The sequence below is a fragment of the Pristiophorus japonicus genome, unplaced genomic scaffold, assembly GCF_044704955.1.
Source record: "Pristiophorus japonicus isolate sPriJap1 unplaced genomic scaffold, sPriJap1.hap1 HAP1_SCAFFOLD_37, whole genome shotgun sequence".
Lineage (NCBI taxonomy): Eukaryota > Metazoa > Chordata > Chondrichthyes > Pristiophoridae > Pristiophorus > Pristiophorus japonicus.
In genome coordinates this window covers 6,178,247-6,250,335 of record NW_027253543.1, presented here as the reverse complement: position 1 = coordinate 6,250,335, position 72,089 = coordinate 6,178,247, and the positions used below count along the sequence as shown (strand labels likewise).

Genomic DNA, 72,089 nt, shown 5'->3' with positions numbered 1-72,089 from the left:
TGAACATTTCGCTAAAAATGTTGTGCTCCGTGTTACAATGGATCGTGCATTGGAATTCTCGCTGATTCTGTTCTGTAGAAACATTCAAACTTATCGATTCGAGTCCCATCAAAGACCAAATGTAAAATTATAGAATGGTTACCGCACAGCAGGAGGCCATTCGTCCCATCGAGAGTGTGCTATCTCTCAGCTAGTCCCATTTCGCCGTCCTTTCCCCATAGCCCTGCAGGACAGGGTTGGCTGTTTCCGAGGCTAGAAAGTAATTGTTTGCAGCAAATCGCAACTGTCTTCGATAGCCAGATGGTTTAATATTTTGAGCCTCAAATCCACTCAGGTTTACCTGTTCGCCGCTGCACTGTTTAAAGCTCCGTTCAGTGCTTGAATACTAAGAGCTGTAGCTGACGGGCTGCATTTCCCTCTCTCAGAGTCTGAGAGATCCGCTCTGGCGGGATGCACGTTTAAACTGTTGCCCAAATGTCTTTTACGATTTTACAACATTTCAAGAGAGCAAAAGGATTTCCCCTCAAGCTGCAATGATCTTTTCTGTTATTGTCTTAGCATGCATCTTTCTATCTCTCCCCGTCTCTGTCTCTTGTATTTATCTGGTTTTCGCTGATTGACTTATCAGGTTAAAATGGACGGCCTGGGTTGATCTAACCTGCAACAAGGACAGCAATGGGCAAAGAAAGACGTGGACTATAGGACAGGAATGGTGTAAATTCGGGGCAAATATCTTCACTGATATGTTCCTTCGCGCTCGCAGTGAAATAAAGCAGCACCGATTACAGTTATCTTAAGGTAGAGTGTACCTTATGTGGATGCTGACACATACGACAATATATGCTGCAAAATATTATTTGATAGTACATGTCACATATTCAAAATTAGTTTTGTAAAGACAATCCAATATTGTTGACTTGGAATATCAGCAATGCTCGCACGGCAGTTGGATGCCAGTTGGAAAGCTGTCTGAAAGAACATGCAGAACATTGAATTTCTGCTGAGCAGACCATGAGCCTCTTTCTTGAAAATGGTTCTCCAAACCCGCTAAGAGGGGTTTAAGTATCATGAGAGTTGGATGGGACTGTGCCCACGTGTATAGCAGGACGTGTAAGGGCTTTTTCCCTTCCTTAAAGAACAATAATGACTCAGTTGCAGAATTTACTCGCACCACTCTCAATTCGGCCCAAGGATGAGCCGATCCGATCACGTGGAGTGAATACAATTCCTCCAGTTAATAATTGCAGTTGGCATATCAAGAAAAATTTAAGAAATCACTGTGACTTAGTCAGTGAGCGCGCAGCATAATGGATAACGTGTCTGTTTATGCTATGTACCATGATGTTACAGGAAAATACAGTTTTGATTAGATTTGGATTCAAAGCTTAATTTATGTAATATTCAGTCAAATGCTTTGGAAGGTTTATCAGCAACAAACGCTTAACAAAGTAAATTAACACAATCGATTTGCAGTCCATCGCCTTAACCTCTCGTCAACCATCTCGCGCAACTCAGCTATTCCATTTCAGGCTTTTTGCATTCGTACAGAAATATGCTGCAACAAGTCCCCGTCACGACGTGTCCTGCCCGTGCACCCAGATTGACAATGTTAAAAATGTACAATCAGCTTCTGCAAGCAAACGGGCTTCAGTTACAACAGGATGCCTGTGAACTGTCTCCTCAAAAGATGAGGTGCGGGCCCCTTTTAAATAGACCAGGCAGCCTGACCAAGCCGGTTTCAAAACCGACCAATATAGAACTCTCTACAGTTAGACCACATTAGGAGTACTGTATGCAATTCTTGTCGCTTTCTTATACAATAAATTAGCGAGGCACTGCATAGGGTACAGAGAAGATGGTCTACTCTCAGGAAAGAATCGACAAGCTCAATTTATTGTGTTGCGAAACGAGAAGTCTGAGGGGTGAACTAATAGAGCTCTTTAATAGCTTGAAAGATTTTGATAGAGTAGATACAGAGTGTTTCCACTTGTGGGGAAAGTATGACACAAAGACTAGTGCGAAAGCGGGTTGTGTAGATGGCATAGAGTGACTGCAACGAGATTTAGATAGGTTAAGCTAATGGGCTATTGTTTGGCAGATGGAATACAATGTCAGAAAATGTGAGGTCATCCACCTTGGAAAAAAAAACAGCAAAAGGGAATATTATTTGAATGGGGAGACATTACAACATGCTGCGGTGCAGAGGGATCTGGGGGTCCTTGTGCATGAACTCTTTCAGGAGCAAACAAAAAACATTAAACCGTGCTCCCCGATCTGGGGGAAACACCAAACATTTACAAGGCCCTTTTATTTTTTGTGGGTTTTTTGGGGTTTTTTTGGGCACAAAATCGTATTGGTTCTCCAAGTGCCCCCTATAAAAGAGGAGGGGGATATTAACAGCACCGGCAATTGAAACAAATTAACTTAAAAACATAAAATCAAATTAAAGTTTGGTTGCCTGGCGTGATGATGCACTCCAGTCCCTCCGGTGCCCACCTCTCGCGGAAGGCCACGAGCGTACCGGTGGACACCGCGTCCTCCATCTCCAAGGACACCCTGGACCGGATGTACACGCGGAAGAGAGGCAGGCAGTCCGGCTGAACAACCCCCTCGACCGCCCGCTGCCTGGACCGGCTGATGGACCCCTTGGCTGTGCCCAGGAGCAGTCCTACGAGAAGGACCTCGCTCCTACCCGCTCCCCTCCACACAGGGTGCCCAAAGATCATAACTGTGGGACTGAAGTGCAGCCAGAATTTCAGGAGCAGCCCCTTTAAATAACAAAACAGGGGCTGCAACCTCGTGCACTCAATAAAAACATGGAACACGGAATCTTCCAGGCCGCAGAAATTGCAGGCGGCCTGGAAGCCCGTGAACGGGCTTAAAAATTTGTTGCACGGCACTGCTCCGTGCACCACCCTCCAGGCCAATTCCCCGATAAACAATGGGAGGACCACCGTGTAGATTGCCCTCCATCGGGGAACCCCGCCTCCTCCGGACGGCAAGATAGTACGCCATGGCGTGTCCGGACGGCAGGCGAGGATGGCAAACTTGAGAGTGTGCAGGAGCAGACCGTACAGGAAACCCCTCCGCGCAGAACTGAAAGGCATGGAGGTGATTTCCTCGAGGCGGCTCAAGTTGTGAGGCGCCGGTCCCGAGTTAATTTGCAGGTGCAGCAGATAATCAGGAAGGTGAATGGAATGTTGGCCTTCATTGCGAGAGGGATGGAGTACAAAAGCAGGGAGGTCCTGCTGTAACTGAACAGGGTATTAGTGAGGTCGCACCTGGAGTACTGCGTGCAGTTGTGGTCACCTTACTTAAGGAAGGATATACTAGCGTTGGAGGGTACAGAGACGATTCACTAGACTGATTCCGGAGAGGAGGGGGTTACCTTATGATGATAGATTGAGTAAACTGGGTCTTTACTCGTTGGAGTTCAGTAGGATGAGTGGTGATCTTATAGAAACATTTAAAATAATGAAAGGGATAGACAAGATAGAGGCAGAGTTTGTTTCCACTGATCAGGGAGACTAGAACTAGGGAGCACAGCTTCAAAATACGGGGGAGCCAATTTAAAGCCGAGTTGAGAAGAAATTTCTTCTCCCAGAGGGTTGTGAATCTGTGGAATTCTCTGCCTAGGGAAGCAGCTGAGCCTTGCTGATTGAATGTATTCAAATCACAGAGAGATAGATTTTTAACTAATAAGGGAATTAAGGGTTATTGGGAGCGGGCGGGTAAGTGGAGCTGAGTCCACGGCATGATCAGCCATGATCTTGTTGAGTGGCGGAGCAGGCTCGAGGGGCTAGATGACCTACTCCTGTTCCTAATTTTTATGTTCTATGTTCTTATTACTAAAGACCATCAATAAAAGAAAAATCAGCAACAAATCAATTTGGCAATTAAGAAGAACCTTCTTTAGCCAGAGAGTGGTAAGGATGTAGAACTCGATACCACCAGAGTGATTGAATCAAATATTATAGATGCATGTAAGTAGCGGTAAGATAAATATATGAGAGAGAACTGAATGGAGGGCTATGCTGAAAGTGCTGGATGTGAAAAGAGGGGAGGATGCTCCAGTGGACCACAAACGTCAATATTGACAGGTTGGGATGAATAGCCTGTTTTTGCATTGAATATCCTATGTAACCATATGAAATCGACACCCATGGGTCCAATTCAAAAGTCAACTTCTCACAACTTTCAGACCTGGAGTACATAACACTGATTAATATTCCAGGGCTAGGGTGTTTCAAAATGATGTCTAAATTGATGCTCCTTAAAACCAAGCTGTGGGGCATCTGCCGTAATTGCTCTTTTATGTGGCTCCGTGTCAGCGTTATTTCATTTGTCTGAAGCTTTTGTGGAGCGCCGTGTGACGTCTTACTCTGTTAAAGGCGCTACATAAATGCAAGCTGTTGTTGTTGTAGTATTAACATCATTGTCTCCATGTTTCACGTTGCAAAGAAAACGTGCTGCTTGAGAAGGCATGCGGCATACTTACCTTTATTAGCAGGAATATTGTACAAGAGCAGTGAAGTTATGCTTGAACTATATAAAACATTACTTGGGTAACAGCTAGAGTAGACGTCATTACAGGAAAGACGTAATTGCACTAGAGAGGGTGCAAAAGAGATTTACGAGGATGTGCCTGGACTGGGGAATTTTAGCTATGAGTAATGATTTGGTAGGCTAGGTTTGTTTTCATTGGAACATAGGAAGCTGAGGGGAAACATAATTGATGTGTTCAAAATTATGAGGGGTAAAGAGAGAGTGGACAGGAAGGACCTATTTTTCTGAGCAGAATGATCAACAAACAGGGGACATAGATTTAAAGTCATTGGTAGCAAGTTTACAGGAGATTTGACGTGACATATCTTCACCCAGAGCAAGTTGGGAGTCTGGGACTCAGTGCCTGAAATGGTGTTTGAGACAGAAACCCTCACCACATTTAAAACGCGCTTGATAGGCACTTGAAGTGTAATAACGTACAGTGCTACGGACCAAAAGCTGGAACATGGGATTCTGCTGGATAGCTCTTTGTTGGCCGGCGTTGACCGGATGTGCCAAAATCTCCTTCTTCCGTGCTATAAATAACTATGATTGTATGATTCAGTTCTAACCGAGGATCTAACTACAGATAAGCCGGACGTGGAGACTTTATGGGTAGAATTAAGAGATAGGAAAGGATTTAAGGCAACAGTGGGAGTTTTGCATAGGCCCGCTAATCGCAGCTGTGAAGTACTAGAATATATAAATGTGGAGATTAGAAAAGCGTGTCGTCAAGACAATGTGGTTTTAATAGGGGATTTAAATTTTCCTATATATTGGGATAATCGGACTAGAACCTGTCAGAAAGATTTTTCTCCTTCGAAAGAAAACGTTTAGAGGCGATTTATGACATAAGTTCGAAATTATGAAGTGTCTTGATGGTTAAAAAGGAAAAAGCTTTAAAATGTCTCATTTAATGTGTTAAAGACTCGATAGGCGCAGATGGGGGTCAAGGCCATTGTCTTTGGTTTATGATACCGACGCCTTACCACTTGGCCACTGCACCCCCTGAAAACCTAGTGCTTTGTCCACTAGCAAGGACATGGTGGGCTAAATGGTTTCCTTCTTTGCTATAAATTTCTATGTTTGTATGGTTCTGTCACTGAGGTGATGTTACTACCAAAGTGCTGTTATAGAAGGAGTTCCAAGATTTTCACCACACCACAATAATGGAAAGGCGATATATTTCCTGTTTCATTATCTGCAGAGTTGATACTCGAGTTGAAAAAATCAATCTTGAAAGATCATGCCCACTTATGACCTGATGATGAAGGGCAGGTCATTGATGAAGCAGCTGAAGATGAACTCCTGCGGCGATATCCTGGGCTGAGATGATTGGCGTCGAACAACCACAACCAACATCTCTTATGCTAGGTATCTCTCCAGCAGTGGAGATTAACCCAGCCATGACTTTAACGTTAGAAGCCTCCTTGATGAAACATTCGGCCAAATGCTGCTTTGATGTCAAGGACAATCACTTCCGCCTCATCTTACAATTAATCACTTTTGGCCATATTTGGACCAAGGCTGTAATGATGTCTGGAGGCTGGCGGTCCTGTCGGAACTCAAACTGAGCAACGGCGAGCAGTTGGGTCATGCTATGTTCGTGAAAGATGCTACGGGAATGCAAGCTCGTGCCTTTACTGTTTGAAAACAGCGCACACTTGCATGATGTGTATTTGTCGGATCAAATGGTCATCGAGCTAAAATCTTCCTCCTACCTTACTCTTCGCACAGACCCTATCAGGGCTTCAAAGCTTTCACGTTTTAAAATATCAGTGTGAAGAAAATTGTTTCATTCTATATTTCTTAAAGATTAAGAAGACACAACAGGCAGCCATATATCCCAGTTTGCCGATGATGCAAATATTGCTGATATAGTAATTAGTGCAGACGTTAGCGTATACTTATAAATATATACTGACAGATTAAATGAATGGACGATTCAGTGGCAGATAGATTCGAAACAGGTAATTGTGTGTTCACCCATTTTAGATCACAAAGTTTAGATCTGAGTACTAATTAAATGGAGCTCAGCTCGGAGGGATGGAGTTCCAAATTAATTTGCAGTCCAAGTGCGCATACCGCTAAAATGCAGTAGCAAGTTAGAAATATATTCGAAAAACCTAATTGCATGTTAGGCTTTATAACTCGCAGTTAGAATATAAAGCAACTGAAATGTTTCTTCAACTGCACAGAGATGTAGTTAGACTATATCTGGAGTACTCTAAGTTATACAATATAAGAGATTCATAGAAGTTTACAGCACGGAAGGAGGCAATTTCTGCCTATCCTGTCTGCGCCACGGTTATCCAGCCTTAACACACTTTCCACCTTAAGCTCCATAACCCTGCACGTTATTTTTTAAATGTGCTAAATGTTTCTGCCTCTAACACTCTTGAGGCAGTGCGTTTTACACAACCACAACTATCTAGTCGTGGAAATTTCCGGATCACATCTCCTGTAAACCTTCTCCAATTACTATAAATGTATGCCCGCTGGTTGTTGAGCCCTCTGTTAAGGGAAATAAGCCATTTCTATCGGTTATATCTAGTCCCCTTAAGGGCACGGTCCCTTAGAAATGATAGGTTGGATTGGAATGTGTACATTTCATACTCAGCAGAATTTTACCAGACTGCCACGGGTTAAATTATGAGGAGAGATTACATAAACTAGACCTGTACTCCCTGCAATATAGAAGGTTATGTGGTGCTTTTATTGAGATTTTTAAGGTTTTGAAACGAATTGATAAGATAGATAGAGTTAAAGCTTTTTTTTTTACTGTTCGTGGGGGAGTTTACGACAAGAGGATACAATGTTAAAATCAGAGGCAGGCTATTCGGCAGAGAAGTTAGGAAAATCTTCTTCACGCAAAGGGTCATGGATTTATCTTCTACAAAAACAGGACATACTAGCTCGATTAAAAATGTTAATTTTAGATTAATAGTTTTTGCTAGACACTGGTAAAAATGATGTGGAGCCAATGCAGATGGATGGAGTTACGATAGAGCTCAGCCAAAAATTAACAGAATGGCGAATAGGCACGAGGGGCGAAATAGTCTAATCCTGTTCCTATGTTCATTTAATTGGCAGAACACCTATTATAAATAAAGAAACGTTGTCTTGAAGGGAGAATTACAAATATATAATTTGCAGAGATTATGGACCGCTTCCACGCTTTAATAACAAACAAGCATTAAGTCTAATTGTCAAAGCAGTTGATTGAACATTTACTTGGAGTGGATTGGAACCCACGCAGACATACGTCAGTTGGATTTTAAATCCAACGCCTCAACAACTCGGCCATCCTTGTCATGGGCACGCTGCAGTGCAGTGCTTGAAAATTCGGCAAATCGCTTGGAGACTCAAAATTTAGTTTTCAGCCCAGAGCAAACTACACGTCTGCATACTCTGCAAACATGGGAGGATATATATCTTGTAAAAACTGTGGATGGTGAAAAGCTGAACTACAAAACACAGCACTTCGGCAAATAACGCATTGAACTGGTCGTCTGTAACTAGACAACAAACCCCCTTGCTTAAACCCACAGAACATGTAATCTTCCCGTCAACACTGAACATCTTTGAATGAATAATGTTAAAATGAACGTCAACCACCCAGTATGAGCAATTTGAGACTGAACGAGCGCTGAAGGGATAACTCATAAGGTATGGAGTAAACTGATATGGGGAGCGATGGAGAGATTGACAGAGAGAAAGTCATATTTGGACGGATAAACAGATCTCCAATGAGAAAAGCATACAGAAATTGACTGCAACTGAGATACACATAAAGCGACACTGACACAGGGAAAGAATGTTAGAGTCAGAGAGAAATAGAATGAATGATAGAGAGAGAAAAATAGAACCAGCACACTCAATGTGAGAAAATCCCTGCCGGCACGGCCGGGAATTAAATCCGTGAGGTTTACTTTAGAAAATACAAGCTCACTGAGAGAGAGGATTGTAGCATCACAGAAGAATGGGATGAGACACTTTCCCCAGAGCTCGGCAAACTGTTCGCCATCAACTATTTACCCAATTCCCTTCTGGAGGTGGTCATTCCGCAGCTTAAGAGCAGGTAAAGAGGGAGTGGGTGATAAACAGACAGAATAGGAGGACTAGGCAGGTAGTGCACCAGCCCCCGAGTCCATCTCGCTCGCAAGCAGATATTATCTTCTGAGCATCGGTGTGGACATAGTGCTTCTATCGAGTGCAGCCAGATCCAAATCAATAGCACCGAAGGTGGTTCAGCTGCACAGGGGAGGAGAGAGAAGAATGGAAGAGCTATAATGGTAGGGGTTTCAATAATCAGGGGAGCAGACAGGCGTTTCTGCCACCGCAGATGTGACACCAGAATAGTATTTTGCCTTCCTGGAGGCAAGGATGTCACCGAGCGGCTGCAGGGCTTTCTGATGCAGACCTCACCCCTCTTTCTCCTTATGTCATTATCCATATTGTTACCAATGACATAGGGAGAATGAGGGGTGAGGTCTGCAGGCAGAGTTTGGGGAGCTACGAGAGACGTTAAAAAGTAGGACCAGTAAGGTAGTTTTGTCGGGAATACTCCAGTTGCTACGAACTAGTGAGTCGAGAAATAGGAGGATAGAGCACGTGAATGCTTGGCTGGAGAGATGGTGAACGAGGAAGCGTTTAATTTCCTGAAACATTTGGACTGCTTTTGGCGGAGTTGGGACCTGTACAAGTCGGACGGGTTGCACCTCAACAGAGCCAAAATTAATAATCTCGCATTGCGGTGGGCCGGGGGGAGGCGGTGGTTGCTCGTGCTGTTGGGGAGGGTTTAAACTAGTTTGGCAGGGGGATGGGAACCTTCGAATAGATTCAATATGGAGGGGAGTAGAGTTTGAATTAAAAAGCCAAAAGGTAGAAAGTAAATTTGTAGGTCAGAGGAAACAAGCAGGAAAAAAGGTTAAAAAAATAATTTAAAAAGAATTTTGTCCAATGCACGTAGCATTCGTAACAAAACAGATGAGTTGACGGCACAAATAGATACAAATGAGTATGATCTGATAGTCATTACATAGACGTAGTTGCAACGTAACCAGGACTGGAAACTAAATATTCAGGGGTATTTGACATTTCGGAAGGACAGACAAAAAGGAAAAGGAGGTGGGGTAACACTGTTAATAAAAGATGGGATCAGTGCGTTGGTGAGAAACGATATTGGCTCAGAGGATCAAGAGATTGAATCAGTTTGGGTGGAGATAAGAAACAATAACTGGGACAAATCATTGTTGGGCGTAGTCCATCGACCCCCAAAGAGCAGCTGCACGGTAGGACGGAGTATAAATCAAGAAATAATGGAGGCTTGTAAAAAAGGCACGGCAATAATCATAGGGGCTTGTAACCTTCATAGCTTCTCGATAAAATTAATTGGTCAGGATAGACTTGAGGAGACGTTCATGGAGTTTATCCGGGATACGAAGGACACGAAACAGACAGAGAGAGAGAGAAACAGAGAGAAAGAGTGAGAGAGAGAGAGAGAGATAGTGATGGAGGGGATATAGAGTGAACGAAAATGAGAGAATGAGGGCGAGTGAGAGGGAAACAAATAGAGAGAGGGATGAGGGATAGTGCAATGGAGAGTGAGGATGACAGAGAGGCGGAAAGGTATAGAGCGAGAGAGAGAGAGAGAGAGAGAGAGATAAAGAAAGAGGGAGGGAGAGAAAGAGAAAGAGTGATGGTGCATGAGAGAAAAACAATCGGACAGAAAGCGAGAGAGAGCGAGAGCGAGCGAGGGAGGCGGGAGGGTGTGGGCCGAGGGAGAGGGAGTGAGGGAGAGAGAGAGAAATACACAGAAAGAAGCTGCCGCGAATTTGCTATATTTTCCCAAATCCAGGGTAGGAAAACGAGGTTCCAACACAATTACGATTTTTCACGTTTCGAATCCTGAAAGGCGCGACAAAATGTAAGTCATTTGGTTTATCATATTTACAAACTGCGAGGGATAACAATTAAACAGGTTGATAAGGATGTTTGTTTCTCTCTTTGTCCCTTTCCCTCTCTGTCTCTGTCTTTGGCCCTCTCTCTCGCTCTCTCTGACTCTCCTTGTCCCTCTCCCTTTCTGTCTCTGTCTCTATCTTTGGCCCTCTCTCTTGATAGAAACATAGAAACATAGAAAATAGGTGCAGGAGTAGGCCATTCGGCCCTTCTAGTCTGCACCGCCATTCAATGAGTTCATGGCTGAACATGCAACTTCAGTACCCCATTCCTGCTTTCTCACCATACCCCTTGATTCCCCTAGTAGTAAGTACTTCATCTAACTCCTTTTTGAATATATTTAGTGAATTGGCCTCAACAACTTTCTGTGGTAGAGAATTCCACAGGTTCACCACTCTCTGGGTGAAGAAATTCCTCCTCATCTCGGTCCGAAATGGCTTCCCCCTTATCCTTAGACTGTGTCCCCTGGTTCTGGACTTCCCCAACATTGGGAACATTCTTCCTGCATCTAACCTGTCTAACCCCGTCAGAATTTTAAACGTTTCTATGAGGTCCCCTCTCATTCTTCTGAACTCCAGTGAATACAAGCCCAGTTGATCCAGTCTTTGTTGATAGGTCAGTCCCGCCATCCCGGGAATCAGTCTGGTGAACCTTCGCTGCACTCCCTCAATAGCAAGAATGTCCTTCCTCAGGTTAGGAGACCAAAACTGTACACAATACTCCAGGTGTGGCCTCATCAAGGCCCTGTACAATTGTAGCAACACCTCCCTGCCCTTGTACTCAAATCCCCTCGCTATGAAGGCCAACATGCCATTTGCTTTCTTAACCGCCTGCTGTACCTGCATGCCAACCTTCAATGACTGATGTACCATGACACCCAGGTCTCTTTGCACCTGCCCTTTTCCTAATCTGTCACCATTCAGATAATAGTCTCTCTCTCTGTTTTTACCACCAAAGTGGATAACCTCACATTTATCCACATTATACTTCATCTGCCATGCATTTGCCCACTCACCTAACCTATCCAAGTCGCTCTGCAGCCTCATAGAATCCTCCTTGCAGCTCACACTGCCACCCAACTTAGTGTCATCCGCAAATTTGGAGATACTACATTTAATCCCCTCGTCTAAATCATTAATGTACAGTGTAAACAGCTGGGGCCCCGGCACAGAACCTTGCGGTACCCCACTAGTCACTGCCTGCCATTCTGAAAAACCCCATTTACTCCTACTCTTTGCTTCCTGTCTGACAACCAGTTCTCAATCCATGTCAGCACACTACCCCCAATCCCATGTGCTTTAACTTTGCACATTAATGTCTTGTGTGGGACCTTGTCGAAAGCCTTCTGAAAGTCCAAATATACCACATCAACTGGTACTCCCTTGTCCACTCTACTGGAAACATCCTCAAAAAATTCCAGAAGATTTGTCAAGCATGATTTCCCTTTCACAAGTCCATGCTGACTTGGACCTATCATATTACCTCTTTCCAAATGCACTGCGATGACATCCTTAATAATTGATTCCATCATTTTACCCACTGCCGCTTGATCTCTCTGATCTCCTTGTCCCACTCCCTTTCTGTCTCTGTCTCTATCTTTGGCCCTCTCTCTCGTTCTCTCTGTCTCTCCTTGCTCCCTTTCTGTCTCTGCCTCTGTCTTTTTCCCTCTCTCTCTCTCTCTGTCTCTACTTGTTCCTCTTACTTTCGGTCTCTGTCTCTGTCTTTGGCCCTCTCCCTAGCGCACTCTATCTCTCCTTGTCCCTCTCCCTTTCTGTCTCTGTCTCTGTCTTTGGCCCTCTCACTCGCTCACTCTGTCTCTCTTTAACCCTCTCCCTTTCTGTCTCTGTCTCTGTCTTTAGCCTCTCTCTTGCTCACTCTGTCTCTCCTTGTTCCTCTCCCTTTCTGTCTCTGTCTCTGTCTTTGCCCCTCTCTCTCTCGCTCTCTCTTTCTCTCTTTGTTCCAATCTCTTTCTGTCTCTGCCTCTCTCTTTGTTCATCTCATCCCCTCGGACTATCACTCCCCTTGCGTCCTTCTCTCTCTCTATCTCTCTCTCTCCCTAATACCGACAGAATAGCAAACCACATGGTCAATGAAAGAAACAGATTAGAGTCACTGTCCTATTTCAAAATTAAAAATGAAGGAATTGCTGCTCCCGCGATAAGTGCTCCGGTAGAATTGATAAATGCTGGAAGTTTCGGGGGTGCGGGGGAGTGGGGGGAGGCGGTGGGTTTGGAGGCAGTTGCTCCTTGCACCTGAGACGTCGAGAGTCAAGGACGTAAGGTTAGCAACAGGCTTTGGTGAAAATAATTGCATTATGGGTTGGAGCCGAAAGCAGCTTCGGATCTATGAAGTATTCAGATATTTTACATCTGCTGTACAGGAAATGAATAGGCCATTCGCCACAATTGGTCTTTTCACGCGTTTATGCTCCACAGGATCGTTCTCCAATTATAGTTCATCTAAGTCTAGCAGCATATCCTTCGATTGCTATGTCGCTCATGTTCGTATCCAGTTCTTCCTTAAATGCCTATCTGCTATTCACCTCAACTACTCCCTGTGTTAGCTAGTTCCACATTCTAACCTCTCTTTCTCCTGATCTCCCTATTGGGTTCATGAGCGACTTCCTTATATTGGTGACTTCCAGTTTTACTCAGTGTGACACAAGAGCTTTCCATTCCCCACCACCGGCAGGACACCTAGAAATCCGTCAGAAGCAGCATTCACCACCAGAGCCGAAATCTTGCTCTGTTTAACCGCCTGTTTTCAGCGTGCTGCAGCATATTCGATCCTACGATGCAAATCAGGACAGACCGTATCTGGAAACAGTTAAACGATCAGTGTTTAGACTTTGAGTATTTCAAGGACTGTAGCACATCCAATGCTGAATATGCAAAACAGGACGGACAGAATCTAGAAATTGCAAAAGGTTAATGTGTGTCCTTGAGTCAAAACTGCAACCAGAACTTGGGCTAGATATAAACGAGGTCGGTATATAGGAGTGCGCTGTTGTATTATAAACATTCGGTGTGTAAATATGAGTGAAATATTTAGATATAAATTGTGTAAGTTTATTTGTACATTTGTCACATTTTTCAAAATTTTTAACTCAGATAGAAATTCACTGTTGATTATAAAGGTAAATTTTTACTTTTTGCTCTCTCAGTTTTCGTGTTTGACAGTTTGATTTTGACTGCAATTTTCGGCGATAACCGCTCTGTATCTTGATACATTCAGTTTATATTGCATTCATCAATACACACAGTCAACAGGACTGAAAACATGGGACTCTACTAGCCACAACCACCCCGATAAACTGTCCTTAACTCTTAAATTCTCCATTCTATCCTCAATCCCCATTTTACACTAGTTTTCTAAACTGTTCTTCAGGCCATAACCCGCCATCGTCGACAACTATCCCGCGTGTTATACCTTGTCAATGTTTTTTTTCTAAACTCCATTACATCACAAACACTGTATTTCCCCAGCTACCGTGTATTTTTTTAACCTGCTCAAAGAATTATATGAGGTTTGAAATGCATGACCGTCCTATGAAATTTGCATTGGCAAATTCTATCCTATAATGCTTTATCTCGGCAAGCGGAAAAATCGTTCTTAAATGGAGATTCGGAAAGTTTCCATACTGCAGTTGTTAATGTATCTGTCCTGTAATTAACCAGCTTAGCTCTATCTGCCTGTAAAAACATTGTTACTACATTTTCCACACTCGAGTTACCCAGCATAGAGCCACATACTCTTGATTCCTGTGATAGAGTTTCAGGGGCCGTGGGAATTTCTTCCCTCATCTCCTTCAGAATCCTGGGATATAAGCTTTCAGATGCTGGCACTTTGTCTTCATTTAGCCTAATTCAATTACCTAAACATTTCCTTTATCCGTCATAATATTGCTAAGTCTGTAGCACATGTATATTACATTTGCTCCACGACAAATTTATTTCATGTTAATGGGAGATGCTTATTTTACAGCCTGAGAAAAGCAGAAAAGTTTAAGCAGGAAAGGCAATGAATGTCTTACTCTCGATGGGACAGTTTCTACAATAGCTATTGGAGCCGAAAAAGGAACCTGTCAAACTAGATTTAACGATGAACATTCGACCAGTATCAGTTATCAACTGAACGTCTTGCTAATAATGTAGGTAATATGATTACAATTGTTACTGTTTTTAAGAGGCATAATGGAGTCAGAAACCACGTTTTTAAGTCAAAGTAAGACCAATCTGAAGAGATGCCAAATGTAATAAAAGCAGATGTCAAATAACGTGCAAGGAATATACAAGTTAGCAACAAATATTTATTTGAGGAGATTAAGAGAATAAGAGAGGCAAGAGAAAATGTTGTCCCTTCAATTGTTTGCAGCAAACCGCACTCTCTGCAATAGGCGGAAGTTTTAATGTTTTGGGCCTGAAATCCACTCAGGTTTATCTGCTCGCCGCTACACTGTTTAAAGCTACGTTCAGTGATTAATTAACTAAGAGCTGTAGCTGCCGGGCTGCATTTCCTTCTCTCAGAGCATGAGAGATCCGCCAGGGCGCAAGGTACAGTTAAACTGTCGCCCAATTATCTTTTACGCTTTTACAACATTGCAAGAGAGCAAAAGAATTTCCCCTCAAGCTGCAATGATCTTTTCTGTTATTGTCTTCGCATGCTTCTTTCTATCTCTCCCGATCTCTGCCTCTTATATTTCTCTGCATTTCGCTGATTGACTTCTCAGTTTTACATGGACGGCCTGGGCTGATTTAACCTGCAACAAGGACAGAAATGGGTTGAGAAAGACATGGACTATAGGACAGGAATGGAGTAAATTCCGGGCAAATATCTTCACAGATATGTTCCTTCGCGCTCTCACTGAAATAAAGCAGCACCGAATATAGTTGGCTTAAGGTAGAATGTGACTTAAGTGGATGCCGACACAGACGACAATATGTTCATGCTTCAAAATCGTATTTGATAAGACAGGTCACGTATTCAAAACAAGCTTTGTAAAGACATTCCAATATTGTTGAATTGGAATAGTCAGCAATGCTCGCACGGCAGTTGGATGCCAGTTGGAAAGCTGTTTGAAATAACATGCAGAACGTTGACTTTCTGCTGAGCAGACCATCAGCCTCCTTCTTGAAAATGGTTCTCCAGTCCTGCTAAGAGGGGATTAAGCATCATGATATTTGAATGGGACTGTGCCCACTTGTATAGCAGGACGTGTAAGGGGCTTTTTCCCTTCCTTAAAGAACAGTAATGACTCAGTTGCAGAATTTACTCGCACCACTGGCAATTCGGCCCAAGGATGAGCCGAGACGATCACGTGGACTTAATGCAGTTGGCATATCAAGGAAAATGTAAGAAATCACCGTGACTTAGTCAGTGAGCACGCAGCATAGTGGATAACGTGTTTTTTAAGATTTGTACTTGAATGTTAGCAGGGATATACTGTTTTGATGTGATTTGGATTCAAAGCCTAATTGATTTAATATTTAGTCGAATGCTTGGAAGGTTTATCAGCAACAAACGCTTAACAAAGTAAATTAACAGAAACGAGTTGCAGTCCATCGCCTTAACCTCTCGTCTGCCATCTAGCACAACTCAGCTATTCAATTTCAGGCTTTTTGCCTCAGTATAGAAATACACTGCAACAAGTACCCGTGACGACGTGTCCTGCCCATGCACCCAGATCGACAATGTTGAAAATGTGCAATCAGCTTCTGTAAGCAAACGGCCTTCAGTTACTACAGGATGCCTGTGAACTGTCTCCTCAAAAGATGAGGTGCTGGCCCTTTTAAATAGATCGGGCAGCCTGGCCAAGCCGGTTTCAAAACCGACCAATATCGAACACACTACAGTTAGACCACATTAGGAGTACTGTGTGCAATTCTCGTCGCTATATTATAAAAGACACTAGCGAGGCACTGGATACGGTGCAGAGAAGATGGTATACTATCAGGATAGAATCGACAAGCTCAATTTGTTTTGTCGTGAAACGAGCAGTCTGAGGGGTGAACTAATAGAGCTCTTTAATAGCTTGAAAGGTTTTGATAAGTAGATACAGAGTGTTTCCACTTTGGGGGAAAGTATGACACAAGGATTAGTGGGAAAGTGGATTGTGTAGAGGACACAGAGGGGCTGCAACGAGATTTAGATAGGTTAAGCGAATGGGCTGAGGTTTGGCAGATGGAATACAATGTCGGAAAATGTGACGTCATCCACCTTGGAAACAAAAACAGTAAAAGGGAATATTATTTGAATGGGGAGAAATTACAACATCCTGCGGTGCAGAGGGACCTGGGGCTCCTTGTGCATGAATCCCAAAAAAGTAGATTTTTAATCAATAGGGAATTAAGGATTATGGGGAGCGGGTGGGTAAGTGGAGCTGAGTCCACGGCCATATCAGCTATGATCTTGTTGAGTGGCGGAGCAGGCTCGAGGTGCTAGATGGCCTACTCCTATTCCTAATATTTATGTTCTATGTTCTTTTTACTAGAGACCATCAATATAAGGAAAATCCGCAACAAATCAAATTGGGAATTAAGAAGAATCTTCTTTAGCCAGAGAGTGGTAAGGATGCATAACTCGCTACCACCAGAGTGGTTGAATCAAATATTATCGATGCATGCAAGTAACGGTTAGATAAATATATGAGGGATAACTGAATGGTGGGCTATGCTGATAGTGCTGGATGTGGAAAGAGTGGAGGATGCTCTCGTGTGACCACAAACGTTGATATTGACAGGTTGGGCAGAATTGCCTGTTTTTGCATTGAATATCCTATGTAATCGTATGAAATGGACAACCAGGGGTCCAATTCAAAAGCCAACAACTCACAACTTTCAGATCTAGAGGAAATAACACTGATTAATATTCCTGGCCTTGGGTGTATCAAAACGATTTCTAAACTGATGCTCCTTAAAACCAAGCTTTGGGGCATCTGCCGTAATTTCGCTTTTATTTGGCCCCGTGTCAGCATTATTTGATTTCTCTGAAGCTTTTGTGGAGCGCCGTGTGACGTCCTACTCTATTAAAGACGCTACATAAATGCAAGTTGTTGTTGTAGTCTATACTTCATTGTCTCCCTGTTTCAGGTTTCAAAGAAAACGTGCTAGGTGAGAAGGCATGCGGCACACTTATCTTCTAACCAGAGGTATATTGTACAAGAGCAGTGAAGTTATGCTTGAGCTATATAAAACATTATTTGTGCTACAGCTAGAATACCGCATAGACGTCAATACAGGAAAGATGTAATTGCGCGAGAGAAGGTGCAAAAGAGGTTTACAAGGATGTGCCTGGAATGGGGAATTTTAGATATGAGTAATGATTCGATAGGCTGGGTTTGTTTTCATTGGAATATAGGAAGCTGAGGGGAAACATAATTGATGTGTTCAACATTATGAGGGGTATGGAGAGTGTGGACAGGAAGGACCTATTTTTTGAGCAGAATGGTCAACGAACAGGTGACATAGATTTAAAGTCATTCGTAGCAAATTTAGAGGGGATTTGATGGGAAATTTCTTCACCCAGATCAAGTTGGGAGTCTGAAATACACTGCCTGAAAGGATGGTTGAGGCATAAACCTCACCGCATTTAAAACGCGCTTGGATATGCATTTAAGTGCAATAACCTACAGGGCTATGGACCAAAAGCTGGAACATGGGATTCCGCTTGATAGCTCTTTGTTGGCCGGCTTTGACTGGATAGGCCGAAATATCCTTCTTCCGTGCTGTAAATAACTACGATTCTATGATTCAGTTCTAAGCGAGGATCTAACTACAGATAAACCGGACGTGGAGACTTTCTGGGTAGAATTAAGAGATAGGAAAGGATGTAAGACAATAGTGGGAGTTGTGCATAGGCCTGCTCGTCGCAGCTGTGACGTAGTCGAATATATAAATGATGAGATTAGACAAGCGTGTAGTCAAGACATTGTGGTTTTAATAGGGGATTTAAATTTTCATATATGTTGGGATAATCGGACTAGCACCTGTCAGCAAAATTATTCTCCTTAGAAAAGAAAACGATTGCAGACCGACACATTACCTCTTGGCCACCGCACCCTGAGAGAGGTTAAAAAGCAAGACCAGAAAGGTAGTAATGTCCGGAATACTCCAGGTGCTACTAACTCATGAGTCGAGAAATAGGAGGATAGATCACGTGAATGCATGGCTGGGGAGATGGTGCAGGAGGGAGGGCTTTAGATTCTAGAGACATTTGGACTGCTTTTGGCGGAGTTGGGATCTGTTCAAGCCGGACGGGTTGCACCTCAACAGAGCCAAAACTAATAACCTCGCATTGCAGCGAGCCGGGGGGAGGCGGTGGTTGCTCATGCTGTTGGGGAGGGTTTAAACTAGTTTTGCAGGGGGATGGGAACCTTCGAATAGATTCAATAGAGAGGGGAGTAGAGTTTGAATTAAAAATCAAAAAGGTAGAAAGTGAGTTTATAGGACAGAGGAAACAAGCAGGAAAAAAGAGGAAAAAAACAAATTTAAAAAGCATTTTGTCTAAATTCACGTAGCATTTGGAATAAAACAGATGAGTGACGGTACAAATCGATACAAATGAGTAAGATCTGATAGATATTACAGAGACCTAGTTGCAAGGTGACCAGTACTGGAAATAAATATTCAGGGGTATTTGACATTTCGGAAGGACAGACAAAAGGAAAAGGAGTTGGGGTAACACTGTTATTAAAAGATGGGATCAGTGCGTTACTGAGAAATTATATAGGCGCAGAGGATCAGGAGACTGAATCAGTTTGGGTGGAGATAAGAAACAATAACGGGAAAAAGTCGCTGTTGTGCATAGTCCAGAGGCCCCCTAACAGTAGCTGCACAGTTGACGGATTATAAATCAAGAAATAATGGAGAATTGTAAGAAAGGCACGGCAATAATCATCGGGGCTTTTAACCTTCATATTTAATCGATAAAATTAATTGGTCAGGGTAGACTTGAGGAGGCATTCATAGAGTGTATCCGGTATAGTTTATTTCTACAGTACATGCTCCGCCAACCAGGAAGCAGGCTATCTTAGCTCGAGTGCTGTGTAATGAGACAGGATTAATAAATGATCTCGGAGTAAAAGATCGTATAGTATTGAGTGACCACAATATGGTTGAATTTCAAATTCAGTTGGAGGGAGAGAAATTTGGTTCTCCAACCAGTGTCCTCAGCTTAAATAGAGGGGACGACAAAGGTGTGATGGCAGAGGTGGATAAAGTAGACTGTGAAAGTAGCCTAAGGTGTGGGACGGTTGTTGAGCAGTGCAGACATTTATGGAGATATTTTATAACTCGCAACAAAAGTTTACCCAATGAGAAGGAAAGGCTGTCAGAGAAGGGATAACCATCCGTGTAGAACTAACGAAATAACGGAGGGTATCAAATTGAATCAAAGGTATTTAACGTGGCCAAGACTAGTGGGAGACGAGAGCAGCGGATTGGGGATGTTTTTAAGCCAGCAGAGAACGATTAAAAACATGATTAAAGAGGGAAGATAGATAATGAAAGCAAACCAGCAGGAAATATAAAAACAGTTAGTAAGAGTTTCTACAAATTCATAAAAATGAAAGGAATGGCTAATGTGAATGATGGTCCTCTGGAGGATGACACTGGGGAATTAATATTGGAGAACAGGCAAATGGCAGAGACGTTGAACAAATGTTTTGTATTGGTCTTTACAGTAGATGACATTAAAAACAACCAAATAGTGAATAATCAAGCGGATATAGGCAGGGATGAACTTAATACTATCACTATCACGAACGAAGTAATGCTAGTAAAATAATTGCATTAAAGGCAGACAAGTCCGCTGGACCTGATGGCATTCATCCGAGGGTCTTAAGAGAAGTGGCTGCAGAGGTAATGGATGCATTTGTTATAATTTCTCAAAATTCCCTGGATTCGGAGGCGGTTAGATCGAATTGGGAAACGGTAAATATAACGTCTCTTAAAAACGAGACAAGCAAAAAACAGGAAACTATAGATCAGTTACCCTTACATCTGCCGTTGCGAAAATGCGGGAGTACATTATTAAGGAAGCAGTAGCGGGACATTTGGAAAAGCATGAATCAATCAAGCAGAATCAGCATGGATTCATGAAAAGGAAATCATGTTTAACAAATTTTCAGGAGTTTTTGAGGATGTGAGGAGTGGATAAGCGGACAACAGTCGATATGGCGTATTTGGATTTCCAGAAGGCATTCGATAATGTGCCACATAATAGGTTACTGCACAAGATAACAGCTCACGGTGTTGGGAGTAAAATATTCGCATCGATAGAGGCTTTGCTAAATAACAGAAAACAGAGCATCGGGATAAATGCGTAATTTTCCATTTGGCAAACTGTGACTAGTGGGGTCACGCAGGTATCAGTGCTCGGAACTCAAGTATTTACACTCTATATTAACGATTTGCATGACAGGACCCAGTGTAAAGGAGCTAAGTTTGCTAATGATACAAAGATGGGTAGGAAAGCAAATTCTGAGCAGCACACAAAAAGGAAACTGCAAAGGGATATAGACAGGCTAAGTGAGTGGGCAACAGTTTATCAGTTCCAATATAATGTGTGACAATGTGACGTTACCAACTGTGGCAGAAAGAATAGAAAAGCTAATTAAACTTAAATGGAGAAAAGTTGCAAAGTGCGGCAGTACAGGGACACCTGGGTGTCGTTGTTCTTGAAACATAAAAATTAGTATGCAGGTACAGCAATTGATGAGGAAGGCAAATGGAATGTGCATTTATTGCAAATGAGATGGTTTATAAAACCAAATTAGACCTGCTACAATTGTTCCGGGTATTAGTGAGGCCACACCTGGAGTACTGCGTACAGTTTTAGTCTCCGTATTTAAGGAAGGATATATTTGGAGACTGTTCAGAGAAGGATCACTGAGTTGATTTCGGAGATGAGGGGGATTGACTTATGAAGATAGGTTAAGTAGGTTGGGGCTATCCAGACTGGAGATCAGAATAATGAGAGATAATCTTATCGAAACTTATAAGATAATGAGGACGCTTGACAAGGTGGACGTAGAGAGCATATTTGCTCTCATAGGGGAAACGAACACTAGGGGATATAGCCTTAGAAAAAGGCACCGCCCATTTATAAGCTCATAAGAACATATAAAATATGAGCAGCAATAGACCATACGGCCTCTCGAGTCTGCATGTCCGTTTAATACGATAATTGCTGATCGGATCATGGACTCAGGTCCACGTCCCTGCCCGCTCCCCATAACCCCGAAATACCAACATTTAATGTGAAATATGTCTGTTTTCTCATATGTCGAGCGGCTGTGAGAAGCGGAACTTTGAGTAAAACATGGTGATGCTCGGCCGGGATTGGGAACATGGACCTCTCTCAATTCAAATGTGACCATCCCCAAGCAGAATCATACCCCTAGCCCAACGAGCCGCCAATAGCGGAGAGCGTAGCTCTCAGATTCTTACGGTAGTGAGAAAAGATATTCGACCCATCGTGCTTGCGCTGACTCTCAGAGACCTATCCAATTAGTCCCCCTCTCCACAGTCCGACAAATGTTATCCCTTTGACGAAAATATTGTTAATTTGAGACATGACATGAGCAAAATGCAGCATTCTTGTCAGTAAAAGGGGAATTTGGCGTTGTGGTTAACAAAACCATCAGGGGGTTGTCAAAGCTGTAACAAAATAACGACGGGAATGGGATTCGAACACATCCGTGCAGAGCACAATGGATCAGCAGTCCATCGCTTTCACCTCTCGATCACCTCGTCTCCGATTCACCACAGCGTCAGCCATTCAATCTCGTGCTTTTTGTATGCAAGCAGAAAGAACGAGCAAGAAAGTCCATTTCACTGCTTGCTCTGCCCGTACAACCAGATCGACAATGATGAAAACGTGCCCTTCGATTCTCAAAGCAAGCAGCCTTGATTTATTTCAGATGAGTGACTGGAAGAGATGGTTGGTTTTTCCGCAGAATCACAATAAAGCATATAAAATTTCACGCAGCGAACTAATTGACCACGGCAGGACTCAAATCTGCAATCCTCTGATAACGTCGCCATTGCAATCGAAGTTAGACGCTCTATCCATTAGGCCACGCAGCCTCGATCATCAGTGCAAAAAATGCTGTTGTGTCTATTGGGAGCAAATTCGGGGCAACTGCGATATCAAGGAGTGGATTAGGAAAAGATGAGCATATTTCGAGTAACTGAACAGATGCACTGCGATCTGGGTGCGCACCGGCGCAGGCAAACCCCATGTAACTTGGAACACAACAGTTTAACAATTCATCCATCGTAATTCATATCACACACCTTTTAAACTATACAGGATGATGCAGGATTATGGGAAAATTCGTTTTAAAGGGAGATTATGAACAGGAAATGACTACCATCCCTTTTAAACCGACACAGAATGCTCCGCGACTACAAGCACATCCATTTTACACAGATGCAGAATGATCCTTGACTGACAGCAGTTCCCTTTTAAAAGAATAAAGTGAGATTTCTATCATCCCTGATTGCAATTGCGCTCTGCGTGAGTGAGCGTGGTGGTCAGGAACACGCGGGGCTGAAACGATCATTGAAACCAGAGGTGATAGATCGGCAGGAAGGACTGAGGGTCAGAAAACCAACCCAGACAAAAAGCCAATTTACAAATATATATATATATATATATATATATATATATATTTAACATTTTAAAAATAAATACATTTAAATTTTATTTCTAAAAGATTGAATTTGATTTGTTTGAAATAAATGAATAATTGATTCATTATCTAGATTTTTTTCGATTGAACGAAGGCTGTGTGAATGGAAGAATTCCATTGCAAATGAGCGGGTGCAGTCAGTAAATATCCAATCACAGTTGCACCAGAATCTTGCTGTAATTAACACTGAACATTTATTAAGCAGAGTCTTAAAATACACTCTGTGAAATGAGAAATGCTGAAATTTCTTCACACGCAAAGCACAAAATCTGATTCAATTTTGGCAGGCTCTCTGTTGCTATGAATTTTCCTCAGTTTGAAACAGAATGTGCCAAGTTGTCCATGGTAATTGCAATAATTATTACTCATTCACAGAGTGTTATGAAATTAATTTAATAAGCTTTATTTTAATTGATTAAATCCCAGAACGGGCATCGAACCTGTGCTGACGAGGATAAAGCGCTGCATCCTAACCACTAGGTGGCGGTCACAGGGGTGAGTAAAAGTTGATGCCGAGAACTCGTGAACCAACCAGGCGGCCTCTGTGAGAATGTTTAAAGGAGAATGTTCAAAGTAAACTGGTCGCAACAGCACTGAACAGCAATAAAAAAAACAGCCAAAGCCTGTGTTTTTCCCCGGAAGACATTGCGGAAATTAAACGGCGGAAGTTAACCGTTTGAAGATTGAATGTCTCTTGGGACTGGCTCATTTTATTAATTGTAAAACATATGTTAATCTTAAAGACTTGCATATTTTATTGCAGTCCTGTGGTGTTGCGACTTTACCAGAACAACAACAATTTAGCTCCCAGATTAATGCGTGGTATCCGCATTGGTTTCAAAACCCACAAACTGGCGCTTTGGGATTAAAATATCGCACCGTATCTGGATTGCATTGTTGAAGCTTCACGTCAATCAAATTTAATCACAACCCTGTCATCAGAAATCTTTCCAGAGATGCTGCCTGACTGGTTGAGTATATCCAACATTTTCCGATTTCATTTTACATTCACAGGATTCGCAGTACTTTGCTTTTGAAACAAAAAAGTAACATAAGTTGACTTCATTGGGGATCCAAAAGTCAGTACCTTTCTGCAAACGGCAAACGTGAGTCATGCGTGCTGTATATCCTCCCTGCGGCCAGGTAAAGAACATTACTGAGTGGCTGCAGAACCTTCTGAGAGGTGAAGGGCGCAGCCGTGATCTATGTGCTAACCAATGACAGAAGGAAACAAGGGGATGAGTTCCTTCAGTCAGAGTTTCAAGTGCAATTGAGAAAATTAATGAGCAGGACCACAAAGGTATTCAGTGAATTATTCCAAGTGCCCCGCGCTATTGAATTTAGAAATGGCAACTTGTGTCTGGATAAACGGTGCACGAGGTCGGACTACATAATCGTGGGGCTTTGGGACCAGATCTGGCGCAGGAGGGACCTGTTACCGGGTTGGGTTGTCGGGTTGTACATCAATAGAGCTCGCGCTAAGGTTAACTATTGGGGCGGGTGAGCATTTGAACTAATTTGGCAGTGGATTTTTGTACCAGGATGAAACATCTGTCGATGTTGTAATTATGCCTTTATACATAAAAGCCAGATGATTATTATATATCAACTATAGCACTGAATGTGGCCTTAGACAGCACATTTCAGCCCAGCCTTGGGAAACGATATACCACGTCCCGCCCAAACCTTCCCTTACACCGAGCACAAGCAGAGGAAACACAGGCACAGCAGAATTTGCTGAGGACCGTAGGGAGTAAAATGTTGTTTGATCAGTGATAGCACAAAATATATTCTGGTGTCTCTGTGTCAATTTGCAATTTGTTCTGTGGGATATAAATAAAGTTTGTATATCTGTTTTAGTGTTTATGTATTTGAATGCAACAAAGTCATTTATAATAGTATTGTGGAGCATCTGTATTTGTTATACATGTATTTTCTGTGTATACCTTTGTATCTATGTTACTTGTATACACCTCGCAAATAAACGTAAATACAATTATAGCACAGCGATACTTAGAGATAAATTTAGAAAAAAAACAGACATAAAAATAAATACATTTATAATAACACAGATATGAACGCAAACAATTTGATTATCAAGGTTCCACACAATTTAATTTACAACTCACATATAGATGCACAAATATATTTATATATTTCACCCAAAGACATCCAAATTCATTGCAAATAACAAAACATTACACACAAAAATAAAACACGTCTATGGTGAAAATCTATGGAGTCTCAATAACTGAAGGCTTCTTGCAGAGAGCCAGTACAGACACGGTGGGATGAACAGCTTCCTTCTTTGTTGACTGATTCGATGATTCCTTGTCTTCTTGCTTGTAAGATAGGTGGAACAGGCAGCTGTATGATGGGTGCTCTGGAGCATAGGCCATGCTGCTCTAGTGGTGCAATCGGTTAACGCGCGGTAAATATATGACAGTGCAGGCACGGGAAAAGCCGAGGTAGTGAGTTCGAGCCTCACCTCGAGCAGCCGTTGATTTTGCATGTGATATTTGTACTTTTCAGAGTCAGAGGCCGTTTGCTATTTATCCATCTGTTTTGTCAATTCCGCCATGTACAGCGCTGCTGTTTGTCTCTCTCACTGCGATTATCTCAGTCGCAATCTGTGGGGTATTTCTAAATGAAAACCCGTGCCTGTTCCTCACATGTAATAATTGAGGGGATCAAACAATTCCTCATCTGACACTACAGAACTAATGAGCCAACATTTGTAACAAGATATAATTTATTGTAAATTTAACAGTCCATCTTGAATTATATAGATTCAATTCTGTCCAAAACCAAACTATGATCTCAACGTAATAAATCGCTTTTTAATGTATTGTCGCAAGCGCTACCATTGTAGCTCAAGGAGTTTCATAATTAATAAACATAGACATCAAGCAATGAAACAGCAGAGATGGTTCTGAGACTGCTGAATGCCCTCGCCCAGAGCAACATTCAAAACAAGGTTTAAAAACTGGCAACGTGCAGGAGGAAGGGAGGAGAGGAAAGAGAGCCACAGAAAAGCCACGGGAGTTTTGGAATCTAAGGGAGTTTTTCTCTGACCACAGCACAGTTGCGCACGGCACGGATATTGTTGCTGTTAAATATGAATAAAATGCAACGTTTGTTTGCAGCTGTTTCTGTTTCTGTCACTTTTAACTGACCAATTCTTAATTCCATTTGCCTGCGATGATTCCATAAATTTTCGTATCCTTGCCAAACAAAAATCGATCAATGTGAAATTTCAAAATGTCAATTGACCACAGCCTCAATAGATTTTTAGGCGCGGATTTATAAGACAGGTGGAACAGGCAACTGCATAATGGGAGCATTAGCACCATACAGCATCTGCACGCACTGAAAGCAGTGGAATCGGATCGGGCGCAGTACCTATATGGTAATACAAGCCCCGGAAAAGCCGAGGTTATGAGTTCGAGCTTTACCGAGAAGAGATGATGGTTTTGCTTGTGACATTTTTACAGGAATCGAAAGTACAATTGATGTATCCCCCAACATAATCGATGTTTCACTGTTTTATTCTAGCACTTAGTTTCCTTTTGCACACAATATTGCAAACGAGGATGAGAGTTGAAATTACATATGGGATGGAGTGGAGGCGTTTTTACATTTAATCAATAACTCTGATGTAAAGAATAATGTAGCGGAAACACACTCGATTTCAAAGGGAAGATATATTAAGTGATTGGTTATGTCCACATAATTCCTGCACCATATTCAACAGAAACAAGGATTTTCCTGAACATTTCGCTAAAAATGTTGCGCTCAGTGTTGTAATGCTCGTGCATTGGACCTCTCGCTGATTCTGTTGCAGAGAAACTTTCAAACTTGTCGATTAGAGTCCCATCAAAGTCCAATTGTAAATTCATAGAATGGGTACCGCACAGCAGGAGGCCATTCGTCCCATCGAGAGCGTGCCAGCTCTCAGCTAGTCCCACTCCCCTGTCCTTTCTTCATAGCCCTGCAGGACAGGGTTGGCTGGTTCCGAAGCTGGAAAGAAATTGTTGCAGCAAACCGCAACAGTCTGCGATAGCCAGAAAGTTTAATGTTTTTGCCCTGAAATCCACTCAGGTTTACCTGCTCGCCACTACACTGTATAAAGCTCCATTCATTGCTCGAATAAATTAGAGCTCCAGTTGCGGACTGCATTTCCCTATCTCAGAACCTGAGAGATCGCCAGGGAGCGAAGCACGTTTAAACCGTCGCCCAATTATGTTTTACGCTTTTACAACATTTCAAGAGATCAAAAGAATTTCCCCTCAAGATGCAATGACCTTTTCTGACATTGCCTTCGCATGCATCTTTCTGTCTCTCCCTGTCTCTGCCTCTTGTATTTCTCTGATTTTTGCTGATTAAGTTCTCAAGCGTCAATGGACGGCCTGGGCTGATCGAACCTGCAATAAGGGCAGAAATGGCTAAAGAAAGATGTGCACACTAGGAAAGGAATGGTGTAAATTTGGGGCAAATATGTTCAAAGATATGTTCCTTCGCGCTCGCAGTTAAATAAAGCAGCACCGATTACAGTTGTCTTAAGGTCGAGTGTACATTAGGAGAATGCCGAGACAGACGACAATAAAGATCTATTCATGCTGCAAATTCTTATTTGATAATACAGGTCACATATTTAAGATTAGTTTTGTAAACACATTCCAATATTGTTGACTTGGAATAGTCATCAATGCTCGCACGGAAGTTGGATGCCTGTGTCCAGTTGGAAAGCTGTCAGAAATAACATGCAGAACATTGACTTCCTGCTGAGCAGACCATGAGCCTCCTTCTTGAAAATGGTTCTCCATTCCCGCTAAGAGGGGATTAAGTATCATGGGATTTGGATGGAACTGTGCCCACTTGCATAGCAGGACGTGTAGGGGGCATTTCCCATTCCTTAAAGAACAGTAATGACACAGTTGCAGAATTTGCTCGCACCACTCTCAATTCGCCCCAAGGATGAGCCGAGACGATCACGTGGAGTTAATACAAATCCTCCAGTCAGTAAATACAGTTGGCATATCAAGAAAATATAAGAAATCACCGTGACTTAGTCACTGAGCGAGCAGCTAAATGGATAAGGTATGTTATCAGGAAATGAGAGTTTTGATGAGATTTGGATTCAAAGCCTAATTTATGTAATATTCAGTCAAGTGCTTTGAAGGTTTATCAGTAACAAACGCTTAACAAAGTCGATGAGCATAATCGATTAGCAGTCCATTGCCTTAACCTCTCCTCTGCCATGGAGCACAACTCGGCAATTGCATTTCAAGCTTTTTGCATCCGTACAGAACTACGCTGCAAAATGTCCCTTCACGACGTGTCCTTCCCGTGCACCCAGATCGACAATGTTGAAAATGTACTATCAGCTTCTGTAAGCAAACGGCTTTTGTTGCTTCAGGATGGCTGTGAAATGTCCTAAAAAAATGAGTGCAGGCCCCTTTTAAATAGACCAGGCAGCTGGACACGCCGGTTTCAAAATCGACGAAATGCAGAACTCTCTACAGTTAGACCACATTAGGCGTACTGTATGCAATGCTGATCGCCATATTAAAAAGAAGATAGCGAGGCACTGGATAGGGTGCGGCGAAGATCGTATACTATCAGGAAAGAATCGACAGCTCAATTTATTTTGTAGTGAAACGAGAAGTCTGATGGGTGACCTAATAGAGCGCTTTAATATCCTGAAAGATTTTGACAGAGTAGATACAGAGTGTTTTCACTTTTGGGAAGAATATTACTAGAGACCATCATTATAAGAAAAATCAGCAACAAATCAAATTGGGAATTAAGAAGAATCTTCTTTAGCCAGAGAGTGGTAAGAATGTAGAACTTACTACCACCAGACAGGTGGAATCAAATATTATAGATGCATGTAAGGAGCGGTTCGATAAATAAATGAGGGAGAACTGAATGATGCGCTATGCTAATCATGCTAGATGCGGAAAGAGGGGAGGATGCTCCAGTGGACCACAACGTCGATATTGACAGGTTGGGCCGAAAAGCCTGTTTTTGCACTGAATATCCTATATGATATCATGAATTCGGCACCTATGAGTCCATTTCAAAAGCCTACATCTCGCAACTTTCAGACCGAGAGGAAATAACATTGATTAATATTTCGGGCTTACAGTCTTTCAAAAAGATGTCAAGATTTATGCTGCTTAAAACCTACCTCTTTGACCAAGTTTTTGGGCAACTGCCATAATTTCTCTTTTATGTGGCTCGTTGTCAGCGTTATTTAATTTGGTTTAAGCTGTTGTGGAGCACCCTGTGATGTCTAACTATGTTAAAGGCGCCACATAAATGCAAGTTGGTGTTGTTGTAATATTTCATCATTCTCTCCCTGTTTCAGGATGCAAAGAAAACGAGCTTGTGGAGAAGGCATGCACATACTTAACTTTATTTGCCGAGGTATAATGTACAATAGCAATGAATTATGCTTGAGCTGTATAAAACATTATTTGGGTCACAGCTGGAGTAGTGCGTACACATCAGTACAGGAAAGATGTAATTGCACGAGAGAGGGTGCAAAAGAGATTTACGGGTATGTTGCCTGGACTGGAGAATTTTAGCTATGTGTAATGATTCGATAGGCTGGGTTTGTTTTCATTGGAACATTGGGAGCTGAGGGGAATCATTATTGATGTGTTCAAAATTCTGAGGGGCAGAGAGAGAGTGGATGGGAAGGACCTATTTTTCTGAGCAGAATGGTCAACAAATTGGGGACATAGGTTTAAAGTCATTGGTAGAAAGTTGAGAGGGGAATTGACGGGTAATGGCTTCATCTTCTGGAATCTTCTGGAATTTTTTGAGGATGTTTCCAGTAAAGAGGACAAAGGAGAACCAGTTGATGTGGTATATTTGGACTTTCAGAAGGCTTTCGACAAGGTCCCACACAAGAGATTAATGTGCAAATTTAAAGCACATGGGATTGGGGGTAGTGTGCTGACGTGGATTGAGAACTGGTTGTCAGACAGGAAGCAAAGAGTCGCAGTCAACGGGTACTTTTCAGAATGGCAGGCAGTGACTAGTGGAGTGCCGCAAGGTTCTGTGCTGGGGCCCCAGCTGTTTACTTTGTACATTAATGATTTAGACGAGGGGATTAAATGCAGTATCTCCAAATTTGCGGATGATACTAAGTTGGGTGGCAGTGTGAGCTGCGAGGAGGATGCTATTATGCTGCAGAGTGACTTGGATAGGTTAGGTGAGTGGGCAAATGCATGGCAGATGAAGTATAATGTGGATAAATGTGAGGTTATCCACTTTGGTGGTAAAAACAGAGAGACAGACTATTATCTGAATGGTTACAGATTAGGAAAAGGGAAGGTGCAACGAGACCTGGGTGTCATGGTACATCAGTCATTGAAGGTTATCATGCAGGTAGAGCAGGCGGTTAAGAAAGCAAATGGCATGTTGGCCTTCATAGCGAGGGGATTTGAATACACGGGCAGGGAGGTGTTGCTACAGTTGTACAGGGCCTTGGTGAGGCCACACCTGGAGTATTGTGTACAGTTTTGGTCTCCTAACTTGAGGAAGGACATTCTTGCTATTGAGGGAGTGCAGCGAAGGTTCACCAGACTGATTCCCGGGATGGCGGGACTGACCTATCAAGAAAGATTGGATCAACTGGGCTTGTATTCACTGGAGTTCAGAAGAATGAGAGGGGACCTCATAGAAACGTTTAACATTCTGACGGGTTTAGACAGGTTAGATGCAGAAAGAATGTTCCCAATGTTGGGGAACTCCAGAACCAGGGGTCACAGTCTGAGGATAAGGGGTAAGCCATTTAGGACCGAGATGAGGAGAAACTTCTTCACCCAGAGAGTGGTGAACCTGTGGAATTCTCTACCACAGAAAGTAGTTGAGGCCAATTCACTAAATATATTCAAAAATGAGTTAGATGAAGTCCTTACTACTCGGGGGATCAAGAGTTATGGCGAGAAATCAGGAAGGGGGTACTGAAGTTTCATGTTCAGCCATGAACTCATTGAATGGCGATGCAGGCTAGAAGGGCTGAATGGCCTGCTCCTGCACCTATTTTCTATGTTTCTATGTTTCTATGCAGAGCATGCTAGGAGCCTGGAACTCATTTGCTGAAAGGATGGGAGAGGCAGAAAACCTCACCACATTTACAACGCGCTTGGATATGCACTTGAAATGCAATAACCTACAGGGCTACGGACCAAATGCTGGAGCATGGGATTCCTCTGGGTAGCTCTTTGTTGGCCGGCGTTGACCGAATGGGCCGAAGTATCCTTCTTCCCTGCTTTAAATAACCATGATTCTATGATTCAGTTCTAAGCGAGGATCTAACTACAAGTAAGCCGGACGTGGAGACTTTATGAGTAGAATTAAGAGATAGGAAAGGATTTAAGACAATAGTGGGAGTTGTGTATAGACCCCCTAGTCGCAGCTGTGAAGCAATAGAATATATAAATATAGAGATTAGACAAGCGTGTATTCAAGACAGTGTGGTTTAAATATGGGATTAAAATTTTCATATATATTGGGATAATCGGACTAGCACCTGTCAGAAAGATTGTGAATTTCTTGAGTGTGTCCGGGCTAGTTCTACAACAATATGTTCCAGAACGAACAAGGGGCATGCCAATTTACATTTATTAATGAGTAACGAGCCCGATTTATTCAACAGCCTAAGGGTAAGTGAAAATGTATTTAATAGCGATCAAAACATGATTGACTTCAACGTAACGTTTGACAGGGAGATACGTGAAACAGCTACTACCATTCTAGATTTCTGCAAGACCGACTTGAAGGGGCTGAGAGAGAGACTCTCCAGAATGAACTGGGAAAACTCTTTTAATGGGTAAAACGACAGAAGTTGTTAAAAATAATTAAAAGTAATACAGAATCAGTTTATCCACCTGAGGGGCCAAAGAAAACAGGCATGGACGACTAAAGAGGTAACGGATCACATTAAACTAAGAGTAAAAGCGTACACAAATGCGAAAAATAGCACAGATCCTGGTGAATCGGAAAGCTACAAAGAAGAGCAAAGGGACACAAAGCAGATATTAAGTGGCACAAAGAGAGAGAATGAAAATAACCGACTGGTGAAATGAACAGACACAAAGCAGATGTAAGTTACCGCAGAGAATTGTGAAGTGATACATTTTGTTAGGATGAGGAGAGGCAATATGAATTAATGATACAATTTTTACGGGGTTAAATTTATACATGAACATTTAAATCTTCATTTAAGCATCTGCCTCTGGAGATCAATGATTCTGAAACCGGCCATAATGCTCCCTGTATTGTATTAACCAGCTCTAAAACGTACAATTTTAAAGAGGGGGCAGGATCTGGAAGACATCTGGACGTTTCCTTTGTTAATAGACGAATAGAGTATAAAAACAAGAAAGTTATGCCAAACAATTATAAAACACTTATGAGGTCTTAGCTGGAATGTTGCGTGGGGAATACGCTTCAGGGAAGAAGTCAAGCCCTTGGGGAGGGTGCAGAATAGATTTACTAGAATACTGCCATAGTTGAGGACCTCATTTATACGAGGAGAATGGAGAAGCTTGGATTTTTCTCCTTAGAATAGTAAATGTTAAGAGGCGATTTATGGCGTAAGTTCAAAACTATGAAGTGTTTTGACAGTCAAAAAGGAAAAAGCTTCAAAATATGACATTTAAAGTGATAAAATATCGATAGGCACAGATGGGGTTCGAACCCATGACCTTCGGTTTACGAAACCGACGCCTTACCACTTGGCCATCGCGCCCTGGTTGATTGTGTGACTGGCGTCGCATTGCTACCGAATCCCACATCATTTCAATTCGGTTGTACAAACACAGACGCATTTTAAAAGTCATAAAGTGGGATAATGGAACTGGCAAATGACCAGTGTCATTTATTTGAAACTATCATAAAACATTTCATAAAACCATAAATACCAATGGAGAGTACTTTGTCCATCATACTCTTGAACGAGCTATCCAATTAGTCCCAGATATTTCCACAACGCCCTGCAAATTGTGCCTCTTCAAGCATTTATCCAATTCCATTTTGAGGGTTACTATTGAATCTACAGTGCTACGGGGAAATGACAGGGGGGTGAGACTGGCTGAGAGTCAGCACGGGCTCAACGGGCCGAACTGCCTTCTTCCATGCTGAAACAATTCTATGAATCGATGACTCTATGATTCACCACCTTTTCAGCAGTGCATTGCAGATCAAAGCTTAAAAAAAAACATTACTCCCTCACTTTCATCTGTTTCCTCTGTTGTCCTCTGGATTTTGCCAGGACTGGATAGTTTTGGTTATGGAGAAAGATTGGGGTTGTTTTCTTCGGGACAGATGAGGATAAAGGGTGACATAATTGACGTGTATAACATTATGCGGGGCCGAGATAGTGTGCATAAGAAACACCTATACCCCTGAGCAGAGAGGTGGATAACTAGGGGGCATAGATTTAAAGTAATTGATAAAAGGATTACACGAGAGTCGAGAAGAAATGTTTTCGCCAAGAATGAATTTTGGTCTGGAACTCACTGACTTTAAAGTTGGTGGAGACACAACCCCTCATCACATTTAAGTAGTACTTGTATATGGATTGAATCGCCCTAATCTGCAACGCTACAGATCAGGAGCTGTGAAGTGCGAATAGGCTTGATAGCTCTTTTGATTGGCCGAAATAGGATGGGCCGAATGCTCTCCTTCCCTGACGCAAACTTCTCCGATTCTATGATTCTATGAGGTGGGGAATGCTCTTTTGTTTCCTGCACATATCTGTCTCCCACCATCGATGGGATCTTGCTGTGTGGTAATTGGCTGCCGTATTGCCCTACAGCACATCCAGTGACTACAGTTCAAGAAGTACTTCATTTTTTGTAAAGCACGTTTTAAGGAAATATTAATTCAGTGCATGTGGCCGTAGCTAGCAAGGCTGACATGTATTGCCCAACCCTCATTGCGTTTGAGAAGGTCGTGATGAACAAACTTCGTGGACCACTGCAATACTTGGATATGCACTTGATGGCTACGGTCCAATAACTAGAAATTAGATTTGGCAGCATAGTACACAGTCCACCAGCAAGGACGCAATGGGCTAAATGGTTTCCCTCTGTGCTGTTAATTTCTTTGGCTCTGTGGTTCAGTCACTGAGGTGATGGTTCTACCAATGTACTGTTGTAGAAGGAGTTCCAAGATTTTCACCGCACGATAATGGAAAGGCGATATATTTCCTGGTTCATTATCTGCAGAGTTGATAATCGAGTTGGAAAAATCAATCTTCAACGATCATGCCCACTTCTGATCTTATGATGAAGGGCAGGTCATTGATGAAGCAGGTGATGATGAACTCCTCCAGCGATATCCTGGGCTGAGATGATTGGCGTCGAACGACAACCATCTTCTTTTAGGCTAGGTATGTCTCCAGCAGTGACAATTAACCCGCAATCATTTCAACGTTAGAAGCCTCCTTGATGAAACATTCGACCAAATACTGTTTTGATGTCAAGGACAATAACTCTCGCCTCATTTTAGAATTAATCACTTTTGGCCATATTTGGACCAAGGCTGTAATGATGTCTGGAGGCTGGGGGTCCTGTCGGATCTCAAACTGAGCAACAGCGAGCAGTTGGGTCTTCCTATGTTTCTGAAAGATGGTACGGGAATGCAAGCCTGTGCTTTACTGTTTGAAAACAGCGCACACTGCATGATGTAGGATCACATGGGTCATCGACCTGAAATCTTACTCCCACCTTCCTCTTCCCACAAACTCTAATCAGAGTTTAAAAGCATGGCACGTTTTAAAACGCCAGTTAAAAAAAAATTGTTTCATTCTATATTTCTTAAAGATTAAGAAGGCACAACAGGAAGACAGATATCCCAGTTTGCCGATGATGCAAATATTGCTGATATAGTAAGTAGGGCAGTCGTTAGCGTATACTTATAAATATATATTGATAGATTAACCGAATGGACGATTCAGTGGCAGATAGATTCCAAACAGGTAATTGTGTGGTCACCCATTTTAGATCACAATGTTTCGATCCGTGTCCTAATTAAATGGAGCACAGCTCGGAGGGATGGATTTCCAAAGTGGTTTGCAGTCCAAGTGTCCATCCCGCTAACATGCAGTAGCAAGTTACAAATATATTCGAAACAACTAATGGCATGTTCGGCTTTATAACTTGGAGTTGGACTATAATGCAATGGAAGTTTTTCTTCAACTGAACAGAGCTGTAGTTAGATTATATCTGGAGGATTCTAAGTTATAGAATATAATAGATTCATAGAAGTTTTGGCACAGAAGGAGGCAATTTCGGCCCATCCTGTCCGTGCCACGGTTGTCCAGCCGAATCTCACTTTCCAGCTCTAGGTCCATAACCCTGCACGTTACGACACTTCAGGTGCACATACAAATACGTTTTAAATGTGCTAAAGGTTTTTGCCTCTACCACTCTGTAGGCAGTGCATTTTTGGCAACCACAATTATCTGCATGTGGAAATTTCACATCACATCTCCTGTAAACCTTCTCCAATTACTATAAATGTATGCCCGCTGGTTGTTTAGCCCTCTGCTATGGGAAATAAGCCGTTTCAATGCATTATATCCAATCCATTTGTGGGCACGGCCCCTTTGAAATGATAGGCTGGTTTGGAATGTGTAAAGTTCTTTATCACCAGAATGTTACCAGGTTGCGACGGGTTAAATTATGAGGAGTGATTACATAAACTAGGCCTTTACTCCCTGGAATATAGAAGGTTAAGTGGTGATTTGATTGAGGGTTTTAAAATTTTAAAACGAATTGATAAGATAGATAGAGATAAAGCTTTTTTTACCGTTCGTGGGGGAGTTTACGAAAGAGGACATAATGTTAAAATCAGAGGCAGGCCATTCGGCAGAGAAGTTAGGAAAATCTTCTTCATGCAAAGGGTGATGGATTTATCTTCTACAAAAAGCAGGATATACTAGCTCAATTACAAATGTTAATGTTAGATTAATAATTTTTGCTAGACACTGGTTAAATGATGTCGAGCCAATGCAGATGGATAGAGTTACGATAGAGCTCAGCCAAGAATGAACACAATGGCGAATAGGCACAAGGGGCGGAATGGCCTAATCCTGTTCCTGTGTTCAGTAAATTGGCAGAACACCTATTATAAATAAAGAAATGTTGTCTTGAATGGTTAATTAAAATATATTATTTGCAGAGATTATGGACCTCTTACACGCTTTCATAACAAGCAAGCATTACGTCTAATTTTCAAGCCAGTTGGTTGAACATTTACCAGGAACAGAGACACATCAGTTGCATTATAATTCCAAACCATTAACATCTCGGTCATCCTGGTCATGGGCACGCTGCAGTGCAGTGCTTGGAAATTCGGCAAATTGTTTGGAGACTCAAAGTTTAGTATTCAGCGCAGAACAAACGTCACGTCTGCATACTATGCAAACGTGGGAGGAAATTTCCCTTGTGTTTAACTGTGGGCGGTGAAAAGCTGTATCACAAAAGCACAACATTAGGCAAATAACGCATTGAACTGATCGTCCGTAACTAGACAGGAAAGCCCCTTGCTTTAACCCACAGAACATGTAATCTTCCGGTCAACACTGAACATCTTTGAATGAATAATGTTAAAATGCGCGTCAACCCCCCAGTATCAGCAAGCTCAGATTGAAATAGCGCATAAAGAGATAATGCATAAGGTATGGAGTAAACAGATGTGGGGAGCGATGGAGAGTGACAGAGAGAAAGTCATATTTGGACGGATAAACAGATCCCCAATGAGAAAAGCTTACAGAAATTGACAGCAAATGAAATAGATATACAGCGAGACTGACACATGGAAAGAACGTTAGATTCAGAGAGAAATAGAATGAAGCATAGAGAGAGAAAAAGAGAACCAACACATTAAAGGTGACAAAATCCCTGCTGGCACGGCCGGAAATTAAATCCGTGAACTGAGGTTTACAGGTGAAAACACAAGATAACTGAGAGAGGATTGTACCATCACAGAAGCATGGCTAGAGACACTTTCCCCAGAGCCCAGCAAACTGTTCGCCATCAACTATTTAGTCTATGTGCTTCGAGAGGTTGTCACCCATCAGCTTAAGAATGTGCAGGTAGAGAGGGAGTGGGTGACCAGCAGACAGAATAGCAGGACTTGACAAGTAGTGCACGTGGTCCCGAGTCCACCTCACTCGCCAACAGATATTAGCTTCTGAGTACCGGTGTGGAGATAGTGCCTGTGGGGAGTGCAGCCAGATCCAATTGCACGGCACCGCAGGTGGCTCAGCTGAACAGGGGAGGAGGGAGTAGAATGGCAGAGCTATAATGGTAGGAGATTCAATAGTCAGGGGAGCAGACAGGCGTTTCTGCAGCCGCAGCCCTGACACCAGAATGATATGTTGACTCCCTGGAACCAGGGTCAAGGATGTCACCGAGCGGCTGCAGGGCATTTTGATAGAGGAATGTGATCAGTCAGAGTTCATTGTCCATACTGTTACCAATGACATATCAAGAAAGAGGGATGAGGTCTTGCAGGCAGAGTTTAAGGAGCTACGAGAGAGATTAAAAAGCAGGACCTGAAACGTAGTAATCTCTGGAATACTCCAGGTGCCACGAACGAGTGAGTACAGAAATAGGATGATATAGCACGTGAATGCATGACAGGAGAGATGGTGCAGGAGGGAGGGCTTTAGTTTCCTGAGAAATTGGGTACACTTTGGCGGAGTTGGGACGTGTACAAGCCGAATGGGTTGCACCTCAACGGAGCCGGGACCAATAACCTCGCGTGGTAGGGGGGGCGGGAGGTGTCGGTTGCTCGTGCTGTGGGGGGGTGGTTTAAACTAGTTTGGCAGGGGGATGGTAATCTGAGAATAGATTCAATAGGGATGCGAGTAGAGTTGGGATTAAAAAGCAAAAATGTAGAAACTGAGCTGTAGGACAGAAGAAACAAGCAGGAAAAAAGTGTAAAATATAAATTTTAAAGCTTTTTCTCTAAATGCACGTAACATTCGCAACAAAGTTGACGGCGCAAATAGATACAAACGAGTATGATCTGATAGTCATTACAGAGACGTGGTTGCAAGGTAACCAGGAGTGGGAACTAAATATTCAGGGGTATCTGATAATTTGGAAGGACAGTCATAAAGGAAAAAGATGAGGGATGATCTTATAGAAACATTTAAAATAGTGAAAGGGATAGAAAAGATAGAGACAGAGAGCTTGTTTCCACTGGGCGGGGATACTAGAACTAGGGGGCACAACCTCAAAATACGGGGGAGCCAATTTAAAACCGAGTTGAGAAGGAATTTCTACTCCCAGAGGTTTGTGATTTTGTGGAATTCTCTGCCCAAGGAAGCAGTTGAGGCTAGCTTATTGAATGTATTCAAGTCACCGAGTTAGAGGATGAGTATGCGAGAATGACAGAGAACTGAATGAGACTTTTCGGCCCATCATGACTGAGCCGTCTTTGTGAAAATGCTATCCAATTAGACCCACTTTCCACATAGCCCAGCAATTGATTCCTAGCAAATGTTATCCAATTAACTTTTGATGGCAAGCATTTCAATAAAATGTCATAATTCGCTACAATGTACATTTGTTGAAGGAATAACAACACAAAACTAAAAATGTTCCAACCGTGGCTAACAAGAGAAATTAAAGATAGTATTAGATTGAAGGAAGAAATTTATAATATTGCCAAAAATAGTATTAAGCCTGAGCATAAGGGGGTTTTGAGAATATAAAAGGCTGTGTGCTGTCAACCCTGGATCACGCTGTGCTTTTTAAAATGGGGATTCTATCAGTCCCAGATCATTCTGTGTCTGTTTAAAAGGGATGTATTGTAAGTCCTGGGTCATTTTGTGTCTGTTTGAAAGGGATGTGCTGTCATTCCCGGATCACGCTGTGTCTGATTAAAAGGGATCTGCTGTCAGTTCTGAACCTTTCTTTGTCTGTGTCAATGGGATGTGCTGTCAGTCCTGGATCATTCTGTGTGTGTGTAAAAGGGGTGTGCTCTCAGTCCCGGATCATTCTGTGTGCGTGTAAAAGGGATATTCTCTCAGCACTGGGTCATTCTGTGAGTATGTAAAAGGAATATTCTCTCCGTCCAGGATCATTCTGTGTCTGTGTAAAAGGGACGTGCTCTCAGTCCGGGATGATTCTGTGCCTGTGTAAAATGCATATTCTCTCAGTCCGGGATCATTCTGTGCCTGTGTAAAATGCATATTCTCTCAGTTCTAGATTAATCTGTGTTTTTTCTGTTTCAAATGAGCGCGATTACAGTTCTGATTACCGAATATTTAAGGTGATGTGATCGAAAGCGCATTTGGTTTACCTGCGTGTGTGCGGACTCACTTTGCAATGCTTCTGTTCAGTAATTCAGTATATGTTTATCTTTACGTGAAACACTTTTGATCACAATAGTGGCACTGAAAAAGTTCACAATTCTCTTCATACAAATGCATATCATTGAGTCATTGCATGTCATGGTATGGAAGGAGATCATTCCGGCCCATCGTGTCCACGTTTGCCAAACAGGAGCTATCCAGCCTCATTCCAATTTCCAGCTCTTGTTCCATACTCTTGAAGATAACGGCACTTTAAGTCAAATCCAGGTACTTTTTGAAACCTGGGCAGGGAATCTGCCTCGACCATCCTTTCAGCAGTGTGTTACAGATCCCTCTGGGTGAAAAATTGTCTCCACAAATCACCTCTAAACCTCCTACCAATTACAATAATTATTTGCCTCCTCTTTGTTGACTGTACCTTTAAGGGAAATAGGTCCCGCCAGCACCTCTATCTAGGCACCTAATAATTGTATATGTCTGATTATCGTCTACCCTCAGCCTCCTCTGTTCCAAAGAAAACTAACTCACCCTATCGAATCTTTCCTCATAGCTCAAATTCTCCGGTCCAGTCAACATTCTCGTAAATCTCCTCTGTATCCTCTCCAATGCAATTACATATTTCCTGTAATGTGCTGACACACTACTCTACCTCTGGCCTAACTAGTGTTGTGTAGAGTTTAAGCATAACCCCCCTGCTCTTGAATACTGCGTCTCGGCTGATAAAAGCAAGTATTCCATATGCCTGATTAACCACATTATCTACCTGGCCTGCAAGGTTCGGGGATCTGTGGACCTGCACTCCAAGGTCAATTTGTTCCGCTACACTTCTTAGTGTCTTACAATTTATTCTGTATTCCATTGCAGTATTTTCTATTTAAAGTATATATTAATAATTTGAGACATGACATGAGCTGAGTGTAGCAAGCTAGGTAAAAATAAATGTGAATTGGACATCAATTTTCAGGTGATTGACTAAAGAACCACACTCATCAAATATTTAACACAATACCGACGAGGATGGGACTGGACCCACGCGTGCAGAACACAATGGATTCATAGTACATCGTGTTATCAAGTCGGCCACCTAGTGCCGCAACGCAATCAACCCTCCCGTTTACTGATTTTTGTATACAAACAGAAATCCCTTGCGAAAACATGCCTTCGCCGCTTGTCCTGCCCGTGCACACAAATCGACAATGTTCAAAAAATCTTCAATCAGCTTCTGTAAGCAAAGGTCCTTCCATTACGTCAGATGTGCGAATGTCAGAAATGGTCGGTTTTGAGACAGATTCAGAACGGAGAAAGACATCTTTCGGCCGGTGAGTTAAACGACAATGACTGGACTTCTTTAGCATTGAACTAAGTAACCTTAATCATTTGGCCTCGCGCCAGTGCCATCACCGGAAAAAATGTTGCAGGGAGAATTTTCAGCAATGTAAAGGAGGGCTATTGATTGTGGAAGGAAGAAAAAGCTGGGAGAAGAGGTGGGTTTGAAGGAGTAAAAATGTTCAACTGGTAAAAACGTCAAATCTGTTTCATTTAGTAAGGATACATGTTTCGCTGTCTTCTATCAGCAGTGAACAAGATATATATAGCGAGATGAAGGAGTAAATATGTTTCTACTGCTAAAAACGTAATATCTGTTTCATTTAGTAAGGATAAATATTTCGCTGTGTTCTATCAACAGGTGCCCGAGTGAACAAAAGATATAAAGTGAGATGTGCCGTGTCTCGGATTCAAACTGAGGTTGCTGCGGCCACAACACAGCGTACTAATCACGATACGATCACGCCGCCACACACCAGCTGCCACAGCTTTCTACTGACAATAGCAAAGTTACACACGGCGCTGGTTAAAAAATATGTAGTTTTTGTGATGAAGCCAAATTCAACCCCGCCAGAAATTATAGCAGCGGTGGAATGCGACCAAGGCCCCGCACCAACACGGGCCTTAATCCAGAATGGGAACTAGTGCAACCCCAGTTACGGTTAAAAGGATTGCAGCTATATAACTTGGCAAGAGACTCACCCTTTGTGAACCATAAAGACAGTAATTGCCAGCCCCGCTGTGAGTCAAACCGACAATCTTTTGTTTATTAGACAAGTGCTTTGACTAGTTAAGCCACGGAGTGCAACCACGCCTTTGAACTATCGGCTCCACTCACTCATATCAATCAGCTACCTGGCACTTCCATTTGGAGTTTTCGTCCCTTTTTTATTTAAGCATCTGTCTTATCTATTTAGCCATGTGTGCCAATGCTGCCTGTATCTCTCGCTGCATTTATCTCGATGACAATCTGTGCATTGATTCTGAATGGATACCTATGTTTGCCTCGAACGTGAAAAAAAAGGACTCAGACAATTCCTCCTCTGATACAAGTGCGTAAAAAGCCAACATTTACAACAAAATATTGTTTATTGTGATCCAGAAAATGCAATATTCCATCTTTAACGATTTAGATTCAATCTGTGCAAACGAGATTATGACACAACATTATTGCACACCATTTTAAACAAACATAGAATGAACCCGGACAGAGAGCACATCCCCTTAACAGGGGAAACAGAATGAATAAAAAACAGATAATTACGTAAACCTCAGCAGATCGTGCAGATTCAGTGGAGGATGAATCCGGTTTCACGATCTGTCGGATAACCATTCCGATATTTTAGGAAAAAGTTACAGATTACAGATTTATTCAACAAATTTAGCGCCTGGAAAAAATAAACAGCGAGAAAGGACAAAAGTGAACGTCTTTGATACAGTGGAACGCAGGAGTGATTAAATAATAAATGGCATAATGGGAAATTGGAAAAGTGGGTGGTAATCTGGCAATAAGGTAACAAACGATGGTCTAGAGGAGGTGTTAGTGGGAACAGCAGAACCATTACCAAACAATGGGAACGGTGCTTATCATCCGATATGTTGAAGCTAATGTTGAGGCCAGAAGATTATAATATGCCTAAAATATAGGGTGTCACCGCCTTTTATTCAGACCAGGCAGCTTGGCCACCCCTGTCTGCTTTAAATTCGGCAGCCAAGGGACGAATTCAAAAGCCAACTTCTCTCATCATTTCAGCTCTAGAGAAACAGAACGCATTCATATTCAGAGCAGAGGTGGAGATTGACGCTAAATGTACACTTATTCCAATTGAGGTGAGTTCATGCGTCCAGACAGAAAGATACACTGATCAAGTATTGGCCGGAGCCAAACACGGGTTTAGGTTATCCAACGAGACACAGAGTCGAGTACCTTTGAGATACTTTAACTTTACTCAGTTGGGTGAGTTTCACTTTGCTCTGGGATTTGGACCCTTTGGGAACATCGGCACAAAATCACACGTTTTAACGTGAAATATTTCTGTTTACTACTCACGTCGACCGGCCGTCAGACGCGGAATATTGAATAGATAATGGTGGGGCTGGTCCGGGATTTGTACCTGGGTCCTCTCACATTTCAAATGTGGTCAATTCTAAGCGAGAATCATACCCCAAGACCAACGAGCCACCGACAGAAAAGTGGGGATCTCTCATATTCTGACGGTAATGAGAAATGACATTCGGCCCATCGTGCTTGTGCTGTCGCTCAGAGACTTGGCTAATTGGTCCCTCTCGCCACAGTTCTACAAGTATTATTCCTTTGACGAGTAAATTATTAATTTGAGACGTGAGATGACATGAGCAAAGTGCACTATTGTCAGTAAAAGGGGAATTTGGCGATGAGGTAAAATGTGATTGATAAAACGACTACGGTGGGCAAAGCTGTAACACAACAATCACGAAGAGGTGATTCGAACCCATGCGTGCAGAGGACAATATATTAGCAGTCTATCGAGTACCTCTCAGATACTTTAACTTTACTCATTTTTGTGCGTTTCTATTTGCTCTGGAATTTGGACGCTGTGGGATCATCGGCGCAAATTCACACGTTTTAATGTGAAATATTTGTATTTTCTCACATGTCGACCGGCTGTGAGATGCGCAATTTTGAGAAAAAACTTGCAGGGCTCGTACAGGATTTGGACCCGGGACCTCTCGCCTTTCAAATGTGTTTATCTCTCAGCGAGAATTGTCCCACTAGACCAACGAGCTGCTAAGATTGAGGAGTGTAGCTTTCAGATTCTGACGGTGGTGAGAAAAGATATTCGGCGCATCGTGCGTGTGCTGTCCCTCCAAACCTATCTAATTAATCGTCCTCTTCATAGTGCGACAAATGTTATCCCTTTGACGAATATATTATCAACTGAGACATGACATGAGCAAAGTGCAGCATCCTTGTAAGTAAAAGGGAAATTTGGCGATGACGTTCAATGTGATTGACAAACGACCATGCGGGTCAAAGCTGTAATGCATTAATGACGAGGATGGGATTACGAACTCATGCCTGCAGAGCACAATGGATTAGCAGTCCATCGCCTTAACCTCTCGGCCACCTCGTCTCTTACGTAGCGCAACGCCAGCCATACAATCTGCTGCGTTTTGTATCCAAACAGTAATAATGTGCAAGAAAGTCCACTTCGCAGCTTGTTCTGCCCATGCATGCAGATCGATAATGATGAAAACGTGCCATTAGATTCTTAAAGCAAAGAGCCTTCCTTCACTTCAGATGAGTGACTGGAAGAGCTGGTTGGTTTTCAGCAGAATCACAACAAAGAATATAAAATTTCAGACAGCAAAATAATTGACCACGGCAGGAGTCGAATGCGTAATTTTCAGAGAACGTCATGGCTGTAATCGAAGTCAGACACCTTATGCGATTGGCCACTGTGCCTGTGCCATCAGTGCAAAATTTGTTGTTGTTTATATTGGGAGCAAATTTGGGGCAACTGCGACATGAAGGAGTAGGTTTAGGAAAAGATGAGCATATTTCGGGTAAATGAACAAATGCAATGCGATCTGGGTGCGCACTGGCGCAGGCAACACCAATGTAAATTGGAACACAACAGTTTAAGAATTCGATCATTGCAGTTGAAATCATCCTCTTTCTCAAACAATACAGGATGATCTTGAATTATGAGAAAATTCGTTTTAAACGAACAGATTATGAAGCGGAACTGATAACCATCCTGTTTCAACAGACACAGAAAGATTCACGACTGCAAGCACGTCCCTTTTTCAAAGATGCAGAATGTCCCTTGACTGACAGCAGTTCCCTTTTAAAAGGATAAAGTGATATTTCTATTATCCCTGAATGCAAATGTGCGATGAGTGTGCGTGGGTGTCAGGAACTCACGGGGCTGGGATGGTGATTGAAACCACAGGCGATAGACAGTCAGGAAAAAGTGTGGGATGTAAAACCAAGCCAGCCAAAAAGCCAAGTTACAAATATATATATTATTTAACATTTTAAGAAAATAAATAAATATAAATGTTATTGAAAAAAAAAGAATTTGATTAGTTTTAAATAAATAAATAATTGATTCATTATCTATATATTTTTTGATTGAACGAAGGCTGCGTGACTGGAGGAATTCCATTGGAAATGAGCGGTTGCTGTCAGTAAATACCCAAACACCGTAAGCGCATCGTGGAAGGCAAGCCACGAGAGAAGATGTGGGCTACAAAGGCGATCTTTTAAATTTGCGAGTGTCTTTCTGCTGGAAGTGACAGTAGCTGCTTCTGCAGTGAAATAAGTCAAATGAAATAGAGCCCGTTGCAGGCAGAACAGAAAAAGCACATTTATTTTGAAAGTGAAAAAATTGGGATTGTATGTAAATTTACACACACATATATATATATATATGTAAACACAAAGTCAGTCAGTCATGTCTTGTCTTGTCTTGATTTTATTTGATTTTCATTGGAAATTAAGGGTGGAGGATGTCATCATGTCACAAAGCCCAAATGCAAGCCCTGGCTAAAATCGCTATATTTCAAACTTGATTATTTTCCCTTCATTCAGATGTGGAATAGCAAAATCCCACGGCCGATACATCTACCGTCAGAGGGTGCACGAAGGAGTGTTCAGTCAAATCAGTATGGCTTCAAGTTGCATTCAATGCATTTTACTCACATGACATGAAAGGCACAGTAAGATCGCACAGCACGTTTGCACACGCTCTGACTTATACAAGCACACAAACAAAATAAAATTCCTGCAGCCTCCAAAGGCATTATTGGAAATTTGAAATTTGAAATCCGGGACAGAGGGAACATCCCTTTTAAACAGGCACAGAATGATCCTGGATTAATAGCACACCATTTTAAATAGACAGAGAATGATCCAGGACAGACAGAACATCCCTTTTAAAGGGATACGGAAACAGAATGAATAAAAATAGATAATAATGTAAAACTCAGCAGGTCGTGCAGATTCTGTGAATGAAGAACCCGGTTTCACATTCTGTCGGATAATAATTCCGATATTTTTGGATAAAGTTAAAGAGTACAGATTTTTTCTACAAAAATAGCGCCTGGAAAAAAATACGCAGCGAGAAAGGTCAAATTGAAACGTCTGTGGTACAGTGGAAAGCAGGAATTATTCAATCATAAAGGGGACAATGGGAAACGGCAAAGTGGGCGGTAATCGGGCAATAAGGTAACAAAGAATGGTCCACAGCAGGTGTTAGTGGGAATAGCAGAACCATTACCAGACAATGGGAGTGGTGCTTATGATCCGATACGTTGTACGTAATGTTGAGGCCAGAAGACTATAAGATGCCTAGAATATAGGATGTGAACGCCTTTTAATCAGACAAGGCACCTTGGCCACCCCGGATTGATTTCCGCTTTGAATTCGGCATCCAAGGGACTAATTTAAAAGCCAGCTTCTCACATATTTTCAGCTCTAGAGAAACAGGACGCACTCATAATCAGGTCTGATTTGGAGATTTATGCTGAATGTATGCTTATCCTAATTGAGGTGAGCTTATGCGTGCAGACAGGAAGATTATACTGATGAAGAATTGGCCGAAACCAAACACGTGTTTAGGTAATCCAACGAGACAGAGAGCCGAGTAGCTCAGAGATACTTTAACTTTACTAAGTTGGAGTTTCACTTTGCTATGGTATTTGGACGCTGTGGGAACATCGGCGCAAAATCACACGTTTTAATGTGAAATGTGTCTGTTTTCTCACATGTCGACCGGCTGTGAGAAGCGGAACTTTGAGTAAAAAATGGCGGGGCATGTCCGAGATTTGGACGCGGGACCTCTCGCATTTACAAATGTAATATTCCCTCAGCGAGAATCAGACACCAAGACCAACGAGCCACCGACAGTGAAGATCGTAGCTCTCAGATTCTGACGGCAGTGTGAAAGGATATTCGGCCCATCGTGCATGTGCTGTCCCTCAGAGACCGATCTAATTAGTCCCACTTTCCATAGTCCTTTGACGAAAATATTATTAATTTGAGACGTGGCTTTTACAGATATATAAAACGGAAAAGAGTGACTGAAGTAAATGTTGGTCTCTTAGAATATGAGAAGGGGGATGTAATAATGGGAAATGTGGAAATGGCTGAGACATTAAATAATTATTTTGCTTCGGTCTTCACAGTGGAAGACACAAAAACCATGCGGAAAATTGCTGGTCACAGGAATGTGGGAAGGGAGGACCTTGAGACAATCACTATCGCTAGGTGGGGTAGTGCTGGGCAGTCTAATGGGGCTCAAGGTAGACAAGTCCCCTGGTCCTAATGAAATGCATACCACGGTATTAAAAGAGATGGCGGAAGTTACAGCAGATGCATTCGTTATAATCTACCAAAGTTTTCTGGACTCCGGGGAGGTACCAGCGGTTTGGAACGCAGCTAATGTAACGCCTCTGTTTAAAAAAGGGGGCAGACAAAAGTCAGGTAACTGTAGGCCGGTTAGTTTAACACCTTTATTCGGGAAAATGTTTGAAGCTATCATTAAGGAAGAAATAGCGTGATATCAAGATAGGAATAGTGCAATCAAGCAGACACAACATGGATTCATGAAGGGGAAATCATGTTTTACTAATTTACTGGAATTATTTAAGGATATAAAAAGCATGGTGGATAGAGGTGTACCGATGGTTGTAGTGTATGTAGATTTCCAAAAGGCTTTCGATAAGGTGCCACACAAAAGGTTACTGCAGAAGATAAAAGTATGCAGAGTCAGAGGAAATGTATTAGCATGGATAGAGAATTGGTTGGCTAACAGAAAGGAGAGAGTCAGGATAAATGGGACTTTTTCGGGTTGGAAAGCGGTGATTAGTGGTGTGCCACAGGGATCGGTGCTGGGACCACAACTGTTTACAATATACATCGATGAACTGGACGATGGGACAGAGTGTAGTGTAACAAAATTTGCAGATGACACAAAGATTAGTGGGAAAGCGGGTTGTGTAGAGGACACAGAGAGGCGGCAAAGAGATGAAGATAGGTTAAACTTATGGGCTAAGTTTTGGCAGATGGAATACAATTTCGGAAAGTGTGAGTTCATCCATCTTGGAATTTTAAACTATAAAATGGAATATTATTTGAATGGGGATAAATTACAACATGCTGCGGTGCAGAGGGACCCGGGGTCCTTGTGCATGAATCCCAAAATGTTAGTTTGCACGTGCAGCAGGTAATAAGGAAGGCGAATGGAATGTTGGCCTTCATTGCAAGAGGGATGGAGTAGAAAAGCAGGGAGGTCCTGCTGCAACTGTGTCGGGTATTGGTGAGGCCGCACCTGAAGTACTGCGTGCATTTATGTTCACCTTACTTAAGGAAGGATATACTAGCTTTGGAGGGGGTACAGAGACGATTCATTTGGCTGATTCCAGAGATGAGGAGGTTTAATTATGATGATAGATTGATTAGACTGGGTCTTTACTCGTTGGAGTTCAGAAGGATGAGGGGTGATCTTATAGAATAATTTAAAATAATGAAAGGGATAGACAGGATAGAGGCAAATACGTTGTTTCCACTGGTCGTGGAGACTAGAACTAGGGGGCGCAAGCCGCAAAATACGGGGGAGCCAATTCAAAACCGAGTTGAGAAAGAATTTCTTCTCCCAGAGGGTTGTGAATCTGTGGAATTCTCTGCCCAAGGAAGCAGTTATGGCTAGATCATTGAATGTATACTAATCACAGAAAGATCGTTGTTTAAACAATAAGGGCATTACGGGTTATGGGGAGCGGGCGGGTAAGTGGAGCTGAGTCTCCGGCCAGATTAGCCATGATCTCGATGAATGGCGGAGCTGGCCCGAGGGGCTAATTGGCCCACTCCTGTTCCTAATTCTTATGTTCTTATGACAAAGTACAGCATCTTTGACAATATAAGAGGAAGTTGGCGATGACGTTTAATATGATTGATAAAACGACCAGCATGGGTCATAGGTGTAACAGAAAAAGGGCGAGGATGCCATTCTAACCCATGTCGGCTGAGTAGAATGGCTTAGAAGGCCATCGCTTTAACTTCTCGGACACCGCATCTCTTAATTAACCCAGCGTCCGAATTGGAAATCGGTGGTTAGCGGTGTGCCACAGGGATCGGTGCTGGGACCACAACTGTTTACAATATACATAGACTACCTGGAAGGGGGGACAGAGTGTAGTGTAATAAAATTTGCAGATGACACAAAGATTAGTGGGAAAGCGGTTTGCATAGAGAACACAGAGAGGCAGCAAAGAGATTTAGATAGGTTCGGCGAACGGGCTAAGGTTTGGCAGATGGAAAACAATGTCGGAAAATGTGAGGTCATCCACCTTGGGAAAAAAAACAGTAAAAGGGACTATTAATTGAATGGGGAGAAATTACAACATGCTGCGGTGCAGACGGACCTGGGGATCCTTGTGCATGAATCGCAAAACGTTAGCTTGTAGGTGCTGCAGGTAATCAGGAAGGCGAATGGAATGTTGGCCTTCATTGCGAGAGGGATGGAGTACAAAAGCAGGGAGGTCCTGCTGCAACTGAATAGGGTATTGGTGAGGCCGCACCTGGAGTACTGCGTGCTGATTGGTCACTTCACTTAAGGAAAGATATACTAGCCTTGGAGGGGTACAGAGTCGATTTACACGGCTGATTCCGGAGATGAGGGTGTTATCTTATGTTGGTAGATTGAGTAAACTGAGACTTTACTCGTTGGAGTTCAGAAGGATGAGGGGTGACCTTTTCGAAACATTTAAAATAATGAAAGGGATAGATAACATCAAAGCAGAGAGGTTGTTTCCACTGGTCGGGGAGACCAGAACTAACTCGGGGGCACAGCCTCAAAATACGGGGGAGCAAATTTAAAACCGAGTTTAGAAGGAATTTCTTCTCCCAGAGTGTTGTGAATCTGTGGAATTCTCTGCCCAGGGAAACAGTTGAGACGAGCTCATTGAATGTATTCAAATCACAGATAGATAGATTTTTAAACAATAAGGGAATTAAGGGTTATGGGGAGCGGGCCGGCAAGTTGGAGCTGAATCCACGGCCAGATCAGCCATGATCTTTTTGAATGGCGGGGCAGGCTCGAGGGGCTAGATGGCCTACTCCTGTTCCTAATTCTTAAGTTCTTATGTCAGTCATTCAATCTCCCGCTTTTTGTATTCAAACAGAAATAATGTGCAAGCATATCCACTTCACAGCTTGCTCTGCCCGTGAAACCAGATCGACAATGATGAAAACGTGCGGCTCGATTCTTTAATCAAACAGCCTTCTTTTACTTCTGGTGAGTGACTGTAAGAGATGCTTCGTTTTTCGGCAGAATCCCAAGAAAGAATATAAAATTTCACAGATCATTCTATTTGACCGAAGCAGGAATCGAACCTGCAATTTGCTTATAATTTTGCAATTAGGCCACGTGGTCTCTGTCATTTGCGCCAAATATGATGTTGCGTACAGTGGGAGCAAATATGGGCAAACTGCTATATTAAGGAGTGGATTTCGAAAAAGATTAGCATATTTCGAGTAACTGAACAGATGCACTGTGATCTGGGTGCGCACCGGCGCAGGTAACCCCATTTGTAACACAACGGTTTAACAATTCGGTCATTGCAGCTGAAATCACACTCCTTCTAAACTTTTCAACATGATCCAGGATTTTGAGAAAATCCATCTGAAAGAGACAGATTATGAACCGGAACGGACAACCATCCCTTTTAAACAGACACAGAATGATCAACGACTGCAAGCACGTCCCTTTTACCCAGATGCAGAATGATCCTTGACAGACAGCAGTTCCCTTTTAAAAGAATAAAATGAGATTTCTATCATCGCCAAAGGCAATTGTGTAGTGCGTGATTGAGCGTGGGGCTCAGGACCACTTGGCGTTGGGACGGTTATTGAAGCCGCAGGTGATAGACAGGTAGAAAGGAGGGAGGGACGTAAAACCAACCCAGACAAAAAGCCAATTTATTAAAATGTATATACTTAATTTTTAAAAAAATGAATACATATGAAATTTATTAGACAAAAATTGCATTTGAGTTATTTTAAATAAATATCTCATTAATTAATAATCTATTTATTTTTTGATTGAACGAAGGCTGTGTGTCTGGATGGCTAGCATTGTAAATACGGATGTGCATGCAATAAATACCGACAGACACAGTCAGCCCATGGTGGAAGACAAGCCACGAGGGAAGATGTGGGATGCAATGGTGATCTTTTAAAGTGACCTGTCTCTGTTTGCTGTTTTTCAGGTGTGCAATTTCAGGATTCGACAGCAGCTCCTTGTGCTGTGAAAGTGGACTAAAGCAATAAATACCAGTGCAGGCAGTTCAGAAAAAGCACATTTATTGTGAAATTTAAAAAGCGGGGCTGTATACATTGTATATAGGTATACACTCACAGACACTCACACACATATATATAAACAAAGTGAGTCATTCAGTCATGTCTTGTCTTGTCTTGATTTGATTTGTATTTGAAAATAAGGGGGAAGGAGTTCATCATGTCACACAGCGCATACGCAAGCTCTCGCTAAAATCGCGATGTTTCTAATTTATGTCAGTTGCCTTCTTTCAGATGTGGAATAGCAAAATCCCACAGCAGTTTCTTCTCCTGTCAGGCAGTTCTGGAATGCATGTGCAATCAAATCAGTATGGCGTCAAGTTATATGTCATGCCTTTTTTCTCACATGACATGAAATGCTCAGTAAGATCGCGCAGCACGTTTGCACGCACTCTCTCGCTTACACAAACACACAAACAAACTAAAATTCCTGCACTCTCTAAAGGCAGTTTTTGAAATTTGAAATTGAAATCCGTGAGAGTCAGCACAATCCCTTTCAAACAGACACAGAATGATCCGAGACTGATAGCATTCCATGTTAGAGAGACAGAGAATGACCCCGGCGATCAGCACATCACCTTAAAAGGGATACGGAAACAGAATGAACAAAAACAGAGAATTCTGTAAAACTCACCAGTTCGTGCAGATTTTGTGGATGAAGATCCCGGGTTCAGGTTCAGTCAGATGATCATTCCGATATTTTAGGAAAAATGTAAAGTATTCAGATTTTTTCAACAAAAATAGCGCCTGGAAAAAAATAGGCAGCGAGGAAGGACAAAAGGGAATGTCTGTGATACAGTGCAGCGTAGGAGTGATTGAATAATAAATGGCACAATGCGAAAAGGCAAAGTGGGTGGTAAGCGGTCAATAAAATAATAAAGGATGGTCCAGAGGAGGTGTTAGTCGGAACAGCAGAACGATTACCAGACAATGGGAGCGGTGCTTATGATCCGATACGCGGAACCTAATGTTGAGGCCAGAAGACTATAACATGCCTGAAATACAGGGTGTGAACGCCTTTTCATCAGACCAGGCAGCTTTGCCACCCCGGATTGATTTCCTGTTCGGTTTGAATTCGGCAGCCAAGGGCCCAATTCAAAAGCAGCTTCTCACATCTTTTCGGCACGAGAGAACCAGGACGCACTCATATTCAGGGCAGGGTATGCTTCACGTTGAAGTGGAGACGAACGCTGAATGTATGCTTCTCCCAATGGAGGTGAGCTCATGCATGCAGAAATGAAGATACACTGATCAAGTATTGGCCGGAACCAAACACGGGTTTAGGTTGTCCAATGAGGCACAGAGTCGAGCACATCTGAGATACTTTAACTGCACTCAGTTCGGTGAGTTTCACTTTGCTCTTGGGAAACTCCAGGATTTGGACGCTGTGGGAACAACGGAGCGAAATCACACGTTTTAATTTGAAATATGTCCGTGTTCTCACATGTCGACCGGCTCAGAAGCGGTTCTTTGACTAAAAGTTGGCAGGGATCGTCCGGGATTATGAATCCGTAACATCTCGCATTTCAATTTTGAAAAACCCAAAGCGAGAATCATACCCCTAGACCAACGAGCCGCCGACTACGATTTGCGTAGCTCTCAGATTCTGACGGTAGTTTACTATTCGCCCCATCGTGCCTGTGCTGACTCTCAGAGACCGATCCAATGAGTCCCCCTCTCCATAGTTCTGCTAATGTTTTCCCTTTGATGAATATATTATTAATTTGAGACATTGCATTACCAAAGAGCTGCATCCTTGTCAGTAAAAGGTGAATTTGGCAATGAGGTTAAGTGTGCTTGACAAAAAAAAACAGAGGGATCAAATTTTTAACACAATAACGACGAGGGTGGGAGCACACTGCATCAGCAGTCCATCGCCTGAACCTTTCAGACATCTCATCTCCTATTTACAGCAACGTCAGATATCCATCCCCTACTTTTTGCATCCAAACAGAAATAATGTTCAAGGAAGTCTACTTCACCGCCTATTCTGCCCGTGCAACCAGATCGAGAGTGATGAAAATGTGCCATTAGCTTCTTAAAGCAAACAGCCTTCCTTCAAATCAGGTGAGTGACTGTCCGAGATGGTTGATTTTGAGGCAGAATCAAAGCAAAGAATAGAAAATTTCACGCTGCGAGTAAGTTGACTGCGGAAGGACTCGTTCCTGTAATCTTCTGATAAGATCGTGGTTACAATCGAAGTCAGACGCCTTGTCCATTAGGCCACGTGGCCGCTTTCATTGGCTCCAAATTTTTTGTTTATTATATTTAGAGCAAATTTGGGTTGAGGGTTATTGCAAGGAATGGATGTCGTAAAACATGAGCATATTTCGAGTAATGAATAGATGCGCTGCGATATGGATGTGCACAGGCACAGGCAACGTCAATGTAGCTTGAAACACGAAAGTTTAGCAATTCGGTCATCGCCGCTGAAATCACACTCCTTTTAAAACTATACAGAATGATCCGGATTATGAGAAAATACGTCTTAAAGGGGCAAATTGTGAACCGGAACTGACAACCATCACGTTTAAGCAGACACCGAATGATCCTGAAAAGCAAGCACATACCTATAACAAAGAAGTAAAATGACCCTTGACTGACACAGTTCGCATTTAAATGAATAAAGTTGGATTTCTATCAATCTTGAAGGCAATTGTGCTGTGCGTGAGTGAGTGTGCGGCTCAGAACCAGTAGGGGCTGGGACGGTTATTGAAGCCACAGGTGATAGACAGGCAGGAAGGAGGGAGGGAAGTAAAAATAACCCAGAAAATAAGAAAATTTAAAATATCTATATATTTATCATAATAAGAAAATAAATAATTTTACAATTTTATTGCAAAAAATTGAACTTGATTTGATTTAAATAAATAAATAATTGTTTCATAATCTATATATTTTTGATTGAACAAAGGCTGTGTGACTGGATGAATTCGGTTGGAAATCAGGTGGTGCAGTCAGTAAATACCCAAACACAGTAATCCCATAGTGGAAGACAAGTCACGATGGAAGATGTGGGCAACAAAGTTGATCTTTTAAAATCGCGAGTGCCTTTCTGCTGGATCTGACAGCAGCTGCATGTGCTGTGAACGCGGTCAAATGTAATAAAAACCAGTGCAGGCAGAACGGAAAACGTACATTTATTGCGAAAGTTAAAATGTAGGGAATGTATCTAAATATACGTATGTACAAATATTTATATACATATATATATATATAAATAACGTCAGTCAGTCAGTCATGTCGTGTCTTGTCTTGATTTGATTTGTATTTGAAAATAATGGGGAAGGAGTTCATCATGTCACGCAGCCCATCCGCAAGCTCTCGCCAAAATCGCTATGTTTCTAACTTATGTAATTTGCCTTCTTTCAGATGTGGAATAGCAAAATCCCACAGCCGATTCTTCTCCTGTCCCGCATTTCTCGAATGCTTGTTCATACAAATCAGTATGGCTTCAAGTCACATGTGATGTCTTTTTCCTCACATGACATGAAATGCACAGTAAAATCGCGCATCACGTTTGTACGCACTTTCTTACTTACACAAACACACAAAGAAACTGAAAGTCCTGCACTCTCCAAAGGCAGTTTTTGAAATTTGAAATTGAAATCCGGGAGAATCAGCACAATCCCTTTCAAACAGACACAGAATGATCCGAGACTGATAGCATTCCATGTTAGAGAGACAGAGAATGACCCCGGCGATCAGCACATCACCTTAAAAGGGATACGGAAACAGAATGAACAAAAACAGAGAATTCGGTAAAACTCACCAGTTCGTGCAGATTCTGTGGATTAAGATCCCGCGTTCATGTTCAGTCCGATGATCATTCCGAAATTTTAGGAAAAATATAAATTTTACAGATTTTTTCAACAAAAATAGCGCCTGGAAAAAAATAGGCAGCGAGGAAGGACAAAAGGGAATGTCTGTGATAGAGTGGAGCGTAGGAGTGATTGAATAATAAATGGTACAATGCGAAAAGGCTAAGTGGGTAAAATGACTAATATTTTCAGTTACATTTTCCCAGGGTCTAGTAACTCTCTGCTGGTGTGAAAATGGTAAGCGGGCAATATAGTAACAAAGAACGGTACCGAGGAGGTGTTCGTGGAAACAGCTAAGCCTTTACCAGACAATGGGAGCGGTGATTATGATCCGATAAGCTGGACCTAAGGTTGACCCCAGAAGACGATCATATGCGTGAAATATAGAGTCTGAACGCCTTTTAATCAGACCAGGCAGCTTGGCCACCCCGGATTGATTTCCTGTGCGGTTTGAATTCGGCAGCCAAGGGACTAATTCAAAAGCCAGCTTCTCACGTCTTTTCGGCACTAGAGAAACAGGACGCACTCATATTCAGGGCAGAGTATGTTTCACGTTGAAGTGGAGATTGACGCCGAATTTATGCTTATCCCAACGGAGGTGAGCTCATGCATGCAGAAATGAAAATATACTGATCAAGTATTGGCCGGAACCAAACACGGGTTTAGGTTGTCCAATGAGACACAGAGCCGAGTATATCCGAGATACTTAAACTTTACTCAGTCCTGTGAGTTTCACTTTGCTCCTGGGAACTCCAGGATTTGGACGATGTGGGAACAACGGAGCGAAGTCACACGTTTTAATTTGAAATATGTCCGTTTTCTCACATGTCGACCTGCTCAGAAGCGGTTCTTTGACGAAAGGTTATCAGGGCAATTCCGGGATTTGGACCCGGGACCTCTCGCATTTCAATTTTGAAAATCCCAAAATGAGAATCATATCCCTAGACCAACGAGCTGCCGACAACGAAGAGCGCAGCTCTCAGATTCTGACGGTAGTTTACTCTTCGGCCCATCGTGCCTGTGTCGACTCTCAGAGATCTAATGAGTCACCCTATCCATATTCGTGCTAATGTTTTCCCTTTGATGATAATATTTTTAATTTGACACATTACATCAACAAAGAGCTGCATCCTTTTCAGTAAAAAGTGAATTTGGCAATGAGATTAAATGTGATTAACAAAAAAAAAGAGGGATCATATCTTTAACAAAATAACGACGCGGGTGGGAGCACACTTGATTAGCAGTCCATCGCCTGAACCTCTCGGCCACCTCGTCTCCTATTGACAGCAGCGTCAGACATCCATCCCCTATTTTTGCATTCAAACAGAAATAATATGCAATGAAGTCTACTTCAGCACCTGTTCTGCCCGTGCAACCAGATCGACAGTGATGAAAATGTGCCTTTAGCTTCTTAAAGCAAACAGCCTTCCTTTACATCAGGTGAGTGACTGAAAGAGATGTTTGATTTTGCGGCAGAATCAAAACAAAGAATATAACATTTCCCGCAGTGAGTTCGTTGACTGCAGTAGGTCGCGAATCTGTAATTTTCTGATAACATCGTCGTTACTATCGAAGTCAGATGCCTTATCCATTCGGCCAAGCCGCTGCTGCAATCTGCACAAATTTTGTTGTTTTTATATTGAGAGCAAATTTGGGACAAAGGTTATTTCAAGTAATGAATGCAGGAAAAAATGAGCATATTTCGAGTCCTGAATAAATGCGCTGCGATATGAATGCGTACGGGCACAGGCAACGTCAATGTAGCTTGAAAGACAAAGTTTAAAAATTCGGTCATCGCAGCTGAAATCACACTCCTTTTAAAACTATACAGAAAGATCCGGATTTTGAGAATATACGTCATAAATGGGCAAATTATGAAATAGAAATGACAACCATCCCGTTTAAGCAGACACCGAATGATCATGAACTGCACACACATCACTATTACAAAGATATAGAATGACACATGACTGACAGGAGTTCGATTTTAAAAGAATAAAGTGGGAATTCTATCATTCTTGAAGACAATTGTGCTGTGCGTGAGTTAGTGTGGGGCTCAGCACCAGTAGGGGCTGGGACGGTTGTTAAAGCCACAGGTGATAGACAGGCAGGAATGAGGGAGGGAAGTAAAAATAACCTAGAAAATAAGAAAATTTAAAATATCTATATATTTATCATAATAAGAAAATAAATAATTTTACAATTTTATTGCAAAAAATTGAACTTGATTTGATATAAATAAATAAATAATTGTTTCATAATCTATATATTTTTGATTGAACGAAGGCTGTGTGACTGGATGAATTCCACGAGAAATCAATGGTGCAGTCAGTAAATACCCAGACACAGTAACCCCATGGTGGAAGACAAGACCCGATGGAAGATGTGGGCAACAAAGTCAATCTTTTAAAGTCGGGAGTGCCTTTCTGCTGGATCTGACAGCAGCTCCGTGTGCTGTGGAAAAGGTCAAATGTAATAGAGCCCAGTGCAGGCAGAACAGAAAAAGTACATTTGTTGTGAAATTTAAAAAGTAGGGAATGTTTATAAATATACGTATACATAAATATATACATATATTGATAAACAAAGTCAGTCAGTCAGTCATGTCGTGTCTTGTCTTGATTTGATTTGTAATTGAAAATAAGGAGGAAGGAGGTCATCATGTCACACAGCCCATAAGCAAGCTCTCGCTAAAATCGCTATGTTTCTAACTTATGTCATTTGCCTTCTTTCAGATGTGGAATAGCAAAATCCCACAGCAGTTTCTTCTCCTGTCAGTCAGTCCTCGAATGCGTGTTCAATCAAATCAGTATGGCATCAAATGTCATGTAATGCCTTTTTTCTCACGTGACATGAAATGCAGAGTAAATCGCGAAGCACGTTTGCACGCACTCTCTCGCTTACACAAACGAGAACCCTCCCTTGCGTCACGTGAGTAACATGTAAAGCAGTGTTAATTCAACGTAATGTAACGTCAGTTCATTATAAAATACGAATGATGTCATGTTATGCATGCAGCTTCTGTGCTACTCTCAGGTTAACAACATAAGAACATAAGAAATAGAAGCAGGAGCAGGCCATCTGACCCCTCGAGCCTGCTCTGCCATTTAATAAGATCATGGCTGACCTGATGTCGGGCTCAGCTCCACTTCCCTGTCTGCTCCCCATAATCCTTCACGCCCTTATCATTCTGTCGATCTCCCACTCAAATATAGTCACCGATCCAGCTCTCTGTTGCAGTGAATTTCACATAGATGCACTACCATATGATGCATTACTATGTAATGTCTCTCGGTCACATTTATTGCAGTAGTGCTGCTCCTCCGACGCATGCCAGCGCAGAGCAAGAGTCACGTGTACCCTTCTGTTCGAATAAGCTCAATTGTGTTTTGCAGCTCCAGAGGTGCAAAGGGAGGCCGCACCTGCACCTGCCCCATTGCAGGTGGTCATCACCACAGGTGGTGAGGAGGAGGAGTGTGAGACCACTGAGCCACAGAGGAAGTTATGGAAACGGAAGAGGATGCCCCTTGCAGCTCCAAAAATCTTGTATCCGTGGACTCTTCGTTCTCGTCGTCTTCGACAGAAGAAGTAGCGGGCCCAAGCGGTTTGCAGCAGGTGACCCCAAAGCATACAGTGCACACGCCGATTCTACGGAGGTTGAGTCAGCGAGGTCGGCATGCACCACGATGGGCAGATTGATATGAGCGCATGTACAGACTATGCATGGAGAGTGTTGCAATAAGTCACGAGCTCCTCCAGGCGTTTGGTGGGTTTACGGGGAACATTGCCAGGATGCCACTCGCATATCAGAGGATATGCAGCTGATGATCAGGGAAATGCGTGAACAGACCACCGCCATCCATGCCTTGCGGCATATGAGACTGGCGGGAGACGGCACGGCACCCTCCAAAGGCAGTTTTTGAAATTTGAAATTTGAAATCCGGGACAGACAGCACATACCTTTTAAACAGACACAGAATGAACCGGGACTCATAGCACACCATTTTAGAGAGACAGGGAATGACCCCGATCATTAGCACATGACCTTAAAAGGGATACGGAAACAGAATGAACAAAAACAGAGAATTCAGTAAACCTCAGCAGTTCGTGCAGATTCTGTGGATGAAGATCCCGGGTTCAGGTTCAGTCAGATGATCTTTCAGATACTTTAGGGAAAATGTAAAGTTTACAAAATTTTTCAACAAAAATAGCACCCTGGAAAAAAATAGTCAGCGAGCAAGGACAAAAGGGAATGCCTGTGATACAGTGGAGCGGAGGAGTGATTCAATAATAAATGGCACAATGCAAAAAGTCAAAGTTGATAAAATGACTAATATTGTCAGTTACATTTTCCCAGGGTCGAGTTACTCTCTGCTGGTGTGAAACTGGGAAGCTGACAATAAAGTAAAAAAGAATGGGATAGAGGAGGTGTTCGTGGGAACAGCAGAACCATTACCAGACAATGGGAGCGGTACTTATGATCCGATAAGCTGGACCTAATGCTGAGGCCAGAAAATGCCTGCAATATAGTATGTGAACAACTTTTAATCAGACAAGGCAGCTAGGCCACCCGGGATTGATTTCCTGTACGGTTTGAATTCGGCAGCCAAATGATGAATTCAAAAGCCAGCTTCTCACAGCTTTTCGGCACTAGAAAAACAGGACGCACTCTTATTCAGGGCAGAGTATGTTTCACGTTGAAGTGGAGATTGACGCCGAATGTATGATTATCGCAATGGAGGTGAGCTCATGCATGCAGAAATGAAGATATACTGATCAAGTATTGGCCGGAACCAAACACGGGTTTAGGTTGTCCAATGAGACATAGAGCCGAGTACATCTGAGATACATGAACTTTACTCAGTGAGGTGAGTTTCCCTTTGCTCCTGGGAAACTCCAGGATTTGGACGCTGTGGGAACAATGGAGCGAAATCATTGGAACGGTTGTTCAAGCCACAGGTGATAGACAGGCAGGATCCCGGGTTCAGGTTCAGTCAGATGATCATTCCGATATTTTAGGAAAAATGTAAAGTTCTCAGATTTTTTCAACAAAAATAGCGCCTGGAAAAAATAGGCAGCGAGGAAGGACAAAAGGGAATGTCTGTGATACAGTGGAGCGTAGGATTGATTGAATAATAAATGCGGAAAAAGCAAAGTGGGTGGTAAGCGGTCATTAAAGTAACAAAGGATGGTCCAGAGAGGTGTTAGTGTGAGCAGCAGAACCATTACCAGACAATGGGAGCAGTCCTTATGATCCGATACGTTGAACCTAATGTTGAGGCCAGAACACTATAACATGCCTGAAATATAGGATGTGAACGGCTTTTAATCAGACCAGGCAGCTTGGCCACCCCGCATTGATTCCTGAAAGGTTTAAATTCGGCAGCCAAGGGACTAATTCAAAAGCCAGCTTCTCACATCTTTTCAGCGCGTGAGAAACAGGATGCACTCATATTCAGGGCAGAGTCTGTTTCACGTTGAAGTGAAGATTGACGCCGAATGTTTGCTTATCCCAATGGAGGTGAGCTCATGCATTCAGAAATGAAGATATACTGATCAAGTATTGGCTGGAACCAAACACGGATTTAATTTGTCAAATGAGACACAGAGCCGAGTATAAATGAGATACTTTAATTTTAGTCCGTTCAGTGAGGTTCACTTTGCTCCTGGGAAACTCCAGGATTTGGACGATGTGTGAACAACGGAGCGAAATCACACGTTTTAATTTGAAATATGTCTGTTTTCTCATATGTCGACCGGCTCAGAAGCGTTTCTTTGACTAAAAGTTGGCAGGGTTCATTCGGGATTTGAACCCAGGACCTCTCGCATTTCCAATTATGAAAATCCCGAAGCGAGAATCATACCCCGAGACCAACGAGCCGCCGATAACAAAGAGCGCAGCTCAAAAATTCTGACGGTAGTTTACTATTCGGCCCATCGTGCCTGTGCTGACTCTCAGAGACATAGAAAAAAATATTGAAACATAGAAAATAGGTGCAGGAGCAGGCCATTCAGCCTTTCTAGCCTGCACCGCCATTCAATGAGTTCATGGCTGGACATGAAACTTCAGTACCCACTTCCTGCTTTCACGCCATACCCCTTGATCCCCCGAGTAGTAAGGACTTCATCTAACTCCCTTTTGAATATATTTAGTGAATTGGCCTCAACTACTTCCTGTGGTAGAGAATGCCACAGGTTCACCACTCTCTGGGTGAAGAAGTTTCTCCTTATCTCGGTCCTAAATGGCTTACCCCTTATCCTTAGACTGTGACCCCTGGTTCTGTACTTCCCCAACAAGGGAACATTCTTCCTGCATCCAACCTGTCCGAACCCGTCAGAATTTTAAAAGTTTCTATGAAGTCCCCTCTCACTCTTCTGAACTCCAGTGAATACAAGCCCAGTTGATCCAGTCTTTCTTGATAGTTCAGTCCCACCATCCCGGGAATCATTCTGGTGAATCTTCGCTGCACTCCCTCAATAGCAAGAATGTCCTTCCTCAAGTTAGGCGACCAAAACTGTACACAATACTCCAGGTGTGGCCTCACCAAGGCCCTGTACAACTGTAGCAACACCTCCCTGCCCCTGTACTCAAATCCGCTCGCTATGAAGGCCAACATGCCATTTGCTTTCTTAACAGCCTGCTGTACCTGCATGCCAACCTTCAATGACTGATGTACCATGACACCCAGGTCTCGTTGCACCTTCCCTTTTCCTAATCTGTCACCATTCAGATAATAGTCTGTTAATCTGTTTTTACCACCAAAGTGGATAACCTCACATTTATCCACATTATACTTCATCTGCCACGCATTTCCCCACTCACATAACCTATCCAAGTCACTCTGTAGCCTCATAGCATCCTCCTCGCAGCTCACACTGCCACCCAACTTCGTGTCATCCGCAAATTTGGAGATACTACATTTAATCCCCTCGTCTAAATCATTAATGTACAATGTAAACAGCTGGGGCCCCAGCACAGAACCCTGCGGTACCCCACTAGTCACTGCCTGCCATTCCGAAAAGTACCCATTTACTCCTACTCTTTGCTTCCTGTCTGACAACCAGTTCTCAATCCACGTCAGCACACTACCCCCAATCCCATGTGCTTTGACTTTGCACATTAATCTCCTGTGTGGGACCTTGTCGAAAGCCTTCTGAAAGTCCAAATATACCACATCAACTGGTACTCCTTTGTCCACTTTATTGGAAACATCCTCAAAAAATTCCAGAATATTTGTCAAGCATGTTCTCCCTTTCACAAATCCATGCTGACTTGGACCTATCATGTCACCATTTTCCAAATGCGCTGCTATGACATCCTTAATAATTGATTCCATCATTTTACCCACTACTGAGGTCAGGCTGGCCGGTCTATAATTCCCTGCTTTCTCTTGCCCTCCTTTTTTAAAAAGTGGGGTTACATTGGCTACCCTCCACTCGATAGGAACTGATCCAGAGTCAATGGAATGTTGGAAAATGACTGTCAATGCATCCGCTATTTCCAAGGCCACCTCCTTAAGTACTCTGGGATGCAGTCCATCAGGCCCTGGGGATTTATCGGCCTTCAATCCCATCAATTTCCCCAACACAATTTCCCGACTAATAAAGATTTCCCTCAGTTCCTCCTCCTTAATAGACCCTCTGACCACTTTTATATCCGGAAGGTTGTTTGTGTCCTCCTCAGTGAATACTGAACCAAAGTACTTGTTCAATTGGTCTGCCATTTCTTTGTTCCCCGTTATCACTTCCCCTGAGTCTGACTGCAGGGAACGTCCATGTGTCTCTACTAACCTTTTTCTCTTTACAAATCCATAGAAAGTTTTGCAATCCGTCTTAATAATGTTCCCTGCAAGCTTCTTCTCGTACTCCATTTTCCCTGCCCTAATCAAACCCTTTGTCCTCCTCTGCTGAGTTCTAAATTTCTCCCAGTCCCCAGGTTCGCTGCTATTTCAGGCCAATTTGTATGCCATTTCCTTGGCTTTCATACTATCCCTGATTTCCCTAGATAGCCACGGTTGAGCCACCTTCCCTTTTTTATTTTTACGCCAGACAGGAATGTACAATTGTTGTAATTCATCCATGCGGTCTCTAAATGTCTGCCATTGCCCATCCACAGTCAACCCCTTAAATATCATTAGCCAATCTATCTTAGCCAATTCATGCCTCATACCTTCAAAGTTACCCTTCTTTAAGTTCTGGACCATGGTCTCTGAATTAACTGTTTCATTCTCCATCCTAATGCAGAATTCCACCATATTATGGTCACTCTTCCCCAAGGGGCCTCCCACAATGAGATTGCTAATTAATCCTCTCTCATTACACAACACCCAGTCTAAGATGGCCTCCCCCCCTCGTTGGTTCCTCGACATATTGGTCTAGAAAGCCATCCCTTATGCATTGCAGGAAATCCTCCTCCACCGTATTGCTTCCAGTTTGGCTAGCCCAATCTATGTGCATATTAAAGTCAACCATTATAACTGCTGCACCTTTATTGCATGCACTCCTAATTTCCTGTTTGATGCCCTCCCCAACATCACTACTACTGTTTGGAGGTCTGTACACAACTCCCACTAACGATTTTTGCCCTTTAGTGTTCTGCAGCTCTAACCATATAGATTCCACATCATCCAAGCTAATGTCTTTCCTAACTGTTGCATTAATCTCCTCTTTAACCAGCAATGCTACCCCACCTCCTTTTCCTTTTATTCTATCCTTCCTCAATGTTGAATACCCCTGGATGTTGAGTTCCCAGCCCTGATCATCCTGGAGCCAAATCTCCGTAATCCCAATCACATCATATTTGTTAACATCTATTTGCACAGTTAATTCATCCACCTTATTGCGGATACTCCTTGCATTAAGGCACAAAGCCTTCAGGCTTGCTTTTTTAACACCCTTTGTCGTTCTAGAATTTTGTTGTACAGTGGCCCTTTTTGTTCTTTGCCTTGGGTTTCTCTGCCCTCCACTTTTCCTCATCTCCTTTCTGTCTTTTGCTTTTGACTCATTTTTGTCTCCCTCTGTCTCCCTGTATAGGTTCCCATCCCCCTGCAATATTAGTTTCACTCCTCCCCAACAGCACTAGCAAACACTCCCCCTAGGACATTGGTTCCGGACCAGCCCAGGTGCAGACCGTCCGGTTTGTACTGGTCCCACCTCCCCCAGAACCGGTTCCAATGCCCCAAGAATTTGAATCCCTCCCTGCTGCACCACTGCTGAAGCCATGTATTCATCTGCGCTATCCTGCGATTCCTACTCTGACTAGCACGTGGCACTGGTAGCAATCCCGAGATTACTACTTTTGATGTCCTACTTTTTAATTTAGCTCCTAGCTCCTTAAATTCTTTTCGTAGGACCTCATCCCTTTTTTTACCTATGTCGTTGGTACCAATGTGCACCACGACAACTGGCTGTTCTCCCTCCCATTTCAGAATGTCCTGCACCCACTCCGAGACATCCTTGACCCTTGCACCAGGGAGGCAACATATCATCCTGGAGTCTCGGTTGCGTCCGCAGAAACGCCTATCTATTCCCCTCACCATCGAATCCCCTATCACTATCGCGCTCCCACTCTTTTTCCTGCCCTCCTTTGCAGCAGAGCCACCTACGTTGCCATGAACTTGGCTGCTGCTGCCCTCCCCTGATGAGTCATCCTCCCCAACAGTACTCAAAGCAGTGTATCTGTTTTGCAGGGGGATGACCACAGGGGACACCTGCACTATCTTTCTTGCACTGCTCTTCCTGCTGGTCTTCCATTCCCTATCTGGCTGTGGACCCTTCTCCTGCGGTAAGACCAACTCACTACACGTGATACTCACGTCATTCTCAGCATCGTGGATGCTCAAGAGTGAATCCACCCTCAGCTCCAATTCCGCAACGCGGACCGTCAAGAGCTCGAGGCGGATACACTTCCCACACACGTAGCGCCCAGGGACACCGGAAGTGTCCCCGAGTTCCCACATGGTACAGGAGGAGCATATCACATGGCCGAGCTCTCCGGCCATGTCTTAACCTTAGATACCCTTAAATTGGTAATAACAATAAAAAGAAAAGAAAAGCTACTCACCAATCACCAGCCAATCACTTACCACATTGGCTGTGACGTCACCTTTTGATCGGATGAGTCCCCCTCTCCCTTGTCCTGCTAATATTTTCCCTTTGATGAATATATTATTAATTTGAGACATTACATTCGCAAAGAGCTGCATACTTGTCATTCAAAGGTGAATTTGGCAATGAGGTTAAATGTGATTGCCAAAAAAACCAGAGGGGTCAAATGTTTAACACAATAACGACGAGGGTGGGAGCACACTGGATTAGCAATCCATCGCCTGAACCTCTCGGCAACCTTCTCTCCTATTTACAGCAACGTCTGACATTTATCCCCTACTTTTTGCACCCAACAGAAATAATGTGCAAGAAAGTCTACTTCACCGCCTCTTCTGCCCATGCAACCAGATCGGCAGTGATGAAAATGTGCCATTTGCTTCTTAAAGCAAACAGCCTTCGTTTACTTCAGGTGAGTGACTGTACGAGATGCTTAGTTTTGAGGCAGAATCAAAGTAAAAAATATAATATTTAACGCGGCGAGTAAGTTGACCGTGGCAAGACTCGAATCTGCAATCTTCTGATAGCATCGCGGGTATAACCGAAGTCAGACGCCTTATCCAATCGGGAAAGCGGCCGCTGCCGTTGACGCAACATTTGTTGTTTTTTATATTGAGAGTAAATTTTGGATGAGCGTTATATCATGGAGTAGATCTCGAAAAACATGAGCATATTTCGAGTAATGAAAAGAAGCGCTGCGATATGGATGCCCACGGGCGCAGGCAACGTCAATATAGCTTGAAACACAACAATTTAACAATTCGGTCATGGCAGCTGAAATCACACTCCTTTTTAAAACTATACTGGATGATCCGGCATTCTGAGAAAATACGTCTTACAACGGCAAAACATGAACCGGAACTGACAACCACCCCGTTTAAACAGACACCGAATGATCCGGGACTGCAAGTACATCCCTCTTACAGATGTACAATGATCCTTGACTGACAGCAGTTCTGTTATAAAAGAATAAAGTGGGAATTCTATTATTCCTGAAGGCAACTGTGCTGTTCGTGAGTGAACGTGGGGCTCAGGACCACGCGGGGCTGGGACGGTTGTTGAAGCCACAGGTGATCAAGAGGCAGAAAGGAGGGAGGGAAGTAAAACCAACCCAGACAAAAATCCAACGTGAAATATATATATATATTTATCATAATAAGAAAATAAATAAATGTTCAATTTTATTTCAAAAAACTGAAATTGATTTGATTAAATAAATAAATCATTGTTTCATAATCTATATATTTTTGATTGAACGAAGGCTTTGTGACTGGATGAATTCCAGTGGAAATCAGGCTGTGCAGTCAGTAAATACCCAAACTCAGTAAGCCCATGGTGGAAGACAAGCGACGAGGGAAGATGTGGGCAACAAATGCGATCTTTTAAAGTCGCGAGTGCCTTTCTGCTGGATCTGATGCAGTTGCTTGTGCTGTGACAAAGGTCAAATGTAATAGAGCCTATTGCAGGCAGAACAGCAAAGGCACATGTATTGTGAAAGTTAGCAAGTAGGGAATGTAGATAAATATACATATATATAAATATTTATATATATATATATATATATATAAACAAAGTCAGTCAGTCTGTCATGTCTTGTCTTGTCTTGATTTGTTTTTGAAAATAAGCGGGAAGGAGGTCATCACGCCACACAGCCCATACACAAGCTCTCGCTAAAACCGCTATGTTTCGAACTTATGCAACTTGCCTTCTTTCAGATGTGGAATAGGAAAATCCCACAGCAGATTCTTTTCCTATCAGGCAATCCTCGAATGCGTGTTCAAGCAAATCACTGTGGCTTCAAATTGCAAATAATGCTTTTTTTCTCACATGAGGAAAAGTGGAGCGCAGAGAAACCCAAGGCAAAGAACAAAAAGGGCCACTGTACAGCAAAATTCTAAAAGGACAAAGTGTGTTGAAAAACAAGCCTGAAGGCTTTGTGTCTTAATGCAAGGGGTATCCGTAATAAGGTGGATGAATTAACTGTGCAAATAGATGTTAACACATATGATGTGATTGGGATTACAGAGACGTGGCTGCAGGATGATCAGGGCTGGGAACTCAACATCCAGGGGTATTCAACATTCAGGAATGATACAATTAAAGGAAAAGGAGGTGGGGTAGCATTGCGGGTTAAGTAGGAGATTAATGCAAGAGTTCGAATGGACATTAGCTTGGACGATGTTGAATCTATATGGGTAGAGCTGCAGAACACCAAAGGACAAGAAACGTTCGTGGGAGTTGTGTACAGACCTCCAAACAGTAGTAGTGATGTTGAGGAGGGCATCAAACAGGAAATTAGGGGTGCATGCAATAAAGGTGCAGCAATTATAATGGGTGACTTTAATATGCACATAGATTGGACTAACCAAACTGGAAGCAATACGGTGGAGGAGGATTTCCTGGAGTGCATAAGGGATGGTTTTCTAACCAATATGTCGAGGAACCAACTAGTTGTGAGGCCATCTTAGACTGGGTGTTGTGTAATGAGAGAGGATTAATTAGCAATCTCGTTGTGCGAGGCCACATGGGGAAGAATGATCATAATATGGAGGAATTCTGCATTCGGATGGAGAAAGAAACAGTTAATTCAGAGACCATGGTCCGGAACCAATGTCCTAGGGGGAGAATTTGCTAGTGCTGTTGGGGAGGAGTTAAATAATATGGCAGGGGGATGGGAACCAATGCAGGGAAACAGAGGGAAACAAAAAGGAGGCAAAAGCAAAAGACAGAAAGGAGATTAGGAAAAGTGGAGGGCAGAGAAACCCAAGGCAAAGAACAAAAAGGGCCATTGTACAGCAAAATTCTAAAAGGACAAAGGGTGTTCAAAAAACAAACCTGAAGGCTTTGTGTCTTAATGCAAGGAGTATCCGCAATAAGGTGGATGAATTAACTGTGCAAATAGATGTTAACAAATATGATGTGATTGGGATTATGGAGACGTGGCTCCAGGATGATCAGAGCTGGGAACACAACATCCAGGGGTATTCAACATTCAGGAAGGATAGAATTAAAGGAAAAGGAGGTGGGGTAGCATTGCTGGTTAAGGAGGAGATTAAGGCAATAGATAGGAAGGACATTAGCTTGGATGATGTATAATCTATATGGGTAGAGCTGCAGCATATAAAAGGGCAAAAAACGTTAGTGGGAGTTGTGTACAGACCTCTAAACAGTCATCGTGATGTTGAGGAGGGTATTAAACAGGAAATTAGGGTTGCATGCAATAAAGGTGCAGCAGTTATAATGGGTGACTTTAATATGCATATCGATTGGGCTAACCAAACTGGAAGCAATACGGAGGAGGAGGATTCCCTGGAGCGCATAAGAAATGGTTTTTTTGACCAATATGTCGAGGAACCAACTCGGGGGGAAGCCATCTTAGACTTGGTTTGTGGAATTAGAGAGGATTAATTGGCAATCTCGTTGTGCGAGGCCCCTTGTGGAAGAGTGACCATAATATGATGGATTCTACATTAGGATGGAGAATGAAACAGTTAATTCAGAGACCATGGTCCAGAACTTAAAGAAGGGTAACTTTCAAGGTATGAGGCGTGAATTGGCTAGCATAGATTGGCGAATGATACTTCAAGGGTTGACTGTGGATGGGCAATGGCAGACATTGAGAGATCGCATGGATCAACTACAACAATTGTACATTCCTGTCTTGCATAAAAATAATAAAGGGAAGGTGGCTCAACCGTGGCTATCAAGGGAAATCAGGGATAGTATTAAAGCCAACGAAGTGGAATACACATTGGCCAGAAATAGCAGCGAACTCGGGGACTGGGAGAAATTTAGAACTCAGCAGAGGAGGTCAAAGGGTTTGATTAGGGCAGGGAAAATGGAGTACTAGAAGAAGCTTGCAGGGAACATTAAGACGGATTGAAAAAGTTTAATTTTATATGTAAAGAGAAAAAGTGTGTAAAGACAAACGTAGGTCCCCTGCTGTCAGAATCAGGGGATGTCATAACGGGGAACAAAGAAATGGCGGACCAATTGAACTTTGGGCCGGTATTCGCTAAGGAGGACACAAACAACCTTCCGGATATAAAAGGGGTCGGAGGGTCTAGTAAGTAGGAGGAACTGAGGGAAATGCTTATTCGTCGGGAAATTGTGTTGGGGAAATTGATGGGATTGAAGGCCGATAAATCCCCAGGGCCTGATGGACTGCATCCCAGTGTAATTAAGGAGGTGACCTTGGAAATAGCTGATGCATTGACAGTCATTTTCCAACATTCCATTGACTCTAGATCAGTTCCTATGGAGTGCAGGGTAGCCAATGTAACCCCACTTTTTAAAAAAGACGGGAGATAAATAACAGGGAATTATAGAGCGGTCAGCCTGACATCGGCAGTGGGTAAAATGATGGAATCAATTATTAAGGATGTCACTGCAGCGCATTTCAAAGAGGTGACATGATAGGTCCAAGTCAGCATGGATTTGTGAAATGGAAATCATGCTTGACAAATCTTCTGGAATTTTTTGAGGATGTTTCCAGTTGAGTGGACAAGGGAGAACCAGTTGATGTGGTATATTTGGACTTTCAGAAGGCTTTCGACAAGGTCCCACACAAGAGATTAATCTGCAAAGTTAAAGCACATGGGATTGGGGGTAGTGTGTTGACATGGATTGAGAACGGGTTGTCAGACTGGAAGCAAAGAATAAGATTAAATGGGGACTTTTCAGAATGGCAGGCAGTGACTAATGGGGTACAGCAAGGTTCTGTTCTGGGCCCCAGCTGTTTACACTGTACATTAATGACTTAGACGAGGGGATTAAATGTAGGATCTCCAAATTTGCGGATGAAATTAAGTTGGGTGGCAGTGTGAGCTGCGAGGAGGATGCTATTAGGCTGCAGAGCGACTTGGATAGGTTAGGTGAGTGGGCAAATGCATGGCAGATGAAGTATAATGTGGCAAAATGTGAGGTTATCCACTTTGGTGGTAAAAACAGAGATGCAGACTATTATCTGAATGTTGACAGATTAGGAAAATGGGAGGTGCAAAGAGACCTGTGTGTCATGGCACGTCAGTCATTGAAGGTTGGCATGCAGGTAAAGCAGGCGGTTAAGAAATCAAATGGGATGTTCGCTTTCATAGCGAGGGGATTTGAGTACAGTGGCAGGGAGATGTTGCTACAATTGTAAAGGGCCTTGGTGAGATCACACCTGGAGTATTGTGTACAGTTTTGGTCTCCTAACCTGAGGAAGGACATTCTTCCGATTGAGGGAGTGCAGCGAAGGTTCACCAGAATGATTCCCGGGATGGCGGGACAGACCTATCAAGAAAGAGTGGATCAACTGGGCTTGTATTCACTGGAGTTCAGAAGAATGAGAGGCGACCTCATAGAAAGGTTTCAAATTCTGACGGGGTTAGACAGGTTAGATGCAGGAAGAATGTTCCCAATGTTGGGGAAGTCAATAACCAGGGGACGCAGTCTAAGGATAAGGGGTAAGCCATTTAGGGCCGAGATGAGGAGGAACTTCTTCACCCAGAGAGTGGTGAACCTGTGGAATTTTGTACCAGAGAAAGTTGTTGAGGCTAATTCACGAAATATATTCAAAAAAAGATAGGTGAAGTCCTTACTACTAGAGGGATCAAGGGGTATGGCGAGAAAGCAGGAATGGGGTACTAAAGTTGCATGTTTAGCCATGAACTCATTGAATGGCGGTGCATGCTAGGAGGGCCGAATGGCCTACTCCTGCACCTATTTTCTATGTTTCTATGTTTCTATTAGAACGTGAAGAAGGCTAACTTTGAAGGTATGAGGCGTGAATTGGCCAGGATAGATTGGCGAATGATACTTAAGGGGTTGACTGTGGATGGGCAATGGCAGACTTTTAGCGACCGCATGGATGAACTACAACAATTGTACATCCTGCCTGGCGTAAAAATATAAAAGTGAAGTTGGCTCAACCGTGGCTATCAAGGGAAATCAGGGATAGTATTAAAGCCAAGGAAGTGGCCAACAAATTGGCCAGAAATAGCTGCGAACCCGGGAATGGGAGAAATTTAGAACTAAGGGTTTGATTATGTCACGGAAAATGAAGTACGAGAAGAAGCTTGCAGGGAACATTAAGACGGATTGCAAAACTTTCTATCGATTTGTAAAGAAAAATAGGTTAGTAAAGACACATGGAGGTTCCCTGCAGTCAGACTCAGGGGAAGTCATAACGGGGAAAAAAAAATGGCGGACATATTGAACACGTTGTTTGGTTCGGTATTCACTAAGGAAGACACAAACAACCTTCCGCATATAAAAGGGGTCAGAGGGTCTTGTAAGGATGAGGAATTGAGGGAAATGTTTATTAGTAGGGAAATTGTGTTCGGGAAATTGATGGGATTGAAGGCCGATAAATCCCCAGGGCATGATGGACTGCATCCCAGAGTAATTAAGGAGGTGGCCTTCGAAATAGCGGATGCATTGACAGTCATTTTCCAACATTCCATTGACTCTGGATCAGTTCCTATGGAGTGGAGGGTAGCCAATGTCACCCCACTTTTTAAAAAAGGAGGGAGAGAAATAACAGGGAATTATAGACCAGTCAGCCTGACATCGGTGGTGGGTAAAATGATGGAATCAATTATTAAGGATGTCATAGCAGCGCATTTGGAAAGAGGTGACATGATAGGTCCAAATCAGCATGGATTTGTGAAAGGCAAATCATGCTTCACAAATCTTCTGGAATTTTTTGAGGCTGTTTCCAGTAGAGTGGACAAGGGAGAACCAGTTGATGTGGTATATTTGCACTTTCAGAAGGCTTTCGACAAGGACCCACACTAGAGATTAACGTGCAAAGTTAAAGCACATGGGATTGGGGGTAGTCTGTTGACATGGATTGAGAACGGGGTGTCAGACAGGAAGCAAAGAGTCGGAGAAAATGGGTACTTTTCAGAATGGCAGGCAGTGACTAGTGGGGTACCGCAAAGTTCTGTGCTGGGG

General features: G+C 42.7%; 2 non-coding genes across 2 annotated transcripts; both read right to left on the bottom strand.

Annotated features, from left to right (window-relative positions):
• Positions 1–32,897: 32,897 nt before the first annotated feature.
• trnat-cgu (transfer RNA threonine (anticodon CGU)) lies at positions 32,898–32,969 on the bottom strand. The gene has a single exon. It is a non-coding gene; the product is annotated as a tRNA-Thr (tRNA).
• Positions 32,970–43,910: 10,941 nt separating this feature from the next.
• Positions 43,911–43,993, bottom strand: trnas-gcu (transfer RNA serine (anticodon GCU)). The gene has a single exon. It is a non-coding gene; the product is annotated as a tRNA-Ser (tRNA).
• Between the last annotated feature and the right edge of the window lie 28,096 nt (positions 43,994–72,089).